At 45.0% G+C, this 72,089-nt stretch overlaps 2 protein-coding genes, 1 long non-coding RNA gene and 1 pseudogene across 8 annotated transcripts; 3 read left to right on the top strand and 1 right to left on the bottom strand.

Annotated features, from left to right (window-relative positions):
- The first annotated feature begins 29,217 nt into the window (after window positions 1–29,217).
- Window positions 29,218–36,819, top strand: LOC123396631 (probable arabinosyltransferase ARAD1). Its single transcript, XM_045091513.1, has 7 exons — window positions 29,218–29,265; window positions 29,381–29,550; window positions 29,785–29,873; window positions 33,663–34,138; window positions 35,412–35,708; window positions 35,798–35,893; window positions 36,090–36,819. Exons 1-7 carry the CDS (start codon window positions 29,218–29,220, stop codon window positions 36,501–36,503), a joined length of 1,590 nt encoding a protein of 529 aa, XP_044947448.1. The 3' UTR covers window positions 36,504–36,819.
- Window positions 36,820–37,458: 639 nt separating this feature from the next.
- LOC123400467 lies at window positions 37,459–37,684 on the bottom strand (annotated as a pseudogene).
- A 90-nt stretch (window positions 37,685–37,774) lies between these two features.
- Window positions 37,775–44,877, top strand: LOC123400065. 6 transcript variants are annotated; one of them, XR_006610476.1, is made up of 6 exons: window positions 37,786–38,442; window positions 38,552–38,637; window positions 38,832–38,960; window positions 44,231–44,283; window positions 44,403–44,467; window positions 44,556–44,877. It is a non-coding gene; the product is annotated as an uncharacterized LOC123400065 (long non-coding RNA). The 6 variants fall into 6 exon arrangements; XR_006610477.1 differs by having other exon boundaries at window positions 37,787–38,442; window positions 44,407–44,467; XR_006610479.1 differs by having other exon boundaries at window positions 37,787–38,442; window positions 44,559–44,877.
- Window positions 41,281–43,231, top strand: LOC123400063 (DIMBOA UDP-glucosyltransferase BX8-like). Its single transcript, XM_045094462.1, has 2 exons — window positions 41,281–42,096; window positions 42,299–43,231. The coding sequence occupies exons 1-2, from the start codon at window positions 41,382–41,384 to the stop codon at window positions 42,307–42,309; spliced, it is 726 nt and encodes a 241-aa protein (XP_044950397.1). The 5' UTR covers window positions 41,281–41,381; the 3' UTR covers window positions 42,310–43,231.
- Window positions 44,878–72,089: the final 27,212 nt, after the last annotated feature.

The raw sequence follows: 72,089 nt of genomic DNA, 5'->3' as shown, positions 1-72,089 counted from the left end.
GAGCACCATCTTAATACTGACCCCAAAGTTAAGCCAGTTCGACAGTACCTTCGCAGGTTTAATAAAGAGCATCGTAAGGCGATCGGAGAGGAAGTCGCCCGGCATTTGGCCGCCGGGTATATCATCGAGGTTTTCCATCCTGAATGGCTGGCTAACCCGGTCCTGAAAAGAATGACACTTTCCGCATGTGCATCGACTACACTGACCTCAACAGAGCTTGTCCAAAGGATCCCTTCGCCCTTCACCGCGTTGATCAAATTATTGACTCGACGACGAGTTGTGAGCGTTTGTGATTCTTGGACGCTTATTCGGGATACCATCAGATCAAGATGGCGGTGGCGGATCAGGAGAAGACATCCTTCATAACCCCATTCGGAGCCTTCTGTTACGTGTATATGCTGTTCGGGCTCAAGAGTGCGGGTGCAACTTATCGGCGTTGCATCCAAAATTGCTTGCACAACCAGATCGGTCGTAATGTCCATGCTTACGTGGATGATATCGTGGTCAGATCTTGATGAAAGGAGTCGCTCTTGGAGGATCTCAAGGAAATCTTTGACAACTTGCGCGTTTACCAGATGAGGCTTAATCCCACCAAGTGTGTGTTTGGTGTTCCTACAGGGAAGCTATTGGGTTTTTTGGTGTCGGAACGTGGCATTGAAGCTAACCCGGACAAAATTGAAGCAATTACTTCGTTGGGGAAACCGGCCAACGTTAACCAAGTCCAGCGTATGGCGGGTTGAATTGCAGCTCTGTGCCGCTTTATAAGTCGCCTCGGGGAGAAGGTCGTCCCTGTCTATCAGTTGCTCAAGAAAACTGATTGTTTTGTATGGACGGACGAAGCCAACGAAGCTTTTGAAGCCTTGAAGCGGCAACTAGTTAACCCGCCAGTGTTGGCGGCTCCGACGGACAAGGAACCTATGCTCTTGTACATCGCAACCAATTCCAGGCAGTTAGCATGGGAGTGGTTGTCGAGCGGAAGGAAGAAGGAAAGGAGTATCCGGTCCAGCGACCGGTGTATTTTATCAGCGAGGTCCTAACCCTCTCCAAGCAACGTTACCCGCATTGGCAGAAGCTAGTTTTTGGGGTGTTTATGGCAAGTCGGAAGCTGAAGCACTATTCCAGGAACATCCACTCACGGTCGTCAGTTCCGCCCCCCTCGGTGACATCATACAGAATCGAGAGGCAACCGGACGGATTGCTAAGTGGGCCATCGAGTTAGGGCCCCATCATGTGCGGTATACGCCTCGGACGGCCATCAAATCTCAAGCACTCGTGGACTTCATCAATGATTGGACCGAGTTGCAAATACCAGAGGATAGGCCCGATCATACTTATTGGACCATATATTTCGATGGATCCACGCAATTGGAAGGCTCGGGGGCTGGCATGGTGATAACTTCGCCTCAAGGTGACAAGTTTTGCTATGTCCTTCGACTCATGTTCCCATTTACCAATAATGTAGCAGAATATGAAGCTTTGCTCCATGGTTTGCGACTCGCCAAAGAGATGAACCTCACACGAGTCAGATGTCTGGGCGACTCAGATTTGGTGGCACAGCAGGTTTCTGGCACCTTGGATTCATGAGACCCCTTGATGGCGGCTTACAGACGAGCTGTGTCAGATGTGGCGGGTTACTTCCATGGTTATCAAGTGGATCATATCGACCGGCGACTTAATGAAGCAGTGAACGCTCTTTCCCGTCTCGGTTCACAACGTAAGCTGGAACCTCCCAATGTCTTTTTGGATGTATTACATAACCCCTATGTAAGACTGCCTTCAGAGGAAGGCTTAGCGGTGTCGGACCACGAGTCCCAACTCGTGGCGGCTCTTCGTGCTACTCCGGATTGGGCGGCTCCTTATATGGTGTATCTCACCAGAGGCGAGTTACCTGCCGATGAATTATTGGCTCGCCAAATCGTCCGTCGATGTAAATCCATGATCGTACACAATGGCGAGTTGCACAAACGAAGCACCTCAGGGGTATTCCAAAGGTGCGTCTCTCCTGAAGAAGGATGTATGATCCTCAATGAGATTCACGCAGGCGACTATGGTCATCATGCGGGGTCACGATCCTTGGTTTCTAAACCCTTCAGACATGGGTTCTATTGGTTGACGGCCCACGCAGACGCAGAGGAGATCGTTCGTTGATGTGATGGCTGCCAAAAATTTGGACGTCGGATGCACGTGTCGGCTCAGGAATTGTGGATGATACCAATCACTTGGCCGTTTGCAGTCTGGGGGCTTGATATGGTTGGCCCTTTCAAGATGTCATCCACTAAAAAGACTCACCTATTGGTGGCGGTTGACAAGTTTACCAAGTGGGTTGAGGCAGATCCCGTTAGTAGTTGTGATGCAGACACGGCTGTCAAATTCTTGAAGAAGCTGATTTTCAGATTTGGATATCCTCATAGTATCATTACTGAAAATGGTACTAATCTATCCAAAGGTGCAATGCAAGAGTTTTGTTCACGAGAGCATATCCGGCTTGACGTTTACGCGGTTGCACATCCCCATTCCAATGGGCAGGCGGAGAGGGCAAATCAGGAGATATTGCGGGGGATTAAGCCTCGGCTCATGGTACCTTTGGAACGTACTCCAAGGTGTTGGGTGCAGGAGTTGCCTTCAGTATTGTGGAGCATCAGGACAACTCCAAATCGCTCCACGGGTTTTGCTCCTTTCTTTCTGGTCTACGGGGCAGAAGCGGTGTTACCAAGTGACATCAGACACGATTCACCGCGAGTCGCCGCCTTTGTGGAACAGGACAACGAGCTGGCACGACAAGACTCGTTGGATGCTTTGGAGGAGGAGCGTGACTTGGCCGCGTCGCAATCGGCGATCTACCAACAAGACTTGCGACACTACCACGGCCGCCGGGTCAAGAGCCGGACTTTCCAAGAAGGCGACTTGGTGCTCCGTTTGATTCAATATCACACTGGTATGCACAAACTATCACCTCCATGGGAAGGACCGTTTGTCATCAGCAAGAATCTTCAAAACGGCTCATACTACTTGGTGGATCTTCGCCCTGATCGGCCAACAATAGAGGTTGAGACAACTCGCCCCTGGAACATAGCCCACCTGCGGCCTTAGAGCATCTCTAGTAGAACCCTCAAACCCTTAAAACAAAAACCAGTTTTAAGGGTTGAGAATTGCACATTTTTGACACTTTTAAGGGTTGAAAACAGGGGCAAAGACTAGAACCCTCAAACCCAACCCTTATAACGGAATATTCTGTTATAAGGGTTGGGTTTGAGGGTTCTAGTCTTTGCCCCTACCCCAAACCTTAAAACTGTCATTTGGCATTGCATAATTTTCACAAGACAAACATAATAAACCTTCAAACAAACACAGAAATAAAGATCATTGATGCATGGTTTAATAGTTTTTACATCACACAATCATCATCTTCTCCCTCTCATCGGCACCATCACCAAAAAGTTGCACTTGGCGCCATTTCCTAGACCACTTGCACGTCCATCAAGCACCTCCATTGGAGTCATCCACACCGCCATCGCCACCACCACGGAAAGTAGAGGACGCACCACGGAATATCCTCTTCCTCTCTGCGATGTCCTCCTTGTAGTCCTTCCACCATTGTAATTGTTCTTCATCCATGTCCTTCTTGGACATCATCATGTGCTCCTTCTCTTCCACCATGAGTTCTTTCCATACCTTTGCCTCTTTCACCTTGATCATCCTCTCCTCCAAGTCGGCCTTGCGCTTTGCTTCTTCATGTTTTGCTTCAACTTGTGCAAGCTTGACCTCTTTCTTCTTCTCGGTGATAAGAATCTTGGTCTCCAATGTCTTCCTAGTCAATTCCTCTCTTGCCTTCATCATTTGCTCCATCTTCTCCCTTAGGCTTGATGCCTCTCCTTCCATCTTCACCCTTTGCTTGCCCTTCTTGGTTCCCTCGGGCTTGCCCAAGTTCCTCTCCTTCTCCTCATCTTCACTATCATCCATCCTAAGCATTGCCGACTTCTTGGGTGCGGTCTCTTGATCCCTCAACTTCCACTTGTCAAAGGTTTGAAGAATTGCCCAAGCATGCTTAAATGGGAATGGCTTGCCCTTGGAAGCGGCCATCTCCTTGTACCTCATGCCGGCAATTGTCTCCTATCAAGCACACATAATCACATAAGAACCCACATAGTACACACACATAATGAAAATAGTGAAGATATATGTACTCACATAGTCAAACTCCACGGTTCCACTAGGTGGTGCATCCCTCACTTGGTCCATGGCCGCACTCCAACGAGCACAAGCTGGCTTCATCAAATCCCACCGGCCTTGAAGCGACTGGTAACTGCGAGAGAGGAACCCACAATTCTTCGGCTTGATCCTACAATAGTTGTCCTCGATCCTGTGCCAATACCTTTTACCGGTTCGATCGGTGCCGTTGGTTGCATCCATCCCCACAGATGCCCAAGCACGAACCAAGAGGATATCTTCCGCTTCGGTGTAGTTTGACGACCGCGCGTGTGGGCGGGAAGCGGCGGTGAATGCCTCCTCCCCTATCTCGGCCACCTCCTCCTCATCATCCCCTATATCCTCCTCATCTTCTCCAACCTCCTCACCAAAGGGTTCTAGAGGCGGAGCCCCGAGGTCCACCTCCACGTCTTGAAGGAGGTCCATGAACGAGGTTGGGTTTGCCATTTCCTCGAACACCTCGTGCGCGGCGTGAGGAGGTTCGGTGACGGCGACGACCAGGGGCGCGGGCTTCTTCCGTGCCGTGACCTTCTTCCGCTTCGGGGATGCACCGGCGGCCTTCGAGGAAGCCCCTCGCGGCCCACGCGAGGAGACCTTCGGTCGGCTCTTCTTCGCGGGCTGGACGGTGGCCGGGGCGGGGCGGCAGCGGCCGGGGCGGGAGGAGGCGGTGCGAGGCCCACCCGCCGCCGCTTGGCCCCGACGTGGGTCGCCGCCACCATGTTGGCCACGGTGGCCGGGGCGTGCGGGCGGGGGCGGGGGCGGGCGGGGCTGAAGCGGCGGCGGCCTGGGCGGGAGGGGCCGGCGCGGGGTCGGGCGGGGCCGGCGCGGCGGCGGGCGGGGCCGGTGCGGAGGCGGCGGGCGGGGCCGGAGTGGAGGCGGCGACCAGGGGATCCATGGCGCGGCGGCTGGGACGTGTAGTTTCCCTCCCGCGCTTGAGATGAAAAGGAGTGCGGGTTGGGATTGGGTTTGCCCTCCCAACCCTCACTTCTACAGGCTGTGAGGGCGTTTACAGGTTCGACCTCTAAAAGTTTTTACGGGTTTAAGGGTTCTAGTCTATGTCGTTTTTTCGACGAAAACTGTAAAAAAGCGGTTATTTTCCAGAATTTAAGGGTTTGAGGGTTCTACTAGAGATGCTCTTACTACACTTAGAGCCATGGGCTCCTTTTTCCAAATTTCAGAAAACTGTAAGTCATTATTTATGAAAGAACTAAAGCCGGCACCCACGAACTTCGGGGTCCTTCGCCATTTCAGCTTTTGAAAGCATGAGTCTTTATTGTTCTATAGGTCACCCAAACATGGACGCTATCGAGGCCAAAGAGCGTAAGTCGCCATGTTGCACTTATTTCAAAACTGGTCCTTGATAAAGCCAAAGAGGACCAGTAGCCACGAGCACGGTTCAAACATAGGCGCCTTATATGATTTTGAGAATTAAGCCGACTTACTTGGGGGCTACCAGTTCCCAAGTCGTTTTGCAGTAAGAGCATATATGCTTATGCGATCCTATGCCCGACTTTTCCTAAATCATAGGTCACTTGGGGGCTTCCACTCACTAAGATCAACCTGAATACCCTCTTGGCTAGCGAAAAATTACCGCATTACAAATGGTTATACTGAACTATGTGTTGGACAAGTCGCCACATGGACCTATGTACTCTGGGCGAGTCAATCTGTTAGTTGGACCCTGAACTCGCCTTGGTTAAAACATCAAAGGTACGGGACAGAGACACGCATGGAGAATATAGAAATCATTGGTTCATTGAACCTGCTTCACCGAATCTTGACTCGCGCCTGATGAGCCGGTCTAAAAAACACAAGGCTGTTGCAAAAGCCTTTTAAGGGGAACACTAGAGTTTTGCAAACTCGTCTTGTCCTGTTGCGAGCTCATTGAGCCGACGAATTTTATTTCTTGCTGACACAATCACAAGGTTTCATAAGATCTTCGAGTCGCTTTTTATTTGTAACTCGCCACACCTCGTTGCGTCAGTTTCAAATTAATCTTTGCCATAACCCAGGGGGCTGGTCTATTCTTTGCCATAGCTCACTGAGTCGGCTTACGTTTTCCTGACACGCAGGAGGAAGGCTTTTATGTCAAATTGTGACACTCCCTTGAATATTTATATTAAAGGCAATTCATGCATAGATTGAAGGAATAAGTGGTTGAGGAAGGCCAATTCAAAGGCACTAGTGACCAATTGTTTCTCCACAAAATCTAACAAGCTATTACATGGCTCGCATGGCCAAGTTGGGCGTCATCCCCCAATGAAGAAAGGATCAGGTTGTCTTTTTAAGGCAGAGATTACACCTTGGGAAGACTCAAGCCACCTCCGAGTCACCTTGCCTTGAGCTCTCTCCAACTTCAATTTGTAAGTCGCCCAGTTTCCAGTTACACTTGGGTAGGGCGTCGAACTCATCTTCATCATCAAGGAAGAGGGATAGATCCATGTCAAGGTCAAAAGGATTCTTAGGCCGACGAGGAACCAAGCTAGCAATTTCGTACGAGGGGGGAGTCACCTTCTTGTTCTTCTCATCATATGCGGCTTGGTATTTATTCAAATCCAAGCCGGCTGTCGGCTGAGTTGCCGAGAAGCGGGATTCCTTGATAACTCGGTGGTAGTCCTCCTCGGTGAACTCCGACCCGTCGTCCTTCAGTTCAGGGTAGCCAGCGGCTATTTCTTCTGGTTTGAGGTCCGGAGCATAAGCTAAACATCGGCTTAGGGTGTTCAGTACTCCCTTCCGGGCGGCTGATCTTTCCAGTTCCTCTATTTGGGGAGGCAACGTGGACAGATAGCTGAGCATGTTCTTGATGGATTTAACTGGCTCCTTGCTACCCATCACCGCTTTAATTGTCAGCACGCCCCGGTATATAGCTGCTCGGTGAAGGTATATATAGCCTTTAGCTTCAGCATGCAGTCATCTGGGAGATTGGTAGCTCGCGAACCTACAGAGGACACATCAGCATTTGATAGTTTTGGGAGATTAGATTTATTTCTTAAATAAGCAAGGGTTAATACTTACCAAACATGGATACATTCATGATGGAGATGTGCTTTTTCAAGCCGGAAAGCTCTTGCTGGGCGGCTTCTAGTTTTCCTTCGGCTTGCTCAGCGCGCTTCAGGAGGGCGGCTTGGCCAGCTTTGGCTTTCTTCTCCAGCTTTTGATGATCAACTTTCATTTTATCCAGTTCAACCAAAACCAAGTGATATTTCTTCTCCGACTCAGATCGGGCATTTTGTTGTTCAGCTAGATTTTTCCTTAAGTCGGCTAAAGCTGACTCAGTCTGGGTCACAGTTTCCTGCAAAACAAAGTTTGAGGAGACAAATTTCAAGCTTATTGCAAGCAATATTCCTGACACTTGGGGGCTAATGTATGATTTTATTCAAAGTCATACCGAATTCAAGACTCGACTCATCTTTCAAAAGATGACCCGGCCCTTGGGGGCTACAGGTTGAAGATTTTTAACTAAATTCAAGACCCGACTCATCTTTCAAAAGATGACTCGGCCCTTGGGGGCTACAGGTTGAAGATTTTTTACTAAATTCAAGACCCGTCTCATCTTTCAAAAGATGACCCGACCCTTGGGGGCTACAGGTTGAAGATTTCTTTTTAACTACATTCAATACCCGGCTCATCTTTCAAAAGATGACCCGGCCCTTAGGAGCTACAGGTTGAAGATTGTTATACACAAGACCCGGCACATCTTTCACAAGATGACCCGGCCCTTGGAAGGCTAATGAGTGGAAGAGCATACTTAAATAGACATACCTCATGCTTAACTTTCATCAGGTGAATCAAGCTTTTGTTCATTTCATAACTCGTCTCTAGGCGACTTGCGAAGCCAGAGCAGAGTTGGTCAAATTCCAGCTTCTCATACTGGGGGATCTTGAACTTACTCACGTCCTGATCGGTAGAAGGATGTGTTTCCTTTGAAGTGTGCTTGGATAGCACTGCCACCGAAGGTGCGGAGTAGCCAGTTCCGGTGATTATGACGGCATCCGGATCTTCAGTCGCCTTGAGAGGGCTCGACGGGTTAACCTTGTCAGCAGTTTCCTTCAAAATGACGGGCGAGTCATCCCGGACATTAGGGATATCATCCACAGGAATGTCATGAGCTGTCGCTTGGTCCTCAGCAAGCTCTGGGACAGAGGCGCTCGTGCCTAAGGCCTCAGTCGTCTTAGGAGCAAAAAGTAAGTCGCCAGTTTTTATTTTCTTCGCCTGTGCTCTGAGGTAAGGGCACCAAGATTAAAGCACATATTGTTATTTAGAAGAAATATAGTTAACAAAGAGACTCACCCTTGCACACGAGTCATTGGCGGGAGAGCTGACATTGCTGAGTCGCCCGATGAAGGGGGGAAGTCTGACAGAATAAAGGTTTGAAGGCTAAGGAAGTTGTGAATCGTGTTTTCCACAAGGAAGAGTGATTAAACAAAACTGTACCTCGCTTGTGTGCTTCCGACCGGTTGTCTTCTCAGGCAGCTCGGAAATTAAGTCGCCAGAGTGACTCCGGGTTTTACGCTTGGGAGTGTATCTTGCCTTCTTCAAAAGGAAATCAGGGTCCATATAAGCATATGGATGAGACATGGGGACTTTCCCACAGATCCGTCTGGCTGGTCTAGAAGAAGGGGAAGGTGACTCGAAAGAAATAGAAATTACCTCAACCGCATCATCTTGGCTCTTGTTGTCTTGGCCCTACACATAAAGACGCATGGTATAAGCATGAGTCAGAATATAAAGGTGATAAGTAGAGGGGAGTTTTTACATCTGATTGCTCTTCGACAGCTCGTGACTCGCCGACAACAGATGAGTCCTTGGCAGCGGCTTTGCCTTTGCCTGATCTCTTCTTCCTCTTTGGCGGTGGTTTGGTGTTCTTCTGGGCTGTCACTTTTGGACCCCCTTCGCCAAAAGGGATCGTATTTCTGATGAACAGAAGTAAATTTCAAACCCAGAAGCATTTGGCAAGTATATTTATAAGGAAAAGGAAGGCGGCTTAGACTCTTACTGGCGGAGCCGGTTTGGAACGGCAGAAGGCCTTGAGCCCAATTTTGGCGCATTCTTCCAAAGGCTCGACGGTTAGCTTCTTGATTGTTCCAACAATATCGCTCTCTGCGAGTTTTTTGTGGTGGAAGCACTGTGCATGGTTCACCGTGCCATCATATTCACACATTAACCCGTCTCGGCGACTCAAGGGAAGAATGTTCCATTCCACCCAGCAGCGAAACAAATCAATCCCAATGAGCCCGTTGTTGGTTAAAGACCATAACTCGGAGAAGATGGGGATAAATTCAGATTCTTCTTCTTCTGTGAGCTTGTCGGGCAGTTTGAATTCCATAGGCAGGCGATCCTCTCTAAAACCCGGAAGTGGGTTCTCGCGAGGTGGAGAAGTGTCGCGGCAGTAAAACCATGACTCGGCCCAGCCTTTGGGATGGCTGGGCAGAAGGACTGGTGGAAAAGCGCGCTCATGACGTCTCTGGATGTTGACTCCTCCAAGTTCATGGTTGGGTCCGTTGGTAAATTCAGTTTGGCGATTCAAATGAAAGAAGTTCCAAAACAAAGGAACTGACGGCTCTCTTTGCAGATATACTTCACAAAACACTTGGAACTGGTAAAGATTGCTGATGTAGTTGGGTCCCAGGTCTTGAGGATGGACGTTAAGGAAATGCAAGATGTCTCGGAAGAATTTTGACCCGGGCGGCTTAGAACCTCGTTCAAGGTAGTCGGTGAAAATGACTACTTCTCCATTGGCAGGGTTGGGGATCAACTCACCCGGGGCGGTTCTCCAACCAATGATTTCTTTACTGTCGAGATGGCCTGACTTAACAAATTTCTCGAGAGTGGCATCGTTGATTTTGGTTGGTAATCAATTGCACTTCGGAATGACAACCATGACTACAAAAAAGGGGGGAGAACAAGGCGGTTCAGTAAGGACCATGAAGTGTGGTAACTCGCTAGTTCGGATCTACAATGTGTTTGAGAAGGGTTTGGTGACTCGCCAGTAGGTGACGAAACATGAATGAATAGGCATTCTAACTCGCTAATTGGGCGATCCATGGGAACAATTTTAAAGTATTACGACTCGCCCTTCAACCGGAAAAGAGGGGGTATAGCTACGGCGGTGAGTCTAAGTCGCTTGGAGCAAGAAGCTGAATGGCGACGCTCAAGGGTCTTTTTCCTTAGGGATATCCCCGGAAGATGGACAAACATGTTTCTAAAAACAAGCAGGGAGTTACAAATCTACGAGTGGACCAAAATAAAGGAGTAATGCTCGATAAATTGACAGAGGCTATGAATGTAAAATAGTGACAGTTCTATTGCGTGGATCTACGGCGCGAGAGCTTAGGTTAACGGGAAGAGGCAATAAAGTGACCATGGTTTGCTACTGTGGAAATCTACTGTGAAGATATAAAGCAGATCTGAAGCAAAAAGGGACGTTTGTTGCGTTACGAAGCTAGCTCGCGGGGACAATGTCCATGGCGTTCTCGGTCTAACCCTAATGGGGAAATGTGTTTACCTAAGGAAGTAGACGGCGCCAGAGACGGATGCAGAAGACTTTGCACCTCTTGTTGACTTGAACACGCTCGAGAACCCGCGGTGGCGATGGAGCTTCGGGTACCGGCGCGAGGAAGCCGGAGTGTTGGCACGAGGAAGATGAAGGTCAGGAGAAGGCCGAGGTGGGGGTAGGTGACGATGCCCCCCCCCCATTCCCCTGCGGTTATTTAAAGGGCCAGAACGGGAATCGAGGCGGCCAGAGCGGGAATCGAGGCGGTCAGGGCGGAGATCGAGGCGACAAGTCAGAATCTGCAATGATGGCGCCTAGGTTTTCGGGATAAGTAAATACGGAGCAAAAGATCCGTTGGGTGGTTATGGCATTAAAAACCCCGGGATTAAGGGGATAAGGTGATGTCATCAAAGATTACCCGACGGTTCAAATAAATTCACAACGAACGGCGACTTATTGTTGGTCGAAAGACAGGGAAGGTTGAGTCGCCCCAAATGGGGGAAGGTTTATTGACGTGAATGAATTCAAGACAATCTGAGGCCTAATGTTGGCGATATTACCTGCGGGTAACCCGCCCTTAGTGGGCTAGGTCATCAAAGGGGTGACTCAACATTAGCATGCGGCCCTTGGCCGAGAAGCTGGATGGCGGTTCGAGAAGCTATGAGGATGATAGATTACCAAAGGAGTTCCTGATCTTGGAAGACACGACGACTTAGAGATAGGGAAAGCTACGATAGGTAGCATGGCCAGGACTCTTGTAAACCCTAGGGACTCGACCTGTATATAAAGGCGGGTCCCGGGAGATGTCAAGGCGAGTTAGAGATAATCGAGAGCTAGGTCAGGCGAGTTACACCCTCCTTGTAATTGAAACCATCATCAATCCACACAAAGTAGGACGTAGGCTTTTACCTCCACACGAGGGGCCGAACCTGGGTAAATCTGAGCCTCGCTTTCACTCACCCCCTTCGGGTCGCCACCAAGGTGCGATGGCTCCATCTTTAAATCCTTTCACGAGGACATCTGCCGTGAAAAAACCACGACACACCACCAACAAACGCAACATCAACAAACACCCCATGGTGTTCACGCCCGATGACCTTGTGTGGCTATATCTCCATAAGGACCGCTTCCCCGTCGAACACAAGTCCAAGTTACTTCCCCGAGCGGACGGGCCTTTCAAGGTGTTGGCACGCCATTCCACGTGACAAGTATGACATGAGCGACATATTCAACGTCAAGGACCTATCTCCTTTCCATGGTGATGAAGAACTTGATGTGAGGACGGATCTTTCCCAAGGGAGGGGAGATGATACGCAGCATCCCTTGATCATCCCCATGAATACTACTCCAACACATTAAGCTACGAGTGGTCCCATGACGAGAGCCCACGCACGTGCCATTGAAACCGAGGTGACATCTCTCTTTGCTCAACTCGTGTTTGATCCTCTCGATACATGGTATCTACCTCGGATGGAGACCTTACTCATACTCAGGTTCTTTGAAGGAGGACAAGGACTGATCGCGAAGGAACACGTAGAAGAAGAAGCAACTGCACCTCCCAGCGGCCGGACGACCGGGACCTACCGGACGTCCGAGCCGTCCCAGCCGCCAGACGTCCGAGCCGGCCCGGACGACCAACGCCTAAAGCCCTCCAAGTCTAGCATCCCCAGTGACCACATATCCGCCGCCCGGAATTCTGGTGCAACAATGCCAGAATTTTTACCCCGGATTTCTGACCCAGCCGGACGTCCAAGCCCCAGAAGACCGACAGGCTCCGAACGTCTGACACCAACGTGCCCGAGCCAGATCCCTCGGACGACCGGGCGTTGCCGAACGTAGGAGCCCCACTGAGCCGTCAGAAAACCGAGCCACCCGGACGACGGTCCCGTGTCTGCGAGCAGGCTCTTGGGCCACGGCCCATGTATCCCTCTTTACCAACTTGGACTATAAATAGACCTCCTTCCCCTCCTCTCTAGGGTTAGCTATGATTTGACAAACTTTGTTGAGCATAGCTCCATCACTATCCTCCCTCCCCATGGAGATGCCCTCCATGTGAAGAAGATCCATAGTGATGCCAAGGCCCCTACTCTAGGGAAGATCCCCTCGCGGATACAAGGCCCCTCTCGTAGGGAAGACTACCATTACGTGTATCCTTTTGTTGACCTTGAATCATTTATCCTCATGTGTCTATGTGGATCTAGTGGAAGTGTGATTGAGGGTTGTTCTCGAGAGTTTTTGTGTTTTCTCTTGGTTTTCCCCTCTTTCCCCCTCCAAGTTTGAAAAGATCATCACCCACGGGTTTGCCACGTATCAGTAGTCTTCAAGCATGTGCTATCCCCCATCCTGACCATCTCACCAACCGCATCTGTCGCATTACCAAGTGCAAGCATTCTCAGAGCAGCAAGGCGCTTTTGTTTGGCAGAGAAAGAGAGTTTACCGGAATAATCACTTGTCAGCTTGAAGTAGTCGTCGTGTAACTCCACTGCCTCCATAATGTGCAAAAATAATTGTTTTTGCATACGAAAACGACAATGAAACCATGGATCATCTCGGAAAGTTGGGTTCGGAGAAATCTAATCCTTCTGTTGTAGCTTTGTTGTAGATACCCTATCCTGATTGATCACTCTTCTCCCTTTGATTGAGCCCTTTAAATTGAGAATATACTCCACTTCCTGATCCATTTCCTCTTGCATGGTCATGCGCATGATCATGTCCACTTCTTCGTCCGAGTCCGATGAATCCAAGAACTCATCTTGAATAACTTAGTCAAGCTCCATCGGTCCATACTCCTCGTCGGACGAAGCATTGGAATCCATTGTTTCCTCTAATAATTGACAAAAAAATCTGGTCAACCATTGTGTCGAACACATCCAGCGGAAGGTAGAGCGACAGAGTTGTCGGACGTATCACAGTGTCTTCTGGGCCGGCAACGACATCCTCCGCGGTGTGGACGCGACACAAGACTCTTGTGACGAAGCTCGCAGGGCAGAGGTTATGAACGGTGGTGGAGCTCGCGTGGCGATGGAGCAGCGAGATGGACGGCACGAGGAGGAAGAAGAGAGGAAAAAACAACTAGATGCGGTTGTTCTGCGAGATGGATTTGATGCAATTTGCGGTGGGTCGGGACACTACCGCGGGATGGTCCAAAGACGACACATCAATAAAAGACCCTTCGACGAAACTGTGTGTGATGCATGAATCAGAAACGGTATAGTTCAAGCTCCATCGTCAATAACCAGAACTGTGTACGATGACAGACCCATCAAATATGATTCAGAAAAGATTTACATATGTGATTTCTTCCATATAGTTCTTCCATGCGAACTATTTGCGATTAGCTAAAATAACACAAACGTTTACAGAGATCCAGCTGTGTGCGATAGAGGGCACACAGTTCACTATCATAAACTATGTGCGATGATACAACAAAACACAAACGATTCGTCATAACACGATGTGTGCGATATACATCAAACAAGTGAGTAATCAGAATCATGCTACACCAGCAATACCACAGACGATTGGTGCTAATAACCTGTGCATGTTTTGGGGAAACGCTTGTTGGTATACAATTTTTCAGGGACTGATGAAATCCTAACCGACGGGTTTCGTAGTTTAGTCTGTGTGTAGTGTGATTTGCTCTATGTGCACAACATCTATGTTGCATACACGTCACTTGGGTGAACTATTTGTGATGAGAGAAAATAACACAAATGGTTGCACAAATCAAGATATGTGCGACACATGACATACCGTGCGCTCGGATGAGCCAAAATAACACAAACAATTCGGCGTAACAAGATGTGTGGGATGCCCAACAAACAGGTCAGTAATCTAAATTGTGTGGAAAGACTAAAAATAACACAAACATATAATAACACAGACAATTCCTGATAATAAGCACCCGATTCAGAAAATGATAACACAAATTATCATTCGTACTCCTACATAATCAACTACACACAATTGCAGACAGTTGCTACAATTTTTCCATGTGAGATTATGTGTGCACCAAAAATAATTCAAAAACTATGAAAATGTTGGGTATTTTGTGATCTAACAGGCATATGGTGTAAGTAAAAGAAACATGTGCGATAGTAATAAAAGAGCGTGCACGGTTGATGATACAAGACATGTGCTACATTTTTTCTGTGTGCGATTATGTGTCCCACGCCCTGTGTTTTTTATCATCAACGTTTCCTATTTTCTGGGGTGCTATAGATAGCCAAAGGGACAGCCTATTGCGTATGTTGTTTTTACGGCTATCTACAACTGATGTGGAGGACTGCTATAGACCGTCGGTATCTCAACTGATATACATGCCTTTATCCGTTGATGACATACACATCAAACACATGGTGGGTCCACACAAGTGTAAATGCATGCCCATATTTTATTTTATTAAAAACCTATTTTTATAAAGAAAATGAGAAAAGGTGGTTTCTATTTTTGTGCCCCTCCTTGCTTAGTTCTGTTTTGTTTTGCCCTCACTCTTTTGCAACCCTCACTTTTCCCCTCCACCTCGCGACCCACCCTCTCAAAAGCCCAAACCAGGGTCTACTGTTGGGTCAAAGCCTTTGACCCATTACCAGGCGCGGTTACTGACTCGTGGGACACCCCTACTAGTGGCTATGTTATTGTAGTTAGTGGGTGCATATAGTGACTTGTAGGACTCGTCTGTTAGAGGTTGTGCGTTTGTAGATAGTGGGTGCATATACTGACTTGTAGGACCCGTGTGTTAGCGTCTGCATGGTTGTAGATAGTGGGTGCATATACTTACTTGTAGGACCCGTCTGTCAGCGGTCGCGTGGTCGTAGGTGTGTGGTATCACTGACACGTAAGACACCATGTCAGTGGATCGCTTGCTCGTTGGTTGTGTGCGCAGTTAGTGACATGTGGGACCCCAATGGAGGGCCCATCAGTGAGCGGTTGCGCTCTTTCTATTTATTTTCCAATATTTTTTACACCATTCGAGTATTCGTGCTTCAAATGGACACCAAAAACAAGTTTTTTCTATTTCTTCTTTTTAAAATATTTCCATCCAAAGAGTACCTTATGTTCTTTCACTTCAAAGATAACCACGTTAAAATTCAATTTGATGCAATTAAATATTCAAAAAAAAAGCAATCACACAAACAGAATATTAATATATGATATATTCCCTTAATATATTGTGAACATGCACATTACATAGATAGGTCCCTACATAGATAGGCCCCTACACCACCAAGTTCACTTCGGGCAGCCGCTAACTCCTCATCCTCGGGGAAGATGTAGGGAGAGTGTGCATGCCTGCATGGGTGGGGAAGATGTTGTCAAAGTTGGTGAAGCTGTTGTGGGTGGTGAAGGCGTTGAACTCGCACCCACACCAAAACACTTTGCCGAGGAGGAAGTAGGCGTCGAAATGGTTGGTGAAGTGAGCAAGGAGCCCAATCACAAGGCCATTGGCACGAACCTCTTCGACACGAAACATCCTTGGAGAGCAGCGTGGGAGGTGGCGGTAGTCGGTCGTGAGGAAGACGTTCGCCAGCTCGGTTGGGCACCTTCACCTTGATATGGCCCACACCCGGAGGGTTTGCTCGACGATGACCCTGACGGGGTACTGCCTGTCCAGCACGGTGGCTGACAAACGGTAGGTTGGGCCGGTGAACTGCATCTTCTTTGCTTTGGCTTTGGCTTTTTGGTGAAGTAAAAGGCGGAACAGATGGATGTGAGATCGAGTTGAGAGAGATGCAGACGGGGGTTTTTTAAATAGCCGTGGAACTGTTCCATTGCATTCATCATGGCACGGTCTCCACGTTCACACATTCAATGATCTACTGCGTCGAATGGAGCCCTACGCGTTTTTCACACTGGCTCGGGGTGTGTTGATTGGTAAAGATGCATCTGTTTTAATAGCACTAATGCAACTATGCTCCATTGATTGTGTGTGCATGCACTACGACACCGTGGTTGCACACGTTTTAATATCCCTGGTGCGATGACGCATCGGTTCACACATGCATGCATGGCAATGATACCTCTCCAACATATCTATAATTTTTTATTGTTCCATGCTATTATATTATCATTCTAGGATGCTTTTTAGACATTTACTTGCTGATTTATATTATTTTGAGCACTAACCTATTAACTCAGTGCCAAGTGCTAGTTGTTGTTTTTTGCATGTTTTTGGCTTTTCAGGAATACTGTACCAAATGAAGTCCAAATATCCCGAAACTTTTTAAGGATTTTTTCTGGACAAAATAAGGACCTGGAAGCTTGAGAAGGAAATCGGAGGCCCCACGGGGTGGCGCCAAGCCAACAGGGTGTGCCTAGGGGGCGGCCACGCCCTGATATCTTGGGTCCACCTCCCTTGGCCTGTGTCGTTTCTCTATATCCTATAAATTCTCATTAATCCCAAAAACCCTAAGGATCCTCCCGAAACACCTTTCCGGCAATGAAAGTCTTTGTTCCGCCGTGTGCCCATCTGGAGCCCTGTTTCGGTGTCCTACCAGGGGAGGGGATCGATCACGGAGGGCCTCTATCAACCTTGTTGCTCCGATGGTGATGTGTGGGTAGTTCACCACACACCTACGGGTTCGTGGTTAGTACCTAGATTGCTATCTCTCTTTGTGTGTGTTATTCATTGCCATGATCACCGTGTTTCTTAAGGTGATCTATCTTATGTAATCACTTTGTGTGGTGCGTTTGTTGGGATCCGATGAATTGTGGGTTTATGTTTGGATTATTCATGAAATATATTTGAGTCTTCTCTGATATGCATGATTATGATAGCTTCATAATTCTCTCTGATCTATTGATTTGATTTGGCCAACTAGATTGATCTATCTTCAGTGAGAGAGGTACGTTGTAGTGGGTTCAATCTTGCGGTGCTCTATATCCCACTGGAAAATTAGGGGACAAGACTTGTATTGCCACCACTAAGGATAAAATGATGGGGCTGATTGATATTAATTAGATTTTCTTTGTCTACATCATGTCATTATTCTCCAAGCATTACTATGTTTTACTTAATACTCTAGATGCATGCTGGATAGCGGTCGATGGGTGGAGTAATAGTAGTATATGACGAGGGAGTCCAAGATTAAGGGATCCTTGGGACGCTAGCCTCTCTCTATGGGCCGGATAGTGGGCCGGTCTATGGCTATCGTTGGAGAACCGAAGACTGTAATGACGACGTGTCCAAGATGGAAACCTCCTGTTGGAAATATACCCTAGAGGCAATAATAAAGTAGTTATTATTATATTTCCTTGTTCAAGATAATCATTTATTATCCATTCTAGAATTGTGTTGATTGGAAACTCAAATACATGTGTGGATACATAGACGACACACTCTCCCTTGTAAGCCTTTAATGGACTAGCTCGTTGATCAAAGATGGTCAACATTTCTTGTCCATAGACAAGTGTTTTCATTTGATAACAGTATCACATCATTAGGAGAATGATGTGATGGACAACACCCAAACTATGAATGTGGCATGTGATCGTCTCAGTTCATTGCTATTGTTTTCTGCATGTCAAGTATCTGTTACTATGACCATGAGATCATGTAACTCACTTTCACCGGAGGAGTACCTTGTGTGTATCAAATGTCGGAACATAACCAGGTGACTATAAACGTGCTCTACACGTATCTCCGAGGGTGTCTGTTGAGTTGGCATGGATCAAGACTGGGATTTGTCACTCCGTGTGACGGAGAGGTATCTCAGGTCCCACTCTGTAATACAACATCACAACAAGCTTGCAAGCAATGTGACTAAAGAGTTTGTCATGGGATTTTGTATTACAGAACGAGTAAAGAGACTTGGCGGTAAAGAGATTGATCTAGGTATAGAGATACCGACGATCAAATCTCGTGCAAGTAACATACCGATGGGCAAAGGGAATAGTATACGAGATTAACTAAATCCTTGAAATAAAGGTTCAACCGATAAAGATCTCCGTATGATATGTAGGAGCCAATATGGGCATCCAGGTCCCGCTATTGGTTATTGACCGGAGTGTCTCAATCATGTCTGCATAGTTCTCGAACCCGTAGGGTCTGCACACTTAAGGTTCGGTGGCGTTTCGGTATAGTTGAGTTATGTATGTTGGTGACCGAAGGTTGTTAGGATTCCAGGATGAGATCCCGGACGTCATGAGGAGTTCCGAAGTGGTCCGGAGACGAAGATTTATATATACGAAAGAGGTATACAGGTTCCGGAAAAGTTTCGGACATTACCGGTAAAGTACCGGGAGTGTCGAATGGGTTCCGGGGTTTCACCGGGAGGGGCCACCCACCCCGGAGGTGGCACACGAGCCCCTGGTGGGCTTGGAGGCCAGCCCTATGGGCCTATGCGCCCGAATTGAGGAGGTGGGGAGGAGTCCGAATAGGAGGAGGACTCCTCCTCTTGGGGCCGCCGCCGGCTAACCCTAGGGATTTTCCCTCGGGCGCCACCCCTTCCCTCCCTCATATATATATTGGAGAGGAGAGAGGGCAGCCGCACCCAAGCCACGGCGTAACTCTGTCTCCCTCATCTAGTCCGTTCCACCTCTAGATTGATTCAGTAACGCACGATGCAGCCCTGCCGGATCAGCTCCACCAACACCGCCGCCACGCCGTCGTGCCGTTGGAGAACTCGTCTACTTATCGACCCCCTCTTGCTGGATCAAGAAGGTAGAGATCATTATCGAGTTGTACGTGTGTTGAATGCGGAGGTGTCGTCTGTTGGACACTAGATCGTCATTGGATCGTGGGACGGCTTGCAATTTCGATCGCGAAGACGTTCAACTACCTCAACCGTGTTTCTTAATGCTTCCCGCTTAGTGATCTACAAGGGTATGTTGATCCGATCTCCCCTCTCATAGATGCTCATCACCATGGATAGATCTTGTATGTGCGTACGAATGTTTTTGTTTCCCATGCAACGTTCCCCAACAGTGACATCATGAGCTAGGTCTATGCATAGATGACATCTCGAGTAGAACACAAAGGAGTTTGTGGGCGTTGATATTCAGATTGCTTCGCTCCTTAGTATTTTCTTGATTCAGCGGTATTGTGGGATGAAGCCGCCTGGACCAACCTTACTCGTCCATGTACGAGAGACCTCGACTGACATGAAACTTGTTGCATAAAGATGGTTGACGGGTGTCTGTCTCTCCTACTTTAGTTGAATCGGATTCGACAAAGGAGGTCCTTGGACAAGGTTAAATAGCAACTTGTGTATCACCGTTGTGTTTGCGTAGGTAAGAATCGTTCTTGTTAAATACCCATAACAGCCATGTAAAACATGCAACAACAAATTAGAGGACACCTAACTTGTTTTTGCAGGGTATGTTTTGATATGATTAACTAAACTCATTATTTTGAACAATAGTCTAAGTAATCTTTGCAACTTTATGTTGTAGCTCAATGGCTCGCGTAATAGCACCCCTGAATTTTAATAGCACCCCTGAACAAATTCATGGACTTTCGGGATGAATAGTATCATGTGTTAAAAAGCTACAAATTTGTGTTTTTTACACAGCCCGAATTTCAACGTATTTCCTCCTGAAACTTACACACATGTGTGTTATACCTTCATGTATATCTGTATTTCTTTTCGTTTTTTAAATAAAAAATGATTTTTTTTAAAAACGGCCTCCATGGTGGCCGAGCTCCGAACGGCATTTTTGTTATCTTATTTGCTATTTGGGATGATATAGAGCATTTGCACACACAACTTCGTACTACTAAAACTATTGCTTTGCACGATGCAAAGAGGGTATTAAATCAAGCTCTACATCATCCAGCAACTCGTCTTCATGCTGCTCTTCTACCACGATCGGTTCATCTTTGCTTTTCTATTCTCTGACCTGCCATGAGTTCCATGTTTTTCATATTTCTCAATCACATTTCTAGCTAGGCTTAGCATATTATTTTATGTGGATATACTACGTTCGGTAGTTCATGAGGTTTCATATATACATGCTGCTAAGAGTGTAGATGTAAGTTTTATATGTCATGTTGTTTCTAAGTGTGTAATGTTAATAATGTACAAGTATCAATGTGTTATACGTTGAGATATTGCTTGTGTATTTGCTCAAAGGAAGATGACTACTTCAATCAAGAATGAGTTAATGCATGTGTCATACAATATGGTTCTAATATCCATTGTTTTCATGACTGAAAAAATTCATTCGATTACACGTGCGCGTGCACTGTTACTAGTTATCAACAAAAAAAAACTTGTAAGGTATCATATGGGCGATGAATAAAGGTATTTGAGTTTATTAAAGATAACGTCATATCACATCAAAGCAAAAGATTCTAATATATCTTAAAGCAGTGCAACATGTATAGGGAACAAAACTCACATTCAGACCAGAACAAAACAACAAGAGGGTTGGCGCATACCAGGACTGATAAAACATTTATTATTAGCAAAAAACTGAAAATGCAGTACGAACAATAAATAAATACCCGTAAGTGTGTACAATAAGCTTGCATAAAATTTTCAAACAAAAAGGAAGGCAGAAAACTCAATTTATACATACGTATAGCACATGGATAGCGGGAACTTTCTAATAGGAGAACCAAGCTTAGGAAACTAAGAAGGAAACAATGTTTCTTGAACTAACTAACTATCAACTTATATACATGTATTTTTCAGGTGACTTCTAACTAATAATAAAGCAAGGAATGTAGGAACACCTACTTGGCCTGGAATATCACTTAACCATTAAAAAAATCATGTAAACATTGGTCAGTAGCAAGATTATTTCATAAATAATTTCAACAGAAAGCATAATTCTATACCGAGCAAAATAAAATTAGATTGTAGGAATTGGAACTCGAGAAAAAAGGATTGTAAGTTATACGACATAACATTATTCACATTATTCAGAAAGAGCGTCAAAACTAGATCATAAAAGACTGTACCCAACAAATTTAAGAGTGCTTAAGCACAACAAATAATACATACATTTGGTTAAGACTGCTCTAGTTAGTCATGCGGATAAGACTCACTTAGTTGTTGAACCAATGAGAATTACTCCCTCCGTTCCTAAATACAAGACCTTTTACATATTTCACTATAGACTACATACGGAGCAAAATGAATGAATCTGTACTCAAAAATATGAATATATACATCCGTATGTAGTCCATAGTAAAATCTCTAAAAGGTCTTATATTTAGGAAGGAGGGAGTAGTAAACAAATAGAAGCCGGCATCCAAGCACGCAAAAAAAAACATATCAGGTCATATATACAACTTATGTAATAGCTACTGCACTGTTCAGGCCTATAAGAGATAAATAGAACACAACAAATTAGGGGCAAGTAATTATTCACATAATCTCACAAGATAACAAAATGTTCTAATTTTGAAAACAAGGCACTTGAAAATTATAGTGACTTGGCATGCTTATGCTTGTCATCTGAACCAAATAAGAAGGGAAGGAAAGCTAAATCACATGGGAATAAATCTTCTACTAAGCTTGAAAGTTACAGTATGTGCCATTCTTATAATCTCAACCAAGTAAGGGGGGGAGTTAAATCAGAACTTAAAATTCCATGTTAATCAAGTTTAAAAAAACAAAACTAAAATGTTAATTCACTGACAAGATGAAAACTATAAGAGTGAATATAAATTATAAACAACATAAGCATAGAACTCCGACTAGACCAACACCACTTATCACATAATATTGCCTTTGAATACTTGCTCAAAACTGAAACTATGTTGAATGGAAAACTGTTACTCATCATATAATGTGTTCCATATAGCCTATGCCCATGAACAATATAAAATCTTAGTTCACAATAACCAGGTTGGAAACTCCAATAGTAAAAGCAGATTGTAAATAATGCAAACATAAAACCCATATGGACTAACCCCTACTTATCTCACAACATTATTCTCACACTAACATGAGATTAACTTGAAGCTTTATACCAAACTACGTAAAACAGTGACATAACCATGAATGATGCGAAATCAAGATGCACAGCACCCCATGTGATAATAATGAATCTTGTGCATCCTTATAGGACAGAAAAAGAAAATACAAGCATCACATTTCACAGTTAAACTGACCAAACGGATGAACGGAGAACATAACAAAGGATAAAGGAACGAAGTTCAAAATGTTAGGTCAATAGTCAACATTACTAACTGATCATGGGAGCTACAAAAACAGGATGCTCACAACAATATTCATTGAATGAACAGATAACAATGAATAAAAATGTAATTCATGCAGGGAAGAAGAACATCAAGCTATGAAATTCAGTTGCTATTTGGTTACAGGTTTTATACACCCAACCAATGGACAACGAAGGGCTAAATTACAGCGTCCATATATAGCATTCAACAATTACATCAGTTGCAGTTTGCAACATCAGAGCAGATGCATAATTGACAATTGTGCTACAATATAAATTGCATTAGAACATACTAATTAACAAAACATGGCTACAGATTACAATAACAATACTATTTACCAAGCTAAGACTAATCCAACACCGGACAGAGTATGAAACCAGCTGAAGCCCAATCGGAATATCCATGTAGAAAATCAAACACACAAACTAATGATCAGAAGGATTGGTAGATTCCAACACAGTAACCAGCATCTGAATACAGCTTGACATACCACCAGAGAAAAACACAGCAGCAGTAAAGTAGTTCTGCAGAGACAATCCAAGAGCATCTTCACTCTATTTGAAAGAACCTTCAAACAGATCACTTCAAAAGCAAACTTCCATGTTCATTTAAGATACCTCACAAGAAAATTAAATCTAGAATGCAAACAAAACAAGCACCTCCGATTTTCCTAGGAATCTTGAAAAAAAACACCAAAATATAACCACTCAAGAATCACCTCCGCCATGAGTATGTCCACACAGTTTACAACATGGTAATATAGCACAATCCTTTTCATATGATCTGGCATGTATAGGCTGCTGGGCGAAAGCAAATATATCCGGATAGACCTAGCAAGCCTTTTTCCAACTTCCACTAATTCTTATCGAGTTTGACCAAGTATGAAGGAACGGGATCGAAAGCAAAAATAACAGCTGGATTTTGACTGTGAACTGTCTCCAACCCGTTGTTTTTCGCCGCAAAAATATAAACACCTTGAACTGAACAAACCAAGCCAAACTGAAACCACAACCATCAATCTCTCGTTCGGATCATGTCTGCACTGAAGCAACTAAACCGACCAGACCAATCCGCCATAACAAACAGAAATGAAACCAAACGAAGTGCTCCACCTCCACGCATCTATACCAACAAAGCTCGTTATTCACGCCAAACATAATCTCCATTTCTCATCACAACCTTAAATCAAATCATCACGACCATGATAATAATAATATAAAGGATAAGACGCTACCCTAGATCAGATCACAACCAGAGCATGATGGATCCCTAAATCAGATCAGAAGTCAACAGCAAAACAGATTAGCCACGACCCTAAACCAAAGCAGCAAGGTTCAGAAGAACAGGGTACCAATATCAACGGAACAGACGAGGAGAATCCACCGGGACTAGCTAGACCTCGAAATCGACGGACGAAGCACCACGACCAGGACGGAATGCTCGCCTGGAATACAAGCAGACCAAGAACAGCGGAAAGGGAGCGCAAGATCGAAACCGATTACGAACACCATACCTTCGACTTACCCGACGACGGGAGGTGGAAGAGAAGAGAAGAGAAGAGAAGAGAAGTTAATCGAATCCTCCGATGCGAGGAAACAATGGGGGATCGTGTGGTATTTATAAGGGGCGTGGAGCTGGTGGCGGCGATGGGTTTCCGGGAAGGAGTCGGTGCGGGTGGTGGCGGTTCTGACTTTTTCCAGTCGTGGTCGGAGACGAACCGACGTCGGAGGGCCACGGCAGGGAAGGGGAGTGTTGGGTCTGTTTTGTTCGCCTTTTATCCATTTGGATTTGTTCGACAGATATGTACATTTGTTTTTGTTTTCATGTTTTGTCCGTTTATATCCATAGCAAAAGGCCCGTGCGTTGCAACAGAATTTGTTTCGTAATTTTCAATGAAGATGATCATATTTTACTACATCATTGAGATACACTATCACTCTTTATTTCGATGAAATTATGAACAATTTAAAAATCATAACATTTTCTAAAACTTGTGTACATATTTAAAATCATAAATATTTTTTATCACATAACATGTTAAATTTAAAATTGAGGTTTGAAAGATATGAGTATTTTTAAAAATACTTTAATCAGTAAAATATTTGAGGTTTGAGAAAAAATCTAGAAAAAATGGTGAGTACCTAGGGTCAAACCCAGGTCTCCAGGACGAGATAGATACGGCATAGCCAACAGGATGGCTAGTGTGGTTGTATAGTCTAATGGAATAAAGGTTGATGAACCAGAAGCTAGCGGCGGCGATTTAAGAAAAAAACCGAATCGTTTTTCATTTATTAATGGCATTGGTGGATAATTTTTATCAATTTTAAGAACAATGTTAATGACGGACGACAGAAGCACTAATTGCTTTATTAGTAAAGTAGAGATAGAGAGTAGAGAGTAGAGATAGAGATAAAGATAGAGGGACGCCACTAGGCAGCGGCGCCGCACCCAGGGCTTTCGGTGCGGCGGCCCTAGTACTGCCAAAACCACGAGATGTGGACCTAAAAAGGTGCCTTCACCACTGATTACGAAGTACTTTCCACGGTCCTAACCACTTTCATCCATCTTGTGAACACACTATGGCAGGCTGAGACTAAAGTGCTTGCATGCAGGAATCGTAAAAGTACAAAAAAGGGATCCACTGCATGCATGCAAAGCCTGATAAAAAAAAACTTTTTTCTCTTAAACCGTTAATTCGACCGATGATCCGTTTTCGCCGTTGACTTTGTTCCGATGAAATCTTCAAAACTAGATCCCATGTCGACATGTTTCGATGACTTTTTTTTCTTGTACTTACCACATTTGTTGTACTTGCTTGTCATATTAGTAAGTACTTACTTGTCTAATAAAAAATAACTTAATTACCATATTTTTTAAAATTATGAATAAATATGACATCTCGACATAATCAAACTAGCAAGCACAAACAACTTTTTTTAGGCGATTACGTGCAAAATATGACAACTTAACATATTTAAAACCGATGACCACAAAAAATACTTTATGGTCATTGTTTGTAAATACGACAACTCGACATAGTTAAATTAACAAGCACACGAAATAGTTTTCTGGCAAAGTTGTATGTAAATATGATAAGTTGGTATATTTTAAATTGAGAAACACAACCAATGACATGCTTTTATATCATGTATAATGAAATATGTTACAAGGCTTTTGTATGAAACAACATTAAAAAGTGACAATCAAGTTATTTTTTTAAGACAAGTAAGTGGTTAATAATATGGCAAGTGGGTCAAGAAATGTGGCAACTATGAACAAAAAAAAATAGTTGACGAAACATATCGACATGGGATCTAGTTTCGAAGAACTCGTCGCGAGAAAGCCAATTGTGAAAACGGATCATCGATTGAATTAACGGTTTTGTAGATAAAACTTTTTGAATTTCAAACATCAAAAGGAATCGCATGTTGTCTGTAGCATGCAAAACTCTTACAGGTTGATCTGCGCGCTGCACGGCAACGCAGCCGTGCGCACGCTGCCAATTAGATTTTCCCAAGATAGAGACTAGAGATAGAGATTATTTTTGTTGCAAAGTATAGGACTTTCACTGCTTACGCGACATCTACACTGTTCCCTCGCGCGAGCACACCGTGCATTCAAACGAACCGCTCGGACGAACGTTCCTCGCTAGAATCCGTCGAGGCCAAACGACTCCGGCGCTGCACCAAACTTGGACGACACGATCACAGACGACGACACCTTGAACGCCTTCTCCGCACTCGGGTCGCCGCCGCCGTCCAACTCCAAGACGTCCGCGGCCCAAACATCGTCCCCAGCTCCTCCGGCGGTAACCGACGGCGGCGCCGCCTCCGTCCGCCTGGGCACAACGAAGCTCGGCTGCACGGCGTTCGCCGCCACGTGCACGGCCTCCGCCTCTGCGCGGCAGCCTAGGGGCAGCTGCGGCGAGAGCGCCGGCTGCTGCCAGTCCCGGAACACCGCGGCGAGCGCGAACTGGTCGGCCACCCCGGCGCCGCACGCCGACGACGACCTGCCCGCGGCCACCCTGGCCATGAGATGCTGCAGGTTCTTGCTCAGCCTGGCCCTCGCCGCGGCGCCATGCCGGGGGCGAAGTTTGTGCGCGTGTTGTCCCCGGGCAGAGCGCGCGCCGCCTCGTCGTAGGCGCGCGTCGCGTCCTCGGCGGTATCGAAGGTGCCGAGCCAGAGTCGTACGCGCTGCACCGAGTCCTTGATCTCGGCCGCCCACCGCCCCGACGGCCTCTGCCGGACGCCAAGGAAGCGGCGCCCACGGCACACCGCCATCGTGGTGGTGCCGAGGCTGCTGCATTCCTGCCGCTCTCTTGTGCCGCCATGACACCGTGTCCGTCCACGTCTGTTTTGTAAACCTGGAGTTGATTAGCTTAAGCACCTGGCCAGCCAGCCAGCCAGATGAGTAGTACCGTCTTGATCGAGTTCACACATACACTGGAAAGTTTCGCCACTCCATACGTACATATATACACACTACAGCACTACGCCACTACAGAGACCTCCACCAAAGAGGATGGAAAGCATCTGGCACTTGCTAAATTCTCCCAGCATCGGACAGCCAATGCTCCCGCTGCTGGCCACTTTTAAAAGGAGTGTGGATTGAATACCGAAAACCATAGGGTCTATTTGCAAGAACGAAACGTTTTTCCAGATGCCACTTAAAGAGGGACGGCGGGTTCTATTACCAGAAACTACAAGAACTTTTATGCAAAATTACCCACGACAGACGACAAAAGCACTGGCTCCTTTAATATTAGGGAAATAATCTTTCCCCAATCTATACCTATACCTACCTACTAATAAAGCACCTATTGCTTCTGTGGTACGTCATTAAATTTGCCCCTAAAGTTCGCCAAAATTACCCACCAATGTCATCCATAAGTGACAAAAACGATTCGTTTTTTAACTTTAATTCGGCTCTTTGTTTCTCATTCTAAAGGCTAACGTTCTCATATTTTACCACAACAACAGGCTAGGCCAACCGATTGGGTGCGCTCCGCCCCACCTAGGAGACCCATATTCGATCTCGACTGCAACCCTTTTTTTCTATTTCGCACTTTTTTTATTTTTTTTCTCTTTTGCCTTTATTTCGATAAACTTTGCATACATGTTATCATGGATTAAAGAAATGTCAAATTTGTAGACACAAAAGTTCCCATATATAAAAAAAAATGTACAATACGTATGGACAATAAAAAAATGTACAAACCTTTTTGTTCTTCTATTTCACAGTTTTTCTATTTTTTTTCTCTTTTGCCTTTATTTCGATAGACTTTGCACACATGTTAATCATGGATTAAATAAATGTTAAATTTGTAGACAAAAAAGTGTACAATGCCTATGGACAATAAATAATATATTTTTCTTTTATTTTGAAAAATATTGATCATGTATTTAAAAGACTTTAAATGTGCATAGGAAAATGTTTTCAGTGTATAAGAAAACATATACAAAAATATATAATGTGTATGGAACAAAGTAGACATAGAAAATATAACTTTTCAAAAATGTTAATCGTGTATTTTAATAATGTAAAACATGTATATAAAAATATTCATGATGCATACAAAATATGTAAGATGCATATTAAAAAATTAGACATCAAAACTCAATAATGTTTGTGATGTCACACGCAAAAAAATGTTTCTAATGTATAAAGAATATAAAATGTTGTTTATACAAGCTTTACATAAAAAATGGCTAAACTTTGATTTTTCATATATATAAACTGTTTTGCTAATTATTATTTTAAGAATATCGATATTTGGTATGCATGTACTTACAAATTGATTGTTTTCGATGTAGCTGTCTAATATGTATGCAACCAAATTAAAACTCACTTAGATTACAAATGCAAACACATATATCAACAAGATAAAAATAATGTTCTAATGCATATGCTATCATCAATTAACAAAATAAAATTGCAAATGAAACTGATAGTCATAGAAATTAATTGATTATAAAAAAATTACAAGGGCCAACTTCTATTAAATTTATAGTCCGTTGCAACGCACGGGCATTTGTACTAGTCTAATAATAAAGCACCGATGGCTTCTGTCGTCCGTCGTGGCGTTTTTTCAAAAAAGTCCCTCTATTTGTCACAATTCAACCTGCAGTCCTTCAATTAGTGGGGAAAACGTTTTGCTTTTACAAATTCACCCCACCCTGCGGCGTCTTCTTATCCATAGATGAGAGGCGGCGGCTGCACCGGAGATGGCCGGGGGAAGGAGGCTCGATGGTCTCGAGCATGGCGTCGATGCGCTCTCGGGAGGGTCGGCCCCGTGGGGGCGTGATCCACTTGGGCACCAGCCATCCGGGACCGAGACCGAGACTGCGCCCTGCCCCGCCGTGTCCGCTGCCGTGTCGCCGCCGCCATGCCGTCGTCCGTCCGCACGGTCTCCATCCCCTTCGCCGACCTCAAGGTGAGCAGCCGCGTCCGGAGACCTCGCTTCCCTCGCCATGCGCGGTGGTTATTTTCGCCCTTCCTCTGGTTGTGACTATCAGACTGACGCCGTGAGTGTTCTATCCGGATTGCAGGAGCGGGACAGGGACCTGAGCGGCAAGATCGAGGAGGGGCTTGGCCCCAACGGCCTCGGCATCATCTCCATTTCCGACGTGAGTGCCCTATCCAGATTGCGCCGTCGCCGGCCGTCTCTTGCGATTGCATACAACGGGCCTCTGACAGAGCCAAGTCATGGCCTCATCAGGTCTCCTTCCTCTCCGTCAGCAATTCCTTCGGTAAAAGATAGATTGCATGCTAAATACCTAATCTGAGCTGCTCAGGATTGATATGACTAGATGATGAGATTGCTTATTAAATAAGTGAACACGTTCCTTCGGTAATTTAGGGGATTTTCCATTGGGGATTGATAAGAATATATGAAATTGTTGTGGAGGCCTGTAGCCTGTAGGCATACGTGCTGATTTCTCTGTTTCATCAGCTTGTACGTGCCCCAGAGGCAGTGTTGTTCATGTGGTGATCTTGTACGGTATAAACAAAAAAAATTGGCTATTGGAAATTATAGAAAGGGTAACTATGTAAGAAGTTGCAACCTGCAATATTTCTAACTTTGGGTTGCCTCATAAGATGCAAATTTATTGATGTGTGATTTGTGGTTTTTCTGCTGGTGCAAGGGGAAGAAATAGTATATCACTGATTCCAGTTTACTTAACTGTAGACTTAATATTTGATAATACATATATGCAGCTTGTGGTAGCTCGTTTTCTAATTTGATTGTGTGACAACCACGTTCATTATTTGAATCTTTAGCTTTTAGAGATGGGGAGGTTTTTGGTTAATAGAGCAAGAACTGCAAACAAATTAGTGAGTATCATCCTTAACCGGAAATAGAAGTAGATCCACAATCACCGCCTAACAATGCCAATGAATTCAATCCAAATGTGGTTGAGCATGATCCAGGAAAGATGAAACAAATTACTGAGTATCATCCTAATATTCGAGGCCAAATGAGAAGATCATATGTGAGAAGAGCCGCACGCAATCAGAAGAAATGTATAAGATCCGCTTGAAATGATGGACATGGAAGTTATTCAAGGCAGTTGATGCTAACAATATTATTGGAATATTTATTGTAATGTAGTCGGTATGTTCTTCAGAGCATTGTCCGTATGTTCCACCTGACCATCTCTATTCTTGCAAGCTTTCTATTTTGAATATATTCACATTTCACAAATAAATCTATTTTAATCACAAATTCATTTCTTATGTTGTAGTGCCTTCTAGGACTTTGGCAACATGACGAGTTTGCCTCTATGCAAAGCTGATTATGTCTGTTTTTGGCAAAGTTTAATAAGTGAGAGATGCTTTTGACCGTGGCAAAAAATGGCAAGTGAGAGATGCTTCTCATCGTGGTGGAAGAAATTGCACAATGACACTTGGTATGGATAGCTTTACTTTAAATTACATTTCTTGTAGTGCTTATGTTTTCACTTCGTTTTTAATGTGGATTTGTTGTTTGAAATATTGATGTTATATTATACGCTATGTATCTGAATACTCGAATTTTCATTACTAGATTATAGAATTAGGTTCAACTTGCCCAGGCTCCATAAAAGTTTTGGCTCCGCTGATCGCGCGAGGCAGGCGCGGCTGGCTGTGATCAGCTGGACAAGAATGCGCACGAAAGGCGCTTCATCTAGATCAATAGGCAGCATCTTTATTGCGCGTCACCTCTTGGTGTGAGTAGCTGCTCGCTCCGTGAGCAGCTCATCCAGCGAGGACACGGAGTGCTGCCTGCCACCTCTGCTTCAAAAGTTGCACTGGTCCAGCAGGCAGCCAGGGTCGATTGAAATTGCGGAGATGATATGATGTTCGTGTGAGGAAGCCAACCATGATGCATGAGAAAGCAATAATTCTTTTCTTCTGTGCTTCAACGTGGACGATAAGTTTCGATCATCACACACTTAGCACTTACACTTTTAGATCGTTAAGAGTGATTGGCCAAAGTTGCTCATCTCTACTCATGTTCTTCATCATCGGCACTGGCCCTGTCCTCACCAGCATATCGGGCGTGTCCGCGTCGTCTGCATCGTCTCCTATCCAGTACATGCAACACTCACATTTGTCACTGCTAGCTTGTCGTCCTCGACGTCGAGCATCGCTAATGCACTCTACTCGATCACGACCGTGTTATTTGTTAGTAAAACAAGAATTAGGTACGACGCTGCAGTAGATCTATTTTCCCCCTTATAAAAGTGCAGAACAACAGCCTAGGGAAAACCAAAACAAATAATACGCAGATTCAAAACATAAAACATGGAGGAGTCAAATTTATAAATAAAACATCTAAATTTAATTCAGATTGCACCATTATATTTGCTAGAATAAAATCTTTGGAACAATATCCTAATTCAGTATTTTATGAAATTTTCTGAAGTCATATTTTATTAAGCTAGCATATCATTGTATTAGGTAGAAAAATATTCCATGTTCAAAGAAAAAATATTTTATGTTTAAGAAAAAGTATTTTATGTTTAGGAAAATGTATTTTATGTTTAGGAAAAAATCCATTGAGATTGTTTGATGTCCATGAGAATAATGTCGGGGGTTTAGGAGAAAAGTTGCCAATGTTTTCAATCCTTGATTAATGAGTCATCAATACAGACTCAAATTTATTTCATAAGTATCAATTGAAACATAAAAGCTTTTTTGTTCGTAAAATATGAATGTGTTTTGCGCACCTATTTAAATACATGTATTTTTTTTCTTCTGTTGCAACGCACGGGTGTATGTGCTAGTCTTTCCCCAATAATAAAGCAAATTCGGTTTTTCTGGTCGTCCGTCTTGAGAATATCCAGCACATCGAATGGGTCGGCCCATGCACAGGCGCGTGCTTTTAGTTCCGTTTATTTATTTTCAGTTCCTTTTTATTTTTTTATTTTAAATAATTTAGAACTTTAAATAATCTTTAAAATTTTAATAAACTGAAAATTATAAATCAACATATTTAAAAAATTAAAATGTTTGTGACTTCAAAAACTGCTCGGAGTTTTGTAAAAAATGCTCGCATATACAATAAAATGTTTGCAATTTTATAAAAATCTTTGTACAATAAGAATAGTCCATGATCTCAAATACAATTCCATGTATTAAAAACTATTAAATGCATTTAACAAAATGCTTTCTATTTGAAAATATGTCCTAAAATTTTAAAAATAGCTAATGCCTGTTTTGATAGTTTCTTTTTTTTTATTTAAAATTTTCCGTTCCATTTTTGTTTATTTATAATTTAAATAATTTAGAATTACAAAAACTTTTGCATATTAAAAAATATGAATTTGGATTAAAATGCTGACGAATTTTTATTTTGAATTAAAAATAGGATACAAAAAAGCGCCGGATTTTTATATTTTTTTGCAAATTCCAAAACAATATCCATGAATTTAATAAATATATTACTGATTAATAAAAATGTTTGTTTACTATGAAAAACTTAATGCATTTCAAAAAATGTTTGTGAATTTAAAATAAAATCCTCCAACATAAAAAATAATGTTCGTGTTTTGTTGAATTGGTGGCCAATTCAAAAGAAAATATTTAAACCCGTTCGAAATATAAAAAATATTCACGATTTTTAGTAAATTTTTGTAAATTATAAAAAATGTTCTCGATTTTAAAATCGTTATCATATTTGTAAAATTGTTCACGAAAGATCTAATGTATGTAGTTAAACATTATTGCTTCTAAGTCTTTGTGACAATATACGTGTGTGAATTTTGAAGAATTAACTGTTGAATGGATCAGATTATTATTGTATGTTTTCTCAAAAAAAATTCTTGAAATTTAGAATAAATCTTTGAGTTACCAAGATTTTTGACAACCATGGTATATATTTTTTGAAAATGTAAAGATTGCTTCAACTTGTGAATAAATTTAAAAGAAGAAATTTTTTTTGCGTTTGTGCATAAAATTTCTAAATCAAGCGATGATATGTGAACATAATGTGGTCACCATCATTGTAGATTATGTTTTTTTTCTTCCGTGGCAACGCACGGGCCATTTTGCTAGTCTCTCCTATCACGGCATTTTTGCAAAAACACCCCTCGATTTTCCGGTATTCAATCCGCGGTACGTTTTTAAGTCATGCAAACAGAAAAAACGTTTCATTTTTGTAGAAACGCCCCAGTAGTTTTTGGAATTCAACCTACAGTCCATTAAACAATCACATCACGCCAGATCCCCTTCCTCGCGCACGAGCGCACCGCCGCCGCCGCCGCAGGCCTGGCGTTGGACGCACCCAGCACCTCTTGCGCCGCCCGACAACCCAACACCGAATCGATGGAGTCTGACGGCGAGGAGGAGGCGGCGGCGAGGAGGCTGAAGGGCTGCCCGGAACTGACGGTGGAGGGCGACATGCGGGAGATGGCCAAGACGGCCGCCTGGAGCGTCAGCTCCTGCAAGCCCGGCAACGGCGTCGCCTCCCTCCGCGACGACGGCCTCGACACCTACTGGTAGTAAGCTCCCTCGACAGCCTCGACAGCCTCGACACCTACAGGAACGGCGGCGTCGGCGGCGCCGAGGGGGACTCCACCGTGTTCCCCGCGTGGCCACCCTCCGCGGGCGGGATCAGGCGGCAGCACAGCGTGGAGGACTGGATGATGGCGTCCCTGCAGCAGCAACAGCAGCAGGGAGGAGCGGCGGCGGCGGAGGCCGTCCGGGTGCGGGATCCCGCCGCCGCCGAGGCCTTCTTCGTGCCCTTCTTCTCCTCGCTCAGCTTCAACGTGCACGGCCGCAACATGACGGATCCCGACACCGAGGCCGACCGCCTCCTTCAGGTACCAGGCGCTCCTCCACTCTCCCTTATCTCATTGCCTTTGCTGGTAGCTCTCTCCTGTGGCCTAGAATGGGTCGTCTCGCCTCCGATTGAGACGTCTCTGCTCTGAATCGTGTTTTGTGTTCGTGCAAAATCGTTCGCGTACGACCGTCCGCCAACAGCCAAATTGCCCGATGAAAACTGTACCGCTACAAAACACACTAAACGGACGAGAGGGTCACAGTAGATTAATGATCCATGGAACACTGTAAGCTCATCAAAAGATAAAACACCCAGGCTTTGAACATTGCTCTCATAGCTGGTGTTCCATCGCTGTCGACAACGCTGTATATTTAGCAGCATTGGTCTCCCCAAATTATGGCAGACATGGCAGGCCGCTATCTCCTTTACTTACAATGTGGCTTGCCTTGAAAGAAAATAATGTTTGGGAGTTAGCAAGTATAATTTGTGAGGTGCCGTGATGTGGATTTCCGGGTAAGCTATCTGGCTGGTTTATGTATGAGTCGTAGGGGCAGGTTAGTAGGCTCTTATCACCATGGAATGTTCTAACTGAATCAAAATTGCAGAATGGAAGGCTGAAGTAACCTACTGCCTACCACATTTGACAATACGTGTTCGTACGGTTTGATCTTGTAAGAAATCCTCGATTGGATATGGTGTGTCTATACATTTCAAGGGCTAATCGATATTACTTATTGTGGGTAGTATGGCCACAAGCAGACTTGATGCACACAATGTCTGTGCATCTTTTGTCGTGATTACCAACCACTGCAAATTTGTAGCCGGCAATCAGGCTACATTGGTTTTACAAACATATATTAGGATGATAACAGAGTAACTTAGTGCTCCATGACGATGACACTGAGGCTGGATTCCTATGTTTCTGTCTTTAGTATCTCTGAGAATTGTGCACTGCACAGCCCATTATGTGTAATCCTAAGTAAAAATGTTCTGAATCAAAGACCTGTTATATAATGAAACAAATCAATGAACATTATATTGCTTGCATCGCATGTCACCTGTTTTTTTTTGTTATGTCAACCTGTAAAGTTTGCTTAGCCACAAAAAAATTGTTTTTTCTTAACTGTGGAACATCCTGTAAGGCTTGGGTGAGAACAAAAATCACACAAAAAACTGCCTATAACTGTATCGATACGCTCCCCTGTAAATGTGTAATTTTGTCCTCATTATTTTTTTCATCCTAAGTAAATATTTCATCGAGTAATAATTAAATTAAACTGCTTTTTAAACGTGTTTCTATCTTGTTCTTGTAGGTGGAACTTATGGACATTTTAGGGAAGTCTGAATATTGGCAACTATCTGCGGGACGTGACCATGTGATTCCGATGCATCACCCAAATGCTTTTAGATTTCTGCGAGATATGGTGAATGCATCTGTTCTTATAGTTTCAGACTTTGGGAGATACACAAAGGAACTGGCTTCCTTGAGGAAAGATGTTGTAGCACCATATGTGCATGTTGTAGATTCCTTCCTTGATGACAATGCATCTGATCCATTTGAGGCTCGCCCTACACTGCTTTTCTTCCGGGGGCGTACAGTCAGGAAAGCTGTATGGAATTGATTTATGTCTCAGCCTAGCATTAACTGTAGTGGAATCTGTCTTGAGAGTATGGGATCATAGGTTTATTTTTCTTCCAGGAAGGGAAAATCCATGGAAAACTCGCAAAGATATTAAAGGACAAAGATGGTGTGCGCTTTGACGATAGTCTTGCCACAGGCGACGGCATTAAAATCGTAAGCATCCTCTGTCATTCATATCGTTCTCTATTTAGTGACATGGAATTAAATGGACTTGCCCCTCACCATACTCGTTCCTTCTAAGTGTATAGTGGCTTTTGTTTACGGTTTCAATATGTTGACGTGATTCACTTCTCTGTTAAGGCCTCTTGATATGAGAACTGATATTTTATAAATGGTTTACTCCTTACAGTCTACAGATGGTATGCGATCATCAAAGTTTTGTCTCCATCCCGCCGGGGACACTCCTTCGTCATGCCCGCTGTTTGATGCCATTGTCAGTCATTGTATTCCTGTGATTATCAGCAGCCGGATCGAGCTCCCTTTTGAGGATGAGATTGATTACAGCGAGTTCTCACTTTTCTTCTCGGTTGAAGAGGCTCTAGAACCTGATTACTTGCTCAACCAGCTCAGACAGATGCCCAAAGAGAAGTGGGTTGAGATGTGGTCAAAGCTGAAAAACGTCTCTAGCCACTACGAGTTCCAGTATCCCCCCAGGAAGGATGATGCCGTGAACATGATATGGCGGCAGGTGAGGCACAAAATCCTGGCAGTTAATCTTGCGATTCACAGGAGTAGGAGACTAGAAGTTCCAGACTGGTGGTGAGGATTTGGTTAATCGTGTACATATCATCCTTCATATGGTTCATGACACGAAGCCATGGTCGTGCACCATGACACTGGATCCAGGAAGATGTACTGACAGGCACTAACATTTTTGCCCCTTTTCATTGATCTTACAACGTCGTAGCCATTACCCCCCTTGAGGTCATGATATAGTGAGAACATGTAGTTATGTTATCGAGCAGGCTTGCCTGGCAGAAGCATGTGCATTAGAAACACACTTACAAACATGTGGACCAACAAACTGGATGTTGACAATGTATTTCAAGTAGATATAATATCTCTTACTGATTGCTACTTGTCGAGGCCTTTAACATCCAAGGTATCTTTTGACATGGTTCATTTAGTGTTTCCTGTAAGAAACTTTCTCTGGGTTAACAACCATGGTATCTTTTGACATGTTAACTCTCTGTTTCCTGTGAGGAACTTTCTCCGGGTATTGACGGGACATCGAAGACTTTTGTGAATAAACTGCCAAATCTGAGCCTTCTATATGTGTTCATATGGCTCTTTCCCTTTGCATGCGGCTGCAGATTGTGAACTAACTGCAGATTGAGAAACTTTCTCTGGGTTAACAGCCATGGTATCTTTTGACATGTTAACTCTCTTTTTCCTGTGAGGAACTTTCTCCGGGTATTGACGGGACAGCGAAGACTTTTGTGAATAAACTGCCAAATCTGAACCTTCTATATATGTTCATATGGCTAAAACACTTACAAGCATATGGGCTTGAACCGTCTAAACTCCACTTTCGAATTCAGAAAAGTCTAAAATAGCAGGCAGTTGCAACCCATCCACTTTCGTATTCAGAAAACGGTCTGCGAGAAGGGCCCGTGAAGAAATCCTGCATATGGAATCGAAGGTGCTCGCTGTGGTACACAGCGGAACAAAAGCTTGTCAAGACGTCCATAGGACCAAATTTTAATTTTAAGATTTGGTTGGGGTGCGCCTGTCCAGGCAATAGTGCAACACACTGGGCGACACCCGAGGGCCCCAGCAGCAAGCCACTGTGGCGGGCCCTCCCCCATAAAAAATAAATTTAATATTGTTGTGGGCACATGGCCCACATATCAGATATCTCCCCTAATCTCTCCCTAATAATAAAGCGCTGATCGCTTCTGTGGTACGTCGTGACTGTTTTGCAAAAAAGCCCCTGAGATTTATCGAAATCAACCCGCACTCCAAATCAAACCGGTACGGTTTACACAGGGGAAAAACGCAGCCACGATCTGCCTCGCCTCGCCCTCGCGGCGCTCCGCCCCGCCACGTCCACCTCCTACCACGACCCGCGCGCCGCCGGACGCCTCCTGCCCCGCCCACCTCCTGCCATGCCCCGCGCGTCGTCGGCCGCCTCCTGGCTCTTGCCTCGCCACGCGACCTTGCGGTGGCCCGGTCGACGATTACCTGCCGGATCTCGCTGGATCCGGTTGGAAGTGGTGCTCAGGGGGTGGATCTGGAAGGCAGGCGGCCGGAGCTTGGAGCACAATTGCTGACGGGCGCGGCATGGCGTAGGGTACCGGTGAGAGAGAGAGAGAGAAGATCAGGAGAGGAAAGGGAGCACGGGAGGAAGGAGATGGGACGCTGGATGGGATCCCCACGACACCACCGACACTGTCGCGGATCCCCAGGGAAGCCACCTTCGCCGCAGATCCCCACAGGCCGCTGCTGCCCCAGCTCCAAAGGGTTGACGCCGCTTCACATGCTCTGTTGCGGCCCGGTGTCCAACAACCATTCCGAGGAACCGAAACTCGCCACTGCCAGTGTTCGCCATCCTCCAGCAAGCGTGCCGCCGTACATGGACGTCCTCCCATGGGCAAGCTCCGCCCCTGTTGCATCGTCCACCCATGCCAAGTCCTCCTCTTTGCCAAGTGCCGCTAAGCTCCGCCATGTCTTAGTCACTTATCTTAACAAGCAGCGTGAAGGTATACACACAATCCCACCTTTCTCTCCCTGTCCCTCTATTTCTGTTTGATGGGATGCATATTTAGGTTCAGTTTTCAGCAATGTTAATCCGATGCTTGTCTGTGCTAGGTGCAGCTGCAGCAGAAACAGCCATACACTATGGTTTTGCGGCTTTGAAGCTACACATAAGTTCGGGAGAACGTGTACCATCAGTGGTAGTGAACAATATACTGCAGTAGAATTTAGGTTCTTCTGTTGTTGCTTGTATAATAGGTGTATGTCTCAACTTCTACAAATCACTGGTTGCTAAACTAGGAAACAAGTTCCCGTATCCATCAGTTCTTTCTACTTTCTGATGTACCATTATTGTTTTTTCTTTCTTATTTTTCCATCTTAAATGGTTTTGCAGAAACATACACAAGGGAAGGAGGAAGCATAAAGTACAGGACAAGGATCCGAGTGATGGAGCAGCAAAGTTACTCATCAATTTGAGCTTGATCTCAATGGTTGACCCTTCTTTTATTTATCCAATAACAAGGTATGTTTCTAAATTTCTACTCAAGTGAATCGTCATGTCACTGGATTCATTTAATCACAGCTGTTGCTTTCTATATGATTTTTGCATCGTGCTGGCTGTCCATGATTCAATCCAATAATTCTAATTGTTGTCTTCCAACTTCAGATTACTATTGTGATGTTATGTTAGCTTAAACCTGCCAACTTCGACCTCAACATGTTTTGCCCATAAGTAAACATTTGTTTTATACTCCGCGTCGGTGCGCCAGTCGAGGCACCGCCGCCGCTGCCACGAGCGGACGAGCGGCCGGTCTTCTTCCCCGGCCGTCTGCTGCCCTGTCTCCTTCCCCTCCCCCTCTCCTGCGCTCCTTTCTTCATCCTTGTGGCTCGGCGGCTGGGCTCCCGTCGACGAGGTCGTCGGCGCAGAGGGTGCCCGCCTCGTGTACATTAAGGTGGGGTATACAGATTCGTTCCTATTATTTCTTAACCGGGATCAGATTCTAGCTTATGGTTCACATTTGGTGATTATTTCACAAAAAAACAAAGCAGCTACGTGCTACAAAAACAAAGTTATCAAGAAATTGGGATGCCATAAGTCTAATATTCTCCAGAGATTATGCTACAAGTGAAGATGAGAGTGCTGGCACGGAGAATGCCGAAGAAATGGCATTGAAGGGTGCTGAAGATGTCCAGGAGCTTATGCAAAATTCACCTTCAGCATATGAACCTAGCAGTCAAAACCAGGTTGGAACGCCGACATCAACGCAACCCACTCTACAGGCCAGGAGGAGAAAGAGGTTTAGAACAGATGATGCACTCTTTTGCATGTCTGGGAACATCAAGAATTCATTTCAGATATCTGTGAAGCCAAATGAACCTCGAGAGGAACCAACGAATGCATCTTCGAAGGAAATCTTTGCGGCACTTCAAGAGATACCAAACTTAGGAAGGGGGTGATTTGCTGAGGGCCTACTGTATTCTCACCAGCAATAACCGCAAGTTTGAATCCCTTGTGGCACTTCCAATGGTCATGAGGAAGGATTGATTGATGTTGGAAATTGGAAGGAATTGAAGCTTAGTTATGGCAGATTTATCAGTAGTCTTGCAGTATCAATCAAACCATTAGTCTTGTAGTAAAAACTATAAAAAAGCATCTATTTAAGAAAGGAAGGGAGCATATGTATACACTACTCCTGCAAGTAAAAGTGCAACATTTCCTCGCAAAAAAAAAAGTAAAGTGCAACATTAGAGGATCTGGACGTGCACTAGCTAGAGCCCCCACCGATGGACTTAGGAACAGATTTCGTGTCTGCCATTTCTGGGCGTTTGGCCTGGACCATTGATCAGCCAAGCTGGGGACAAGAAATGCTCTATGTCTATTCGGATTAGACCTAGACGTGCATACACGGTAAATACATGGATGAATGCGGGCACATGTGAACCCTCTTTGAAAAACACATTTTTGAATGTTAACAAATTCAGAAAAAAAAGGTTACATAGGTACATCTCAAAGTTCAGTGTGAGCTCAAAAAGTGTCGTGAAAAAACAAGTTTCTTTTGCCTGCGCATAAAAGACGGGGGAAAATATCGTGGAAAGCTATTTAGAAGCACTGAAAATACAATTATTTGCAGACGCCAAATAAATATGTGTGTGTAATTTTTGGTATTTTAAAACACGTTTAAAATGCATTTTTTCAAAGCAGGTCCTCACTCAGTGCATACAAACTCTTAGTACAAAGCTATATATGAAAGCATAATCAAGGAGCATAATTTTTTTTCTTGGAAAGAAGGTTGGCAGGGAAAATGCAACTTTCCCACCCTGCTAAAAGCACTTCATCTTTTAAAGGGTGTGACGATTTTTTCCCAATGCAACGCACGGGTATTTTTACTAGTCTCCCATAATAATAAATCACGGATCGCTTCTGTGGTACGTCGCTGGCGATTTTGCAGAAAACCCTCTCTATTTCTTCGAAATCAACCCGCGGTCCTTCATTAAGTGAAAAAATCGTTTCAGTTTTAGTTCACGTTCCTTTCTTCTATCTTATCCACTGCCCCGCCTCCTCCCCTGCTCTCGCCATCGCCCGCAGAACTCCCCCCAATCCCTACTCGCTCGCCGAGATCCAAGACGGATGCGGCGACTCGGAGCGGACGCATGCGGAAGGAGGAGTTCGGCGAGCAGGAGCTGGTGGTGGCCGCCGTTCTCGCGGACCTGCTGTCACCGTCAGGGAGGGATCTGGCGGGCTTGTGCGGGGGCTTGCTCCGGCGGCGGCCTTATCCACACGCGCCCGCGGCCGGCAGCTCAGCTCTCTCCGTGCGGCAAGCTGGACGAGGGGCAGAGGTGACCACGCGGCGAGGTGAAGGAGGCGAAGACTCGGAGCAAGCCCAGGTCCCGCCGCCGCCGCGTGCTGCTCTTCCCGCTCCCGTACCAGGGCCACATCAATCCCATGTTCCAGCTCGCGGGCCTCCTCCACGCGCGCGGCTTCGCCGTCACCGTCTTCCACGCCCGCTTCAACGCGCCCGACCCGTCCCGCCACCCGGCCTACGGCTTCGTCCCCGTCCCCGACGGCTTGCCCGCGGGCACCCCGGAGACGGTGGCGGCCACCATGGAGCACATCCTGGCCGTCAACACCTCCTGCGAGGCGCCGTTCCGGGAGCGCCTGGCCGCCCTGCTGGACGCTCCCGGCGCCAGGGACGAGGTCGCGTGCCTGGTCGCCGACGCGCACCTGCTGGCCCTCGTGCGCGTGGCGCGGCGGCTGGGCGTGCCGACGCTGGTGCTGCGCACCGGCAGCGCCGCCTGCTTCCGCAACTTCCTGGCCAACCCCGTGCTCTGCGAGAAGGGGTACCTCCCGGTGGGGGCGGAGTCGAAGCTGGACGCGCCGGTGAGGGAGCTGCCGCTGTACCGCGTCCGGGACCTGATGGGCGCCAACAGCAGGAGCCGCCACGAGCACGAGCTCATGTGCGAGCTGCTGTCCCGGGCGGTCGAGGCGGTGCGGAGCTCCGCAGGGTTCGTCCTCAACAGATTCGACGCGCTGGAGGCGGACGACCTGGCGGCGACCCGGCGCGACCTCGCCGGCGTGCCCGTGTTCGACGTCGGCCCGCTCCACAAGCTCTCCCCAGCGTCGTCCTGCAGCCTTCTTCAGCAGGACCGCTCCCAGCAAGGTACCTCCAATACCCACCCTCTCCCATGCCACACGTGCTATTTTACTTGGAGAAGTCATTGCTCACGTTTTGGATTTTGGTATCTGCTCCGTTGTCATGCCTCAGCTCTTTGCCACCTTAATTGTTTTGTTTTCTTCAGTTGTTCTTTGCTCTTAGCTCTCAGGTCCCAACATATGCATTACAATATGTTTGTTATCTGTAGGGATCGAGTGAAGAAACTGGATTGGGATCATGGAGTAAATCAAACGAGGATGCAAGTATGCAACTCATGTTCGTGTAGGTAGTCATTCAGACATTTCTTAACTCTATGGCAAATAGTTCACATGGTAGAGCCAGCTGTGGTGGAGAGGCTAGATAGTTTTAGTATTCAGACTTTCAGTTGCTGCTAGCTCTTCTTTGCTCTACCGGAATGGATGTGTTTTTGTCCACATAAAATTCTAACATGAATTTTCTATTTAGCTAGCAAATTCAATAATTTATGTACCGTATTTGCATTTTGTAGTCATACTTTCTATTGGAATTTGACTTATAATGGTTTTTACCGTAAAAAAAGGAGCCAGCTAGCTCTTGTGTCGTCTCATTTGCTTGTCTCCTATGGTGCTTGCATTTGATCTTCCAATTTGAATTACAACTTAAGCATTATCTGTAAGGCCGACGGATTGATGAAACGCGAAGTGGTGGAGGTAGAGACATATCGCGCGAGAGAAAATTTAGCACTTTTTCCGACGCACAGTCATTCCTCGCCATTTCTCTTGAGTGATGAAGCACATACCTATACGTACGAAGGAGAGATGGGGTGAGTTTGAAGTTCATCATGAATCTGACCATCACGAAAGCGATTTATAACTTGAAACTGATATTGTTTTTCTATAGGAATAACACATTAGTATTTGATTGAATAACTTTGAACCAGTTATTATTTTTAAAATAGGGTGTCATGTTGAAATTGAAGGCGACAGTCTCCATTCATGTTTCCTCCCGTTGCATCGCACGGGCATTTGTAGCAAATACGGTTTCTGTCGTCCGTCATGGCATTTTTCGAAAAAGTCCCTCCGTTTTCAGTTATTCAACCCGCAGTCCTCACCATTAGTCAACCAATCGTTCGCTACATGCGACAGGAAAGAAAAAAGATAAACCAGACACCGTGCCTCTCGATCCTATCTCCATCTCCATCGCGCCGCCCCTCACCGCGGGCGCCCGCAATTGCGACACATCCCCGGCGCGCCGCCACCTCGTACCATGCCCCGACCCGCCTCAGCGCGCGCCGCCGCCCCCTCCCTTCCCCCCACCCCCAATCGTCGTGCGCCGCCCCCGATCGCCGCACATCGCCAGCCCTCCGCCGTGCATCCGCGATGGAGCGCCGGTGGGCATCCTGATTATGGGCGAGCCCAATCGCCGCACTTCGCCGGCCCTCCGTCATGCGTCCGGGATGGAGCGCCGGTGGGTGTCGCCGCACATCGTTGGCTCTCCGTCGTGCGTCCGTGATGGAGCGCCGGTGGGCGTCGTGATTATGGACAAGGACCCTGCCAAGGCGACTTACCTCGCCACCGTCTTGCCTCCCCCATCATATCTGCCATCGCCTCGCGCTGCCCGTCGGAGTTAGAGGCCCCATTGGCTGCTTGTTTGCTAGAGGTCGAGCTTGAAGGTGTAGAAGAGGAGGTATAGGATTCCCTTCCCCATTTCTTTTGAACCCCATCAAGACGAAGTTTGGCACCAAATTTACCAGAAACTGCATTGCCGGATGGCTGGGACCTTGTCTGATGATGGTCTTCCCTATAGTGACTTGGTTCTGGAACTGGAACAAGGTCAGTAGTTGGCAGGGAAACACTACTTTGTGAGGTTGCTGTAGGTAGTGAAGGTTTAGGTAGCTCATAGGCTTCAAATATAAGAGCATGAGCAGATGTCTCATGTTGGTCTTGGGCTTTGTAGTTCTGAAAATGAAATAAAAAATTCTGCAAATGGTTTGTTTCCCCCATGACACTAGGTTCTCAGGGCCCTCAACCCCAAGTACAAGCATGGCTCTCTCTGGGGCGTCATGCTTTGCACCACACGTATGTTGTTCAACTTCAGTCTGTGAGATGCCTATCTTTCTTTGTACTCGTGATCAAATTCACGATCTGCTACGTACGTACAGGCACAGAGGCCATGTTTGTTGACCTTGGTCATTTCAACATCAGTGACATTCAGGTTCGTCGGCCACTATCAGTTTTTAACAACATTCATATTCATTTGTAGCACATTGGTTCAGAGCGGAGACTGGTTTTAATTTTCTTCATTTTTGGCCTGTTGCAATACCCCTTCGTTAGCCAGGCATCCTACCTGCATGAATTTTGGCAAGACGTCGGGGACACCTTCTACAAATCTATCCAAGGTAGGCAGCAAGCACCACTGTTTTTTCCCTTATAGTTTAAGAAAAAGTGCTAGCAAATCTCTGAATGTTGTTTATGCTCCGCTGGCAGCAGAGGAATAGACCCGACAAGGAAGGGAACGACGTCAGCGCAGTCAATGGAATTAAGAGGGAAAGTAAACTTTGAAGCACTTGGTTGAACCAAGAGGTGATTCCCTGTTTTTGGTGTACCATGCAGTAGTTGCTGCAGAGTGTTTGTGCTTACAAATAGCAACATGAATTTTGGTGGTAATAGTTTCTGAACTATAGTGTCGTAAAAATTATGTGGCTTATTTTTATAGCATTTATGATTGACCAATTTTTCCTGTAAATTAAACCATATTATGAGAATGGGGGTGGAATGCATACATACATCAATAAAAATCCTTGATCCATTTTGTTGGCCGATCTATTTGTTTTTTCTTGGGGGTAAAAAATTGGATCTCTATTCTTCTTGGCTTTCTTGCATGAGTTTTCTTAATAAATTATTAATTTGTAATATTAATGACAGATTGGTGCAATTTCACTAAATTTAATTGTTTTATTTTGGGCTGTAAATTGTCATCTTTTGTTGTTCACCCGTTGCAACGCACATGCCTTTTTTGCTATCAACAATAACCCACCATCATCGGTCTGAATTTTGGTCCGTTCTTCGCCTTCCACCTGGGCATGTATGTTCAGCGTCAGCGGGCTTTTCGGTCCACCTTCCATCTGGGCTAGGCTTTTTACAATAATAAAAAAATGGGCTTCTCGGTCCACCTTTCATCTGGGCTAGGCTGCACGAGGGATAGAACTAAGGGAAAGAGGGACAACGCCAGCCCTGCTACCCTACGCGAGATAGTTTCGTTCGTCTTGATATTATAGATAGTCCCACCTCGCGTTTTTACATCAAATCAAATCCTACCAATTTATATAGGTTCGCGAGTAGCCTAGAATAACGACAAGCCCCGTCAATGTGTGGATGAGCTGACATGCTCTAATTAGAGAGAAAGATGGTTGGCTAAGACCCAATAATTAAATGAGTATTGTTGGGTTCTTTCTTGGCAAATCAAATAGGGCTACCAATCAGAGGAGATGCACGGAGACGCCGATGGCTAGGGAACACTTGCCGTTCGAAGGTATCCTCCTCAGACTCGGCATATTTTGACCCGACGGCAATGAGGCGTTGGAAGTTATCCTCCTAATATGACCCGACGACAATGAGGTGTTGGAAGTTATCCTCCTAATATGACCCGACGGCAATGAGGCGTTGGAAGTTATCCTCCTCAGACTCGGCGGGGACGAGGACGAAGGCCAGGGCGTCGTGGTACAACATTGTCCCAGACCTTTACTCATTCAACACACTGATCCGCGGGCAGGTGCTCTGGAGCGTGCATATTTCGATGGTACGTCCTTCAGGGCAGCTATAAAGAAACTTGTGGATTACAAGTGTGCATGTATTTAACCCTATCATCTGTGGGCATACAAAGGTGCACGGAGGCTGCACAACGGATTCCTGTCAGCATGACACGCCACGGTATGTCTCAATCACATCATCTGGTTGTTGATTGCTTCCTGAAAACAACATTGAACAACATTATGGAATAGCACGAATGACAATCCATTCATCAAGAATATGTTCAACAAGGGAGTCACACATAAAATGGCTAATATATTAAAATAGATATTTTTAGTTTGTCATTAATTTTTATTGAAAAACGTCACGTGTCGTTCTTTGCATGATATCGCCTCGCTCTCCCGGTTTCGGACAAGAACTATGTTTCCATATGCGATGGATTTGTGGCCACCTTTTTAGGTGATTTCGGTGCACCGTTCACTCATCGAGACTAACACATGCAATGGGCACAACCGGGGCAATGTGACAGGTGGGAGTTACAGCCTCAAGAAGACAAAGGAGAGCTTTAATTAAATGGTTTACTAATTAATTTTAAAGTTGTTTGTTCAAAATCAATAATAAAATATGGAGTGTCTTGTCGATCATACGAATGTGTTTTGCACATACGAGTTTCAAATAATTTTACTTTCCCGTTGCAACGCACGGGCACACACCGAATGGGCCGGCCCATGCACAGGCGCGTGCTTTTAGTTCCGTTTATTTATTTTCAGTTCCTTTTTATTTTTTTATTTTAAATAATTTAGAACTTTAAATAATCTTTAAATTTTTAATAAACTGAAAATTATAAATCAACATATTTAAAAATTTAAAATGTTTGTGACTTCAAAAACTGCTCGGAGTTTTGTAAAAAATGCTCGCATATACAATAAAATGTTTGCAATTTTATAAAAATCTTTGTACAATAAGAATAGTCCATGATCTCAACTACAATTCCATGTATTAAAAACTATTAAATGCATTTAACAAAATGCTTTCTATTTGAAAATATGTCCTAAATTTTTAAAAATAGCTAATGCCTGTTTTGATAGTTTCTTTTTTTTTATTTAAAATTTTCCGTTCCGTTTTTGTTTATTTATAATTTAAATAATTTAGAATTACAAAAACTTTTGCATATTAAAAAATATGAATTTGGATTAAAATGCTGACAAATTTTTATTTTGAATTAAAAATAGGATACAAAAAAGCGCCGGATTTTTATATTTTTTTGCAAATTCCAAAACAATATCCATGAATTTAATAAATATATTACTGATTTATAAAAATGTATGTTTATTATGAAAAACTTAATGCATTTCAAAAAATGTTTGTGAATTTAAAATAAAATCCTTCAACATAAAAAATAATGTTCGTGTTTTGTTGAATTGGTGGCCAATTCAAAAGAAAATATTTAAACCCGTTCGAAATATAAAAAATATTCACGATTTTTAGTAAATTTTTGTAAATTATAAAAAATGTTCTCGATTTTAAAATCGTTCTCATATTTGTAAAATTGTTCACGAAAGATCTAATGTATGTAGTTAAACATTAATGCTTCTAAGTCTTTGTGACAATATACGTGTGTGAATTTTGAAGAATTAACTGTTGAATGGATCAGATTATTATTGTATGTTTTCTCAAAAAAAAATCTTGAAATTTAGAATAAATCTTTGAGTTACCAAGATTTTTGACAACCATGGTATATATTTTTTGAAAATGTAAAGATTGCTTCAACTTGTGAATAAATTTAAAAGAAGAATTTTTTTCTTGCGTTTGTGCATAAAATTTCTAAATCAAGCGATGATATGTGAACATAATGTGGTCACCATCATTGGAGATTATGTTTTTTTTCTTCCGTGGCAACGCACGGGCCATTTTGCTAGTAATAATAAAGCAGCGACTGCTTCTGTCGTCCGTCGTGGCGCTTTTACAAAAAATCCCCTCATGTTTTTGCTATTCAACGCGCGGTCCTTATACCAATGCAAGTCAACGAAGCGGCACACGCGAAAAAAAGAAAAAAAAGCAGTCGCACGCACCTCCCGGTCCAATCTCAACCTCCAGCGCGCCGCCACCTCCTGCCCCGCCCGACCCCGGCGACGGTCGATCCGCTGTTGCGCCGGCCGCCGGCACCACTTGCGTCGCCCAACTGCGCCTCTCACCTCCGTCGCCTTCCTCCAGGTGCGCATAGCTAAGGGGGCAACAGTCGCCGCTGCCCCACCTTGCCATGCCGCCCACGGAGGCGACCAGCTCATCCACCGTAGGGCCCAACGTCGCCTCCCACCTGCGCCGCTGCCACGTAGGCGACCGCCGCCGCCCACCTGCGTTCACGGAGGCGAGGCGAACAAGGACTCATTTTCTGTGTAACTTTTGACCAGGTGTGCTATTTCCGGGTCCTTTCTGGTCCACAGAACCTGATCTGAGTTAAGAAGTCCTCTTCCCACCACTATCAACTTGTAATAGCTGTTGTCAAATTTCGGAGGGCTGGCAAAATCTAGCGGGGTGATGTTGTTATCACCTCCAGTGCATGGGCAGACTGATGCCAGTTTGTGATAGAACCTTTTCTCCAGTGTCATGTCCGGTTTGTTATCTCTATGCTGATTGTAGAGTCGTTGTTTGAAACTAACACATCTGGCCATTCCGATAGTGTGGCTACCTGTTGGAATGCAGTAAAATGGAAGGTGTCATTGATAGGAGAATATGGTGACCTGGTACTTGGCCAGCGGTAACAACTATATTTGTGGTATTAAATTTGAAATTGCAATGCTGGTTTCAAGGCCTACAATGATGATCTAACTGAACACATAATATAGATGATTATGATGATCTGAAGCCTTTTATTACTTTTATGTTGTTCCGGTCATCTCTTTCCAGCAGATACATTACTTACAACTTCATGCCCTTTTGTTTATCCACTGCATGTTTTTCCTACTGTTTTGTCAAGCTTAAGCTTATGACACTAAGCCAGCGTACAACTGGCCATTCCTAGGTCATTTGACTTTCCTAACAAACATTTTGTTTTGTTAAATTACCTCAAATGTGTACTTTGAGAATTGAAAAGGTGACATACCTGATAGTGCCACAAGGTCCGTTTTATCCAGTCTTTGTCGTCCGAAGAATTTTACAAGACGATGCAGTGTTGCATTGGGTGGAGGTAGGTTCTTATTTGCTAGCTTCATATATGCTATCTTCGAATCCCTCCTTCCTAGAGGGAGCTCCCGGTATGGCCCACCACTCTGTCATATCACAACCACATACATTTAACTGAGGAAATCAGTGGTTTTCAGTCTTTTTTCCCTCTTAAATACGGTGACATAAGGTAGTTACTTTGAGAAATTCTCTGTTCCTCCTCCCCGCCCCCGCTATGGTTTTCAGTCTTTTTTCCCTCTTAAATACGGTGACATAAGGTAGTTACTTTGAGAAATTCTCTGTTCCTCCTCCCCGCCCCCGCGATACATCAGTAGTTTTCAGTCTTCTGTTCCTCTTTAAATACGATAACGTAAAGTAGTTATTTTGAGAAATTCTCTGCCCCCCACCCAATCCTTGTTAAGGGCAGCATGCCAAAGATCTATTTAATCCCCCAGATTCGAACATATGTCAGCATTTGACCCAACAGGAGTAGTTTCAAAAGCAGAATATTCTGTTAGTAAAATAATATTTGATCTGTGTATGTATCTTACCCACTTGATTATTGAGTACCGTCGTTTGTCTGCCCATTTGATTTCTCATATGAAGCTACTGAATCTGACAATTCCTTTTATTTTACAACGTTATTGCTTATTTTCCCTATCAAAAATAAAATAGAGTGAATTAACGATTTGTGTTTCTTTAGATGTTCTCGGTTGTGTGTCCTCTCTACTACTGAAGTTTTACCACTATCTCGTGGTGTTTGAGAGCAGAGACGTCATACTTTCATCAGCAGCGGCCAAATCCCCAGCGCCGCTGATGATGTACACCCATGTACCCCTTGACATCCAGTGTCTCGCGTCTGCTCAACTTGAACACCTCCTGAGTACGTACATCTCTGAATTTTGCCCTTGCTTGAGAAGGCCGAGCATTGTTTTGTTGTAGCTATAATCAGTTCATACGGATTTCTCCGTCAGAACCCAAGAGGGGATTTGTGTTCCCCATCTTGATTATCGAGTTCACGTAGTGTTCAAAGAACAAGGACTCATTTTCTGCGTAACTTTTGACCAGGTGTGCTATTTTCGGGTCCTTTCTAGTCCACATAACCTGATCTGAGTTAAGAAGTCCTCTTCCCTCCACTATCAACTTGTAATAGCTGTTGTCAAATTTCGGAGGGCTGGCAAAATCTAGCGGGGTGATGTTGTTATCACCTCCAGTGTGTGGGCAGATTGATGCCAGTTTGTGATAGAACCTTTTCTCCAGTGTCATGTCCGGTTTGTTATCTCTATGCTAATTGTAGTGGCACATTTACAATGGCAAGATTTTTGTACAATTACAATGGCATATTTCAAAAGCAAGATTTTTGTACAATTATAGTGGCACATTTCAGAAATTTGTAGGGCACATGATTTACAAAAACTAGATATTATGTGAAGCTGTGTACTTCTTACCCATTGCACTAATCTTTTGCTTTGAGCGATTGGCTAAAAGAAAGTACTTCCTTTGGAATAATCTTCCGCGCACTCACAAGTATAATCTCTTCATTTCCTTATTTCTTGTTCTTCCGCCAGTAGTATTTGTTTTAGCTAGTATTTGCCCTTGGATAAATCACTCATGCTATTTTAATGAGGTTTATTCTAGCCGTTTGCTCACGTGAACAGAAACATTTTATCTGTTTAATGTGGGACATAAATCAAGCAACTACTCGTGTAATAGGTTACGGGGTGTGATGATCTTTCGGTCGCCACGGGAGCGACGCGAGGGGGGTACGGGCTGTGGTCCAGGGAGGAGTCTGCTCACACTGGCATCAATGTGTGTCTCTTTTTTTTCCTTCATGTTGTTTGTAGAGATAAAATAAGTAAAACTCTCATGATGGTCTTGTGGTAACTATATGACCAATCTATATGAAGTTTCACTCTATTTGTATGAAAGTTCATATGTTTGCATCTCTACTTGCACTTCGATGACGGTGTGGAGCTGAAGTAGATGTCGACAAAGAGTGAGGACGGAGCTTTTCAAATACAAAATTCATGATCTAAATATCAATAACCTAACCCGATGCAACGCACGGGCACTTTTACCATGTTATCATAATCTTTTTTTAATGATGCAAAATAAAATACATCATAATTATTTTAAAAATAAACAAATTAATTAAACATTAATGCCATGCATTAAGTTAAAACATTAAATTAAACTGAAAACTAGGAGGCGCGTTGTCCTAAGTGTCTTTGTCATCGTCATCGGGGCCGGCGAGGTCGATGAGCGTTGGCGCCGGGCCAGCCCAGGGGAATGTCGTCTCCCGGGGGGGGGGGGGGGGCGCCGTCCACCGGTGGCTGCACCACCGCTGGTTGGCTTCGGCACGGTGCTCCTCCTCCTTCGCCTCGGCGTCGCGCTCCAACTACTCGAGTCACTCGCCCTTGAGGTGCTCCTCCGACAGCCGTCGTTGCCGTGAGTTCTCCAAGTAGATCTGATCCTCCATCGGCGTCGCCCACAACCAGATGATGCATTGATCCACTCGCGCACTACCTCGTCCCACGTGTAGCGCTCGATCTTGAGGGCGATCGGCCCCGGCTCGGCCTTGGCGGGGGAAGGCGGGGCCAGCGGTGGCACTATGCAGTCGCCGGCAGCGGAGACCGCCATGGCCTCCGTCATCCGCGCCTGGTAAGCCTCCTCCTCTTTGTGTCGCTCTTCCTCTTGGTAGGCAGCATCCGCCTCCTGGTCCTTGTCGCGCACGACGAGGCGCGACGGGGTGCCAGCCCGCATGGTGCGGACGCCACGCCGGCGCTGCTCCTCATGCTCAAACACAAACCAGTCCTCCCAATCGGGAGAGTCCGCGGCGTAGGCAGGGTTGAGCAGCTGATCAGACTTCAGCTGTTGCGGCTGGCACCTCACCTCCATCGCATGCGCCTGCGTCGACCACGGCACTGCTGGCACCGGATCCTCTTTGGATCCAAGTGCTAGTCTTGTGGAAGAGTCACGTCGGGGTAGGGGAGGGGATGTGGTGCTCCCAGTGCCACCTCGCTTGGTGCACCGGGACGCTTATCCGCTGTCGAGGTGGGCTCGAAGACGGCAGCAGGGGGAGCGTGCGTCAGCGACGGTGGGGGCCTTGCCCTTGTTCTTGCATGAACTTGAGTCTGCGCCTCAAAAGAAACCCATGGTGGATAGGATTTGTCGTCAGTGGAGGAGCAGAGGGGATGGAGATGGGCTTCTCGAAGAGGATGAGGACGCACCCCCCCACACACATGCTCGGATTAAAAAGGGAATGCCTCTCCACATCCTTCCTAGTTGCTTCCTGCATTGTTGCGAAGTTCTTTTGTTTGTTGCCATGTGGTTCAGATATGGTCAGCATCAATAAAGACGCGGATGGTAGTTGACCGGCCGCCATGTGTGGACGGGGTGGACACCGAGAGGACGCGCGTCGCGTCCGTGCCGACACATTTCACGCCCAAATTTGGGCTGGAGATGGGTCGGCGAGGACGTGTTTTGGGAATGGGTCGGCGCGTTGGGCCATCACTTTTGTCTGTGGCGACCTAAATAGACGAAGGCGGATGAAACGGGTCGTCCGTTTGAAGTTGCTCTTAGGGCATGTAGAGCGACTTCACCCAACCATCTGTATGAGCATCTACGACCGGATTGGGAAAATCCGACCCCTATACGTCCACGAACGTGCCCGGGCACGCCCACAAACGCATCCAGACGGCCCATCATATGTCGCTTACTACATCCACATATCTCATATCCGGACCCTCAAATACATGTGAAATTATGCATGTCGATCACACAAACTAATGGCACACGTAAATAACAAATGTCAGTACCGAACATAAATAACGTTTACATCAAATTTATTTCAAGTGCATGATGAATCATCTCCTTTTTATTTCCATTGTGGGTCCACATATGCTCCACGAGATCATTGAGTAGTAACGCGTGCAGTGATGATCTCGGAGATTCTGATGCATCCGCAGAAAGTTCATAAGTTGAACTGCATCTTGATCTTCCGGGACTTCAACTTGTTTTCTAGGTGCTTCAGGATCATTGGTTTGAGGTGCACCATTACTCCCATCCTCTACGATCATATTGTACAAATAGCACAACATGTCATCAGCCGCCACAAAGTTTCTGATTCCCACATCAGTGCAGCCCCACGAACAATTCCCCAACGCGCTTGCAGCACTCCAAATGCCCTCTCCACATCCTTCCTAGTTGCTTCTTGCATTGTTGCGAAGTGCTTTTGTTTGTTTCCATGTGGTTCGGATGTGGTCTTCACAAATGCATCCCACTGAGGATATATGCCATCGGCAAGATAGTATCCCATGTTGTAGTACCGGTCATTGACGGTATAGTTGCACGGGGTTGATTCCTCATTGCAAAGCCTCCTGAACACGGGAGATCATTGAAGCATGTTGATGTCGTTTTGAGAACCCGACATTACAAAGAAAGCATGCCAAATCCATAAGTCATGTGATGCCACCGCTTCTTGTATGATGGTGTCCTCTTTGGTGTGACCTTGATACATTCCTCGCAAACCTTTGTGGTAGTTCTTCCACTACCAATGCATGCAATCGATCTATCCAAGCATTCCCAGAAACCCTCTGACCTCTCCAATAGCCAACAACTTATGTGTGTCCTACACATTTGGTTCTCTGAGATACTCTGCTCCAAACACCTCGACCGCAATGTGGGAAAACTTGAGAGTAGTTGATATGGAGCATCCCTTGATCATCCCCATGAATCCTACTCCAACACGTCATGCTACGAGTGGTCCCATGACGAGAGCCCGCGCACGTGCCATTGAAACCGAGGTGACATCTCTCTTTGCTCAACTCTCATTCGATCCTCTCGATACATGGTCTCTACCTCAGACGGAGACCTTATGCATACTCAGGTGCTTTCAAGGAGGATAAGGACCGATTGCGAAGGAACAAGTAGAATAAGAAGCAGCTGCACCTCCCAGCGTTCGGACGACCGAGACGTGTCGAACGTCCAAGCCGTCTGTAGGATCGAAAGTATGTCTAGAGGGGGGTGATTAGACTACTTGACCAATAAAAACTTAGCCTTTTCCCAATTTTAGTTGTGGGCCAGTTTTAGCAATTATGGCAAGTCAAGTACACCCTACACATGCATATCTAAGAGTATAGCAGCGGAATGTAAAGCATGCAAGTGTAAAGTAAAGGAGTAAGGTAGGGAGACCAAACGTAAGAAGTTGACACAACGGTTTTTGGCATGGTACCGATAGGTGGCGCTATCGTACGTCCATGTTAAGGGAGACTTCAACCCATGGAGGGTAATGGACGTGAGAGTCCACGGAGGGTTCCACCCACAAGGGGTCCACGAAGAAGCCACCTTGTCTATTCCACCACGGCTTCCGTCCACGAAGGACTAGCCTCACTCACGGTAGATCTCCACGAAGTAGGCGATCTCCTTGCCCTTACAAACATATTGGTTCAACTCCACAACATGAAGTAGGAGGCTCCCAAGAGAAACCTAACCAATCTAGGAGGCACCACCCTCCAAAAGGTAATAGATGTGGTAGAACTATGAACTCCTTGCTCTTGTGCTTCTAAAGATAGCCTCCTCGACACTCAATCACTCTCTCATAGAATAGGCATGGGTAGGAGAGATTGATTTGGTGGAAAGCAACTTTGGGAGGCTAGAGATCAAGTTTCAAATGGATGGATTGGAATATCTTGATCTCAACACATGAGTAGGTGGCTCTCTCTCAGAAAAATGGATCTAGCAATGAAGTGTGTGTTCTGAGTGCTTCCCCTATGAATGAGAGGTAGGTGGAGGGGTATATATAGGAAGTACCTAAAATCCAACCGTTACACCTAAAGTGACCAACTCGGTGACACCGAAGTCATGAACTCGGTGGTACCGACTTGCACAAAGGCAGGAACTTTTGAATCTTGGTGAGACCGATATACACAACTCGATGGAACCGAAAAGGTGGCTAACGGTCAGATGACCCAACTCGGTGACACCGATACCCAAACTCGGAAATTCTGGTTTTGTGTACCGAGGCAATAGAAGGTTGGTCACTTGAACTCGGTAGCACCGATGTAGAATCGGTTGTACCGAAATGATGGGTTTGGCTAGGGTTCTATGTGGGATGAAAATCGGTAGGGCCGAAATGAGAATTTTGGTGGCACCGATTTTGTGTGTGTGGCTTTGGACAGAAGTGTTATGTGGGGAAATGACTGAGTATTTTTTGTGGCTATCTCCGAGCACTTGAGCAACCAGTTCATTTTAATACCTCACCCCCTTTTAATAGTATTTTCTTTCCTATGAACTCAAAAGTGATCTCTCACAAATATAAAATGAAGAGTCTTTTAGCTTGAAGCTTGGGCCAATCTTATTCCTTTCTTGCATCAAGGGGCATCTCCACATAAACCTGTAGCCAATGCATCTTTTGAACTTTTGTGAAATATACTTGGATATAAACATTAGTCCAATGATGCATATGTTGTGATCAATTATCAAAACCACCTTAGGGAGCAATTGTGACTTCACCGTCTTAGCTGCCGGACGTTCGAGCTAGCATGGACGACCGATGCTTGAAGCCCTCCAAGTCCCGCATCCCCAGCGATCGGATGTTCGACGCTGCCCGGAATTCCGGTGCCACAATGCCAAAAGTTTTACCCCGGATTTATGACCGAGCTGGACGACCGACATGCTCCGGGAGTTTGACACCAACGTGCACCAGCCAGATCCCTCAGACGACCCGGCAGTGCCGGACGTCCGAGCCCCGCTGAGCCGTCGGACGACCGACCCCGTTCTGTGAGCAAGTTGTTGGGCCACGGCCCATGTATCCCTCTTTCCCACCTTGTACTATAAATAGACCTCCTTCCCCTCCTGTCTAGGGTTAGCTATGATTTGATAGACTTTGTTGAGCTTAGCTCCATCACTATCCTCCCTTCCTATAGAGATGCCCTCCATGTGAAGAAGATCCATAGTGATGCTAAGGCCCCTACTCTAGGGAAGATCCCCGCGGATACAAGGCCCCTCCCGTAGGGAAGACTATCGTTACGTGTATCCTTTTGTTGACATTGAATCATGTATCCTCATGTGTCTATGTGGATCTAGTGGATGTGTGATTGAGGGTTGTTCTTGAGAGTTTTTGTGTTTTCTCTTGATTTCCACCTCTTTTCCCCTCAAGTGTGAAAAGATCAACACCCACGGGTTTGCCTCGTATCATATTGGTATCATGAGCGAGGTTGATTCACATCTTGGAGTCTCATCCCCCACTTTCTAGCCAATTTTTGTTTTGATTTTACCTAATTTCGGAAATTCACCACAAAAATAATCGGACCAAAATTTCTTGGATTTGTTGGATTTAAAGAGATTTTGTTGATTTGGATCCATGGATTTCGTTGTGGACAAGTGGATCTATCTTTTCCCCACGATCTCTGCCATTTTTCACCACCAAATCGGCCAAATTTGGTGATTTTAGGATTTTTTGCCATAGTTCATCCCGTGGTCGGTTCTCTATCATCGGACGACCGAGCCGTCCGGATGTCTGGTCCCTATAGGACGATCGAGCCAGTTGGATGAGCGAGCTCGAATCTTAGCCAACTCTGGCCAAGCTGCATTTCTCCCAAAAAAATTGTTTTCCACCATTTCCTTCCGTGTTTTCCACCGCAATTATTCCGCAACCCATTTACATTTGAGATTTTGAACTGCGAGCACTGCCACTTCCTAAGGTGTTTTGGCTAATTAGGAGTGGTTCTTCATCGACATCGCCGCTCATCATCACCCGGAATCGTTGCCAAACACCTCTCCGTTGACAACACACCATAAGCAAGGACTGTAACCGCGACAACACTCTCGAAATATACCATTGCCATTGCATTGTCACCCCGATCCTATTTGCGTTACTTGCCTATTGAGACTAGCCATCGAGTATTGCGGGACACACTACTTGTGCACATTAGTGATACATACGCCACATAACTTCCATAGCATGCATATACCATAGGTATCATCTTTGTATCTCATTGTGTCGCAATAGTACCCGCATACAAAATTGCTAGCTTGGTGTGCACGTCTCGCATAGTGACAATACAAAATATCATCATCCAAAGAAATAAAAGCAAATCTTTTAAGCAAGCGCAAAGAGCAATAGAGTCGCCACATCGCATAACATTGATATCATAGCATATCACATTTTATTATCCTGGATCACTTGAGCGAGCGTCATTGTGCCTCATACATATAGTAAAGGTTGGTAATAGGAAGATGACACATTTTGTTTCTTATAGGTTGTGCATAAATTCGTATCACGCCCATTTGAGCAATCGTGCTAGCGTCTCTCTAGTGTTGTGCAACACGAGCGTTTCCAAGGATACCACATTTTGTGCTCATCTTTTGGTTTCACGATCCCACTTTTCTATTTGTGCGTGTGTTTCCGTCATACTCATTGCTATTGATCTAGCTTGTATTACTTGAGAATATGTGAATTTATTTCAACATTATTGATTCTCGTCTTTGAATTGCATGAACTTCGTGCCACAATCCTAACCAGGCTCTACCATAAGCTTTATTTGTGTAGGTGTGAGAAGGACAATCTTCGGTACCAATTCTACTATTTCCATAATAGCACATTGGGTGATCTTGATTCATTTTCAACTTTTGGATAACCAATTGATATTGTCTTCTCACTCTTCCACTTATATTTTGGAAAACAGAATGTTGGTCACACTCGGTGGAACCGATACTCAAACTCAGAAATTTCGATTTTGTCTATCTGGGCAACAGAATGTTGGTCACACTAAACTCAGTAGCACCAACTTGGTTTCGGTTGCACCGATTTGGTGGGAATGGCTAGGGTTTCTGTGTGAGGTCAAACTCGATGGGTACGGTATGGAAATGTTGGTGACACCGAATTTGTGAATGTGTAACTTGACAGAGTGGATATGTGGGAAAAATGACTGAGTGTTTTGGTGGCTAACTTTAAGCATTTGAGATATCAGTTCATTTTACTACCTCATCCCCTTTTAATAGTATTGACTTTCCTATGGACTCAAAAGTGATTTCTCACAAATATAAAATGAAGAATCTTCTAGCTTGAAGCTTGAGCAAGTATTATTCCTTTCTTGCATCCATGGGCATCTCCACATAAACATTAAGCCATGGCATCTTTTGAACTTTTTCTGAAATATACTTGAAAACATATTAGTACAATGACGCATATGTTGTGATCAATTATCAAAACCACCCTAGGGAGCAATTGTGCTTTCAATCTCCCCCTTTTTGGTAATTTATGACAACATATAGATCAAAGCTTCGACAACAGATATAATCAATGATTAGCATCGACGCTTTGAGAAGTATGTGAAAAGCAAGAGCTCCCCCTAAATTTGTGCATTATTTAAATTTTGCGTTTGAATGCAAATGCACAGTCGATTAGGATCATGGGGCACTCTTCCATGTCCCATACATCTTGGTGGTGCGTAAACAAAATAGAAATAAATAGCAATGCACATGGAACCAACAAGATAAGTGAATGATCATCACAAAGATAAATAAGAGATAATGGTGTAGCATCAAAATGTTGCAAATATTCCCTAGAGGCAATAATAAAGTGGCTATTATTATATTTCCTAGTTCATAATTGTCTATTATTCATGCTATAATTATTTTAACCGGAAACCCTAATACATGTGTGAATATATAGATCACAATGTGTTCCTAGTGAGCCTCTAGTTGGCTAGCTCGTTGATCAATAGATGATCATGGTTTTCTGATCATGGACATTGGATGTCATTGATAACGGGATCACATCATTGGGGAATGATGTGATGGACAAGGCCCAATCCTAAATATAACACTAGATCGTGTTTGTTCGTGTGCTGAAACTTTTCTAATGTCAATTATCATTTCCTTAGACCATGAGATTGTGCAACTCCCGGATACCGTAGGAGTGATTTGGGTGTATCAAACGTCACAACGTAACTGGGTGATTATAAAGGTGCACTACAGGTATCTCCGAAAGTGTCTGTTGGGTTGTACGAATCGAGACTGGGATTTGTCACTCCGTGTGACGGAGAGGTATCTCTGGGCCCACTCGGTAATCCATCATCATAATGAGCTCAATGTGACTAAGGAGTTAGCCACGGTATGATGTGTTACAGAACGAGTAAAGAGACTTGCCGACAACGAGATTGAACAAGGTATAGGGATACCGATGATCGAATCTCGGGAAAGTATCATATCGATAGACAAAGGGAATTGCATACGAGATTGATTGAATCCCCGACAATGGGGTTCATCCGATGAGATCATCGTGGAACATGTGGGAGCCAACATGGATATCCAGACCCCGTTGTTGGTTATTGACCGGAGAGGTGTCTCGGTCATGCCTGCATGCTTCCCGAACCCGTAGGGTCTACACACTTAAGGTTCGATGATGCTAGGGTTATATGGGAATAGTATACGTGGTTACCGAAGGTTTTTCGGAGTCCCGAATGAGATATCGAATGTCACGAGGAGCTCCGGAATGGTCCGAAGGTAAAGATTCATATATAGGAAGTGAGGATTTGATCGCCGAAAGTGTTTCGGGCGTCACCGGTAATGTACCGGGACCACTCGAAGGGTTCCATCGGTCCACCGGGAAGGGCCACTAGCCCTAAAGTGCTACATGGGCCAAGAGTGGAAGGGAACCAGCCCCTAGATGGGCTGGTGCGCTTCCCATCTCAGCCCAAGGCGCACAAGGGGTGGAGAGGGGCAAAACCCTAGGCGTGGAGGGGCAGCCTTGGGCTCAAGGCCCACCCTTGGACGCGACCCCTCCACCCTTGGCCGTCGCCCCTTGCCCATCTAGGGCTGCCGCACCCCCTAGGGTGGAAACCCTAGGGATGGGCACCCTCCTCCCTCTCCTCCTATATATAGTGGAGGGTTTTGAGGCTGCAACACACAAGTTCTTCCACCTCCACGGCGCAGCCCTACTCCTCCTCGTCCTCGTCCTCCGTAGAGCTTGGCGAAGCCCTACCGGAGTACCACGCAGCTCCACTGTCAGCACGCTGTCGTGCTGCTGGAGCTCTCCCTCAACCTATCCTCCCTCCTTGCTGTATCAAGGCGTTGGAGACGTCACCGGGCTGCACCTGTGTTGAACGTGGAGGCACCGTTGTTCGGTGCATAGATCGGAATCCACCGCGATCTGAATTGCTACGAGTACGACTCCGTCAACCGCGTTCTAGCAATGCTTTCGCTTAGCGATCTTCAAAGGTATGAAGATGCTCTACCCCTTTGCTCGTTGCTGGTTTCTCCATAGATAGATCCTTGTGTGACGTAGGAAACTTTCTGAAATTACTATGTTCCCCAACAGTGGTATCACACCCAGGTTCTATGCGTAGATTCTATGCACGAGTAGAACACAAAAGTTGTGGGCGATGATTTTTCAATTGCTTGCCGTTACTAGTATTATCTTGATTTGGCGGCATCGTAGGATGAAGCGGCCCAGACCGACTTTAGACGTACTCTTACGTGAGACTGGTTCCACCGACCGACATGCACTTGTTGCATAAGGTGGCTAGCGGGTGTCTGTCTCTCCCACTTTAGTCGGATCGGATTTGATGAAGAGGGTCCTTATGAAGGGTAAATAGCATTGGCAGACCAATGTTGTGGCTATCGCGTAGGTAAGAAGTGTTCTTGCTAGAAACACTAATCATCCACGTAAACTTGCAACAACAATTAGAGGACGTCTAACTTGTTTTTGCAGGGTATGCTATGTGATGTGATATGGAAAAATGGATGTGATGTTACATATGTGATGTATGAGATTGATCATGTTCTTGTAATAGGATTCACGACTTGCATGTCGATGAGTATGACAACCGACGGGAGCCATAGGAGTTGTCTTAATTTATTGTATGAGATGCAACGCCATGTGATTAACTATAGTAGTAGAAGTAATAGTTGGCAAGACAACTTCTCGATGACACAATGATGGAGATCATGGTGTCATGCCGGTGACAATGATGATCATGGTGCCTCGAAGATGGAGATCAAAGGAGCAAGATAATATTGGCCATATCATGTCACTATATGATTGCATATGATGTTTATCATGTTTTTCATCTTATTGCTTAGAACGACGGTAGCAAAGATAAGATGATCCCTCATTAAAATTTCGAGATATGTATTCCCCTAAGTGTGCACCGTTGCGAAGGATTGTTGTCTCGAAGCACCACGTGATGATCGGGTGTGATAGATTCTAACATTCGCATACAACGGGTGTAAGCCAGTTTACACACGCAAAACACTTAGGTTGACTCGACGAGCCTAGCATGTACAAACATGGCCTCGAATATGGTAGACCGAAAGGTCGAACATGAGTCGTATGGTTGATACGATCAGCATGGAGATGCTCACCATTGATGACTAGTTTGTCTCACGTGATGATCGGACACGGGCTAGTCGACGTGGATCATGTAACACTTGGATGACTAGAGGAATGTCGATCTAAGTGGGAGTTCATTAGTAATTTGATTAGATGAACTTAATTATCATGAATTTAGTCTAAAATTGTCTTTACAAATATTGTAGATCCAATGGCCAACGCAAATGTCTCATTCAACTTCAAGGCGTTCCTAGAGAAAACCAAGTGTAAAGACGATTGGAGCAACTATGCGGATTGGGCTTGGAACTTAAAGCTCATCCTCACTGCTTCCAAGAAGGAATATGTCCTTAATGCACTGCTAGGTGATCCTCCCGTTCCCGCGGCAACCGAGGACGTTAGGAACGCCTGCCAGTCGCGGAGTGATGACTACTCTCTGGTTCAGTGCGACATGCTTTACATTTTAGAACTGGGGCTCCAAAGGCGTTTTGAGCAACACGGAGCATATGGGATGTTCGAGGAGCTGAAACTTGTTTTTCAAGCTCATGCCTGGGTTGAGAGATATGAAGTCTCCGATAAGTTCTTTAGTTGTAAGATGGAGGAGAATAGTTCTGTCAGTGAGCACATACTCAGAATGTCTGGGTTGCACAACCGCTTGACTCAGCTGGGAGTTGAACTTCCGGATGATGCGGTCATTGAAAGAATCCTCCAGTCGCTTCCACCTAGCTATAAAGTCTTTGTGATGAACTATAACATGCAAGGGATGGAGAAAACCATTCCGGAGTTGTATTCAATGCTGAAATCTGCGGAGGTAGAAATCAAGAAAGAACATCAAATGTTGATGGTGAATAAGACCACTAGTTTCAAGAAGGGCAAGGCTAAGAAGAACTTCAAGAAAGACGTCAAAGCAATTGCCGGGAAGAAGCCAAAGAAGGGACCCAAGCATGAGACTGAGTGCTATTACTGCAAGGGAACCGGTCACTGGAAGCGGAATTGCCCTAACTACTTAGCGGACAAGAAGGCCGACAACGTCAAAGGTATATATGATATACATGTTATTGATGTGTACCTTACCAGCGCTCATAGTAGCTCCTCAGTATTTGGTACCGGTGCTGTTGCTCACATTTGCAACTCAAAGCAGGAACTGCGGAACAAGCGTAGGCTGGCAAAGGACGAGGTGACGATGCGCGTCGCGAAAGGTTCCAAGGTCGATGTGATCTCCATTGGCACGCTACCTCTACATCTACCTTCGGGGTTAGTTTTAAACCTTAATAATTGTTATTTAGTACCAGCTTTGAGCATGAACAGTGTATCGGGATCTCGCTTGATGCAAGATGGCTACTCATTTAAATATGAGAATAATGGTTGTTCCATTTATATGAGTGCTCTGTTTTATGGTCATGCCCTCCTGGTCAATGGTTTATTATTGATGAATCTCGATTGTGATGTTACACATATTCATAATGTGAGTACCAAAAGATGTAAAGTTGATAATGATAGTCCCACATACTTGTGGCACTGCCGCCTTGGTCATATCGGTGTCAAGCACATGAAGAAACTCCATACAGATGGACTTTTGGAGTCTCTTGATTTTGAATCATTTGTCACATGCGAACCATGCCTCATGGGCAAGATGACCAAGACTCCGTTCTCCGGAACAATGGAGCGAGTAACCAACTTATTGGAAATAATACATACTGATGTATGCGGTCCAATGAGCGTTGAGGCTCGCGGGGGCTATCATTATGTTCTCACCCGCACTGATGATTTAAGTACATATGGGTATGTCTACTTAATGAAGCACAACTCTGAGACCTTTGAAAGGTTCAAGGAATTTCAGAGTGAGGTGGAGAATCAACGTGACAAGAAAATAAAGTTTCGACGATCTGATTGTGGAAGAGAATATTTAAGTCACGAGTTTGGCATACACCTAAGGAAATGTGGAATTGTTTCACAACTCACGCCGCTTGGCACACCACAGCGTAATGGTGTGTCTGAACGTTGTAATCGCACTTTATTGGATATGGTGCGATCTATGATGTCTCTTACCGATTTACCGCTATCATTTTGGGGATATGCATTGGAAACTGCCGCATTCACTTTAAGTAGGGCACCGTCTAAATCCGTTGAGACGACACCGTATGAATTACGGTTTAGGAAGAAACCTAAGATGTCATTTCTAAAAGTTTGGGGTTGCGATGCTTATGTGAAGAAACTTCAACCTAAGAAGCTCGAACCCAAAGCGGAAAAATGCGTCTTCATAGGATACCCTAAAAAAACTATTGGGTATACCTTCTATCTTAGGTCTGAGGGCAAAATCTTTGTTGCCAAGAACAGATCCTTTTTAGAGAAAGAGTTTATTTCGAAAGAAGTAAGTGGGAGGAAAGTATAACTTGATGAGGTAATTGTACATCCTCTCGAACCAGAAAGTAGCGCAACACAAGAAAATGTTTCTGAGGTACCTGCACCGGCTAGAGAAGAAGTTAATGATGATGATCATGAAACTTCAGATCAAGTTGCTACTGGACCTCGAAGGTCCACAGGGACACATTCCGCACCAGAGTGGTACGGCAACCCTGTCATGGAAATCATGTTGTTGTACAACAGTAAACCTTCGAACTATGAAGAAGCGATGGCGGTCCCGGATTCCAACAAATGGCTTGAGGCCATGAAATCCGAGATAGGATCCATGTAAGAGAACAAAGTATGGACTTTGGTGGACTTGCCCGATGATCGGCGAGCCATAGAAAATAAATGGATCTTTAAGAAGAAGACCGACGCGGATGGTAATGTGACCATCTATAAGGCTCAACTTTTCGCTAAGGGTTACTGACAAGTTCAAGGGATTGACTACAATGAGACCTTCTCACCCGTAGCGATGGTGAAGTCGGTCCGAATCATGTTAGCAATTGCCGCATTTTATGATTATGAAATCTGGCAAATGGACGTCAAAACGGTATTCGTGAACGACTTTCTTAAGGAAGAATTGTATATGATATAGCCAGAAGGTTTTGTTGATCCTAGCAATGCTAACAAGGTATGCAAGCTCCAGCGCTCTATCTATGGGCTGGTGCAAGCATCTCGGAGTTGGAACATTCGCTTTGATGAAGTGATCGAAGTGTTTGGCTTTGTACAGACTTATGGAGAAGACTATATTTACAAGAAAGTGAGTGGGAGCTGTGTAGCATTTCTCATATTATATGTGAATGACATATTGTTGATGGGAAATGATATGGAACTATTGGAAAGCATAAAGGCCTATTTGAATAAGAGTTTTTCAATGAAGGACCTTGGAGAAGCCGCTTACATATTAGGCATCAAGATCTATAGAGATAGATCGAGACGCCTCATAGGTTTTCACAAAGCACATACATTGACAAGATATTGAAGAAGTTCAATATCGATAAGGCCAAGAAGGGGTTCTTGCCTATACTACAATGTAACGACTAAGATGCGGTCCTTTCCGATCTGGAGATCGAGGCCCCGAATTGGAAAGGAGAGCATCTAAGCGTCTCACAAACAAGGTATCATAACACATACATAATAACAACAGATTGACAATCAGGGTTTCAATTGCCATCTCATAAATATATCAGAGTACATCACCCATACAATCAAAGTAGTTCCGCTACGGACTACAAAACAAGGGAAATGACTATGCTACCCTGCCTGCTGGCCCACGATCACGACCACGCCTCAATCTTCTGGATAGTTCATGTACAGGCGGTCGTTCTCCTCATCGTACTGCCACGCCAGCTGCGTGCCGTCGGGATCACCTGTCTCGGGGGTACCTGAACCTGTTGGTGTTTGTGAAGGAATCTGTGAGCCATGGGGACTCAGCAATCTATGACATCGGTGCCAGAACTAGTCAAGTTATTAGGTTGGATAGGTGGAGTGTTTAGGTTGCAGCATCCTAAGCTTGATCTGGTGGCTAACTTACGTAGAACATATATGAAGGTGGTCTATACTAGCGGTCGCAGATAGATGATCACTAAGTGATCCTGAACACCTACGTACGTCAAACATAACCCCACCGTGTTCCCGGTCGAAGAGAGATCTTCGAGGGGACAGTCACGGTTACGCACACAGTTGGCAATTTTATTAACTTATGTTTAAGTTATCTAATACCGGATGTTAACAAAATATTCCAAGTTGCCACATAACCGCGGGCACGGCTTTCTGAAAGATTAAACCCTGCAGGGGTGCTCCAAATAGCCCATCACAAACGTACACATGCCGCAAAGTAATCCTCTATCACAAATCTCATGATCTCGTCAGATTCCTTAGAGGAAAGCCTCAACTCTGGGGAGAACCAACCTATACGCAAGATATATCGCTAAGGTAAAACAAGACTAGCAGGACCTCCCTGAAAGGACCACGATGACGCCTAGAGGGGGGGGGGGTGAATAGGCTATTTAAAAACTTCTTCGGATTTGGCTTAAACCTAATGCGGAAATAAACTAAGAGGATACTTTTCAATCACAAATCCTAAATGCAATAGACACCGCAACGTGCACCAACAACATGATCTACCAAGATGGACACACCACGGTTACTAACAAGCACAAGTAAGTTACACAAACTTACTTGAGCTATATCACACGACGAGTAGGTGAACGACACAAGATACTAGATCACACTATAGCACACGATATATCAAAAGCTGCAAGTGTGAACGTGTGGATACAGAGGGTATGCTTGAACGATTAATCTTGTACAAAGAAATAGCCAACACAATATAATGAGCACAAACAATATGCAATGTATGTATGCTCAAGTAACACAAGTAAACCACAAGTAATGAGTTAGGGTTAGGGATAACCAAGGTCACTCAGACAAAGATGTATCCCGATGTTCACTTCCTTGGAGGGAAGCTAGTCACCGTTAGAGAGGTGGATGTTACCACCAAGGCACACCAACGCCACGAAGGCTCACCTTATTCTCCCTTTGAGATAACACCACGAAGGCGTTTCTCAACCACTAGTGGTAAGCCTTTGAGGTGGCTTCCAAACCCTCACAAATTTTTCCGGGGGAAATCACATGGATTGATTCCTCTCTGAAGAACTCCTACCGCCTAGGAGTCTCCAACCTCCAAGAGTAACAAGATCACGGGGAATGCTCAAAACTTGCTCAAATCTCAAATAGCTTGGGTTGAGAGGAGGAGAGGGAGACGATCTATCTTTTGATTGGAACAACTCTCAAAGGGGCTCACAAATGCTCTTGGGATCTAAGATTTGGTGTGAGCAAATGTGTGTGAGGTAGAAATGTGTTCTTATGAGGATATGGCTGTGTTGGGCACCCTCTCACAAAGTGAGAGGGGGTATTTATAGTGGAGAGGGGAAAGTGACCGTTGGGGTCACTTAAGTCCGACAATGGTCGGACGTCCGGCAGTTCTCGGATGTCCGGATGCCCACAAGGGGACGGACGTCCGACATGGGTCGGTCGTCCGAGGGATGTATATATATATCAGGAACCACTGTATAGATATCAGGAATCACTGTATAGACGAACATGGACCGGACGACCGAAGAGAAGGTCGGATGTCCGAGAGTTCAGCTCTGTTCAAGGGTACCGGATTCCGAAAGTGGTCGGGCGTGATATGACTCTGACGACAGGGTGAGGCTGGAAGTCCGAGTTATATGACTCTGGATTTCTGTGGTGCAAGGTTGAAAGTGCATGCTATGCCCCTAATCATCTTTTGGTGTTAATGACAACACATACATAGGAAACTAATCCTATTTGTTGAGTGTATCTCAGGATGGCAAGTACTTTAGTAGATTGAGAATTATGTGCCAAAGGTTGTCTGAGAAGATTGGGGATTTATATTTCGAGAAGGCTCGGGATTAAGAAAAGATGATGTAGACTAGTCTTTTGAGTTTACTGATATTGAGTATAGGGATCCCGCACTATTAAGAGGGGATCACAGGTTTTGCGATGAACTTGCTCATACCACATCTTTACTTTCATACCCAATACCACATACTCTCCACTCTGTTCTTATATCAAAATAGGTCTATTGCCTCAGACATCCGGCTCCCTCCGGACGTCCGAGGGCCGGACGACCGGCAGGCTTCGGAAATCCGCAGCCCTTCACCAGAACTTTGTGAGTCATATAACTCGGAAATCCGTCTCCCTCCGGACATCCGAGGGCCGGACGTCCAGCCAAGCCCCGGAAATCTGGAACCCTGCACCAGTAGAAGTTGAGTTCTATAACTCGGAAATCCGGATCCCTCTGGACGTCCAAGTGCCGGACGTCCGACCCCCGTCGGAAATCCGGAACCTACCACCAGAAGAAGCTGAGTTGTATAACTCGGATTTCCGGTCCTCTCCGGACGTCCGGTCGCTGTTTAATTCAAAATAGTTTCAATCGTATCTACAGGCCTCGGATGACCGACCCCTGTCGGACGTCCGACCCCTCAAGGACGCCCGGACTTCCGGCAACTGTCGGACGTCCGGACCCTGTGTGACTTAAAGTACCTCCAACGGCTGGATTTCACTCCCCACTATATATACTCTTCTCCCACCTCGTGAAAGGGTGTTCAACACAGCTAGAATACACCCAAGAACACCTTTCCTCTCACTCACTCTTGTCTACACCAAATCCTAGATCCCAAGAGCATTTGTGAGTCCCTTTGAGTGTTGTTCCAATCAAAAGATAGATCGTCTCCCTCTCCTCCTTCCCAACAAAGTGATTTGTGATTTGAGCAAGTTTTGAGCAATCCCCGTGATCTTGTTACTCTTGGAGGTTGGAGACTCCTAGGCGGTAGGAGTCTTCGGAGAGGAATAAAACCATTGTGATATCCCCCGGAAAGTTTGTGAAGGTTTGGAAGCCACCTCAAGGCTTACCACTAGTGGTTGAGAAACTCCTTCGTGGAGTTATCTCAAAGGGAGAATAAGGTGAGCCTTCGTGGCGTTGGTGTGCCTTCGTGGTAACATCCGCCCCTCTAATGGTGACGTAGCTTCCTTCCAAGGAAGTGAACATCGGGATACATCCTTGTCTCTCTTGGAGTTTCGGTTATTCCTAACCCTAACTCTCTACTTGTGTTAATCCTTATTACATACTTGTATTTGATTATTGTTTACCGCTTGTCTTACTTCACTCTAAATAGCTTACTCTTTGTCGTAGCAATTATTAGCCTTACACTCATATTCCGCACTTTTGCCTAAAATTGCTAAGTAATTATTAAAATTTGGATTTGTACCTATTCACCCCCCTCTAGGTCCATCTCGATCCTTTTCAATTGGTATTAGAGCCTCGTGCTCTATTTGTGTGGCTTAACCACCCTAGAGCGAGATGGACGGGGATCCAACTACGGTAGCTCCAGTGCAGAGGGACGGGACTTCCTCGGAAGTCAAGTCTTTCACCTCTAAGGACCTGGAACGGGCCCTTGCCAAGCAAAAAGAGGAGCATGATGCTTCTCTTGAGGCCATGGTCCAAATGAGACTAGCATCACTAACCACGGGGACAACCACGTCCCCGAGGGCCTCAGGGCCCCACGTGCACGGTACTTCATTTGGCCAACCACCTCCGGAGAGGAACCAAACCAGTGTTCCATGGCTTTATGCTAGATCTCAAATTGAGAAACCTAAGTACAATCCTGGAGGAAAACCTCCCTTGCTTGATGACAATTCCGATTTTGCTTTGTGGAGAGTTGGTATGCAGGATCATCTTAGGTACGCCAATGATGAGATGTTGGACATCCTCGAGCATGGGTACAATCCTGTAGATCCAAGGTGCCTCACGCCCAGAGAAACTTATGACAAGCATCTCAATGACACAGCAATCATGTGCATAAGAAAAGGAATGAATGACAAGCAACGAAGACCATACATTCACATCACAAGTGCCAAGGAACTGTGGGATAGCATCATAAGGACCAAGACCGGTACCTCCACTCTTCGGCTTGCTCAATATGAAATTGCCAAGGGGCAATTACATAATTTCTGTATGGAAAAGGGTGAATCTCCCAAGCAACTACTAGAACGGCTCATGACTCTCGCCGCAGACATTGAGTCACGTGACTGTGACAAGATGCAAGATGGCTTCAATTTGACCAAGAGATTTCTTGTGGACAAGTTACTTCACGCTCTTGCTCCATATCACCATCAAATGGTATGGGACATGAGGCAGCATCATGGGTTCAAAGAAATGACTCTGGGTGACATCATATCCACCTTCCAATTATTTGAAGAGTCAAAGGCAAATGCAACAAAGCACCTTGCCATGCATGGCACTTCAACATCAAAGCTCAATCTTGCTTTGAAAGCCAAGCATGAATATGACGAAGAATAAAGTGAAGAAGAAGAGGGTGATGATGACTGCGAAGATGGTGATGATGTTGACTCTGATGAAAGCCCATCTTATGAGGACATTGCTCTCTTTGTAAAGAAGTTCAGTGCAGGAAAGTTCAAGGGAAGATTCCCAAAGAAGAAGGTAAGGAAATGCTATAACTGTGAGGAAACCAACCACTTCTCCAATGACTGCCCTTATGAGAAGAGAGAAGACAAACCAAGGTTTCCAAAGACCTTTGTAAAGAAGAAGTTGCCAAACCCTATGAACTCCAAGTTCAAGAGGACAGATGGAAGAGCAATGGTTGCACAAGAATAATCAGATCCAGAAGATGTTGGTGGAGTTGCCAGAGTAGCTCAGGATACACAAAGCACCTTGAGGCTAGTCAACAAAAGTGGTGACGTTGTTCACTACAACTATATGAAGGACTACAAGGGCAACACTCACAAGTGTTTGATGGCAAAGACTGCCATGGGAGATGAGGAAGACCAAAGATCCCATGATAAGGTTAAGGCAACTCCACGGTTAAACTCCTTCAGTCTAGCTTCTACTCCTTCTGATGAGTATCTTGATGCGGAAGATCACTATGAGGATAATGACTTAGATCATCCCATGTTTGCTAAAATAAACAAATTTATGTGCTCTCTTAAAGGAAAGAAGCTCACTATGTTTCGCATACTTATGGAAATGGTGAGTAAGCACACCAATACCATCAAGGAACTCGAAACCCTCGTCACTGAGGAGAAGGAAAGAAATGAACTCCTTGAGCAGAAAGTCCTGTATGAGGAAGCACAAAATTATTCACTATGTTCAAAAGTAGGTGAAAACCTTGATAAACATGCTAATGATCTTGCCTCCTTGAAAAAGGCTGAATCTGTGTGCAAAGAATTACTAAATGATAAAGACCGACTTGTGAACTCTCATGCTTCCCTTTCTAAGGACTGTGAGCGTCTATCCTTGTCTCTCAAAGACAAGGAAGAGAAAGTCACTGTTCTTACAAAGAGTTTTGAGGCACTTAAAGTCACTTATCTTGACACTCTAGCTAAGGCCTACTCCTCACCTATTATCAATGTTGATACCTGTACTACTAACTCTAGTAGTGAACTGACATCTATCCTTGAGGAAAACTGTTCATTAAAGGCACAGCTAGACAGAGGTCTCATGACATGTGCACAAGGACAAAAGACTCTCAATGAGATCTTAAGTCGACACAATGGAGGTTTCGCCAAGGAAGGGCTTGGGTTCAACCCAAGCACTGCCAAGAAAAGTGCATCTCCTCTTAAGTGTACCACTCCGCTTAAGGAAATATTTGTACGAGAGGGACACAAGGAGAAAGGTAAGGTTGTGAGTGGATCGGCCACTAGGGGTTCGTCTACTCACAGCAAGACAACCGAATTCATGCCTCCATCCTATGTACTACGCAAATCAAAGGAAGGAGAGGTCTATGCTAAATTCGTTGGTCCCCGTAATGCATTTCAATTCTATGCTATTTGGGTCCCTAAGACTCTTGTAACTAATGTGAAAGGCCCCATGACAAAAATGGGTACCGCAAACCAAGTCTTAATTCGTTACAGGCTATTTTCTCCGGAGGAGCCAAATGGGTGATCGACAGATATGACCGGAGATAGTAACTTGCTCTATGACTTCATGCAAGCCATTCGACCATACATGAGCATTGTATTTGGTGGAGGGTCGAAAGGGCAGGTAATTGGGTTGGGCAAGGTGGCAATCACTAATAACATGTCTATTGCAAATGTCATGCTTGTCCAATCTCTTCAATATCATTTACTTTCAGTTAACCAATTGGCTTCCGTCAGTTATGACACATTATTTGGACTAACAGCCGTGAAAGTCTTTAAGAGAGATACTCTTGAAGTGGCCTTTCTTGGAGAGTTGGATGGCAACCTTTACACGGTTGATTTCTCGAAAGAGAGCACCTTCCATACAACTTGTCTAATGGCCAAGGCCGACATGGGATGGCTGTGGCATCGCCGGCTCGCCCATGTTGGCATGAAAAATCTTCAAAATCTCTTAAACGGCAATCACATCCTTGGACTAACAAATGTATCTTTTAAGAAAGATCGTGTGTGCAGTGCATGCATAGCTGGGAAACAACATCAATCAAGACATCCACCCAAGAACATTGTATCCACTTCGAGGCCATTAGAGCTCCTTCATGTGGATCTGTTTGGGCCTCCTTCATGGGCAAGTCTTGGAGGGAAAAAGTATGACCTAGTCATTGTTGATGATTACTCAAGATATACATGGGTGTTCTTTCTCAAGTCCAAGGACGAGACGAAGATCACTTTCATTGACTTTGCCAAACAAGCCCAACGGAAGTTTGACAAGGACATCAAGGCAGTAAGAAGTGATAATGGCTCTGAGTTCAAGAACTACACCCTAGAAGAATTTCTTAGTGATGAGGGAATTGAACATGAGTACTCCGCACCTTACACCCCTCAACAAAATGGTGTGGCAGAGAGGA

This window comes from Hordeum vulgare, chromosome 5H, assembly GCF_904849725.1.
Source record: "Hordeum vulgare subsp. vulgare chromosome 5H, MorexV3_pseudomolecules_assembly, whole genome shotgun sequence".
NCBI lineage: Eukaryota > Viridiplantae > Streptophyta > Magnoliopsida > Poales > Poaceae > Hordeum > Hordeum vulgare.
The sequence above is the reverse complement of the archived record's forward strand: the minus strand, read 5'-3'. Positions and strand labels throughout refer to the sequence as shown.

What these genes read in the sequence shown, in the direction of transcription:
- LOC123396631 (XM_045091513.1), top strand. Translation starts at nt 29,218, where the DNA reads ATGCCGTCGTCCGTCCGCACGGTCTCCATCCCCTTCGCCGACCTCAAG. An exon ending in TATTGGAAATTATAGAAAGG is followed by an intron (nt 29,874 to 33,662) that starts GTAACTATGTAA and finishes GACGGCGAGGAG; the next exon opens with GAGGCGGCGGCGAGGAGGCT. An exon ending in AGGCCGACCGCCTCCTTCAG is followed by an intron (nt 34,139 to 35,411) that starts GTACCAGGCGCT and finishes TTGTTCTTGTAG; the next exon opens with GTGGAACTTATGGACATTTT.
- LOC123400063 (XM_045094462.1), top strand. Translation starts at nt 41,382, where the DNA reads ATGTTCCAGCTCGCGGGCCTCCTCCACGCGCGCGGCTTCGCCGTCACC.